We start from the raw sequence: 72,089 nt of genomic DNA on the forward strand, positions 1-72,089 counted from the left end.
ACACAGGCAGCTGACAAAGAATTCCGTTAATAACTGGGTGTTTTGATCCTTTGGCACAGCTGGATGGGTTTAGTACATCCTTTTAAGTGGGCCCCAATTACCATAGATTGAACCTATTCAATTTTTTTAATTCCCCCAATTACCTCGGTGGATGGACCATTCCGGTCGTGATGATTTAACTGCCGATGGTTGGAGGATCAGGATCGTCTCCAGGGAGGCATGCGCACAGGGTGCTGTCAGAGGGCATCCAGTGGCTGAGCTGTGCCGCAAACATCTCAGCGCACACCTAAGGATGTGTGCGGCACAGCTTAACGGCTGGCAGCACCCTGGGCATGCTGAGCTCCCTGGAGACGAGCTAACCCAAGTCATCATCATCGGTACATGCTATTATTCACATGTTGAAAAAAGAAAACACACAAGTTTTCAAAATCTGAGAATAGAACCGTTAACCATTCAAACTAATATCAGTTGACACCATAAAAAACCAAACCACCTCATTATGCATTATACAAATATGCTGCTGATACCATCTGCCCTAGATGGTTGAAAACTAATTACAGCAATCTGACCTAATTTACAGATAAAGGACCTATTGGCCGGCCTGATATCAGGGGCAAGATTTAGCAACTTTATAATGACACCTTCAACAGATAACAATGGACCAATGAAATACATTAATAGATAAGTGGAGACAGTAAAGTTCCAAAACTGCCACATCGAAACGAAAGCAGTGCAATCTCCAAAACTTATCAGATGCGAGTTATTGGCATTGATTATATAAACAATGCTAGAAGCAAAAAAAAAATCTTAAGATCTTCAAATTTTTTTTTTTTCTTCTTTTTTTGGTGGAAAGAACAAGTGCACATGTTATAGCTCACGAGCTTGTGATTCTTTCGCCTTTCTTTGGCTGAACTGATGCAATCTTCCATAAAGTTTGGATAGCAACTCATCACAGACATGAGGAGACGTGCATGGCCCGCACATTAGATAAATAACATTACCAAGAGGCCTCATATAGACACCATCTTCACGGAGCGTCTGGACCAAAGAACTTGCATATAGTGACGCATAGCTGCACACAATTCAGTAATCAATTAAGGTTTGAGGTGTACTAAAACAAGAGACTCAGGGCAAAAATAATAATGAATTGCTGCCATTGGGCCCAAGGTTGATAGTTTCTAGAAGCCTAAGAAATTAGGTTAAAAGAAACTTAAATAATTTCCAGAATCGCAGTGAATATAAAATAATCAGATTTAAAGAGGACTTAATAACTTGAGATCAAATAAACAGAAGTGCCTCAAATTCTAGTTGAAGGTCAGTCTTATGATTAGGAACAACTCCTCAAAAGATGGGACTTGATCCAATGGTTGGATCTCAAGAACCAGTCCTGTTTCAGAATTAGCAACTTAAGATCCTAAAAACTAGGAACTCAAGTAACCCACAAAATACTAGACAGAAACTTGTCAAAAGCATGTCAAATGTCGTTTATAGCTAGGAGAACATCTCACAGAAGTTTCAGTCGATCCTGCTGGACAGATTAATAAGTAAGAATACTACTTAAACAAAGAACTTATATCACAAAATTTGATGGCAAGAGAGTACTGATCTTTCAAACAAGAATCAGAATACTAAATACCAGTAGCAATGATCAGTAAACAATCAGTATCAGATCCAAGAGATCAAGCCAGAAACTGAAGGACATATATGCTCAGGTTCATAGAATCTCAGATCTGGAATTAGAACACAAGATAAATACAGACCTGATTGATGGAGCTTAAACAGTGAAGAAGGGGTTTAGAAGAAGAAGATATGACCAGACCTCTCACCTGGCCCTGCTGGTATCCCACCAGCAGTATTGGAGTCTCACCAATAGTGCAGTTGAATCTCACAACCAGTTTATGAATCACACAGAAGAACAGCAAAAAAGCCATGCGATACTCATAATAAAAATTGATGGGGAGCTTTCTGGCTCTTACAACAATATATAGAGTTGAGTCATTAGGTTTCATACAATAGGAAACTGAAACAAAGTTTCAACCTTCCCTAAACTCCTTCCATAGTACAAGGTTTTGGGAGTTTTTTTTTTTGAAAAGGGGGAGGGTGTCACAAGCCACCGAAACATAAACGAGTACGATAGGAATACTACAATGATTTGGTTGAAATTTTGCAAAAAGATTTTTCATTTCTGCCGAAACATTATGTACCGGTCAAACTTAATTTGGTGTGCGCGATTGCTGTCAAAATCACTCTGAATGAAAATATTTTTTTGGGCAGCAAAACAAATGAATATTTTACCGCACTTTTGGTTTTTAGCAATGTTTACCATATTAAGATTTATGGAATTTTTAGATTTGAGAAAAACCCTAGCATTAGAAAGTTGAAATTGCACCTATTGTTGAAAATTCTGTTTTTGTTCTTGAACTGGGGGGTTGACTTTTTTTCCTCTTGGAATTTTATTTTTTAACTATTTTTATTGGATTCAAATAGGGGGTATTTTCTTATTTATGAATAATATCTTAAGTAGTTCTTTACTTAAATGATATTAGACATAAATAAGTGCCTATCCCGGTTTTTGGTATAAGTGTATGTCCTAGTTTCCCACTAAGTGAAACTCCTATTTGGAGTTTGTTTTTGCAAAATTTGTGGAATTCCGTGAATATTGGCTTGATCAATGTCATAATAGCCCAGCCTTTATTTATAATATTGAAATCATATGACAAAAATATAACTAAGCAATGTGGGACTAAAACCCACATACAAGAATACCCCCCCGGACAGATTTACCCTTGAACCCATATTACAACACTCCCCCTCAAGTTGGTGCATACATATCAAACATGCCCAACTTGCTAACAATAGGAAAAAACAATTTTGTACTGATTCCTTTGGTAAGGATATCAGCCAACTGTTCACTAGACTGAATAAATGGAATATAAATAATTCCTTGTTCCAGCTTCTCTTTGATGAAGTGCCAATGTTTGGTCAGATCATGTTGGACCGGGTTGTGAGCAATGCTGATTGCTGACTTGCTGTCACAGTAGAGTCGCATAGGAAGATCAGCACTCATCCCCAAATCTTGAAGAAGCCCTTTGAGCCAAAGAAGTTCACAAATACCCTATGCCATAGCTCGGATTTTAGCTTCAGCACTAGATCGAGCCACAACAGCTTGTTTTTTGCTTCTCCAAGAAGTTAGGTTACCTCCAACAAATGTGCAATAGCATGTTGGAACCGCTTCCTCTAAAAGGCCGACCTTGTAGGAAAGTGAGGAAACAATATGTATATCAAACAGGAGCTCTAACATAGCGGACTATCTAAAGGGGGACACGGGTGGATAAATAATTTAACACCTGCCCGCTCCGAGGGGGACTCGATACCGTGACCGCTGCCTACTCTGGTACCATGTTGAATTCCGTGAATACTGGCTTGATCAATGTGATCATAGCCCAGCCTTTATTTATAATATTGAAATCATATGACAAAAATATAACTAAGCAATGTGGGACTAAAAACCACATACAAGAATACCTCCACGGACAGATTTACCCTTGGACCCATATTACAACAATCTGATAGTGTCATTGTGTTTAAATGGCCTAAAATAGGTTGAGTACCAAGTTTCAGACCCATACTAGGTCTAAAACCCACCGAAACCAGGTTTCAAGTGGAAAAAAAAAATGCACCAACTCGACCAAGATCTCGAGATGTCTCAAGACAACTCGGTTTTTCCCAAGGTCGAAATCTGGTCGAGTTCCGAGTTTTAGTTCCTTGGTCCTGATATATCTAGTCTCACATTTGGTTTATATTGTTCTTAGTAAATATGATCTTATCTATAAGTAATTAAACTGCTCTCGATTTAGAGAAATGTTCTTGTGCTCTAAGAAGTTTGACTGGTCAATGATTTTATTTTTACATGAGACTTTTGTATTAGGTAGAGCACAAAACCGGATCATTATCGGCTCCATTTCCCAGGCAGCTCGACTCTAGTATGGGCATATCAGTGTATATATACAGCGTAGACTACCAACCTAGTATCTGAAGTCAAACTACCATTTTGGGTGTGATTATTAAAAATCTAATGGTTACATTATGTTTAGAGGGCCTAAAATAGGTTGTCCTACAAGTTTCATGACCTAATTTGGCCATGGACCCCGAAACCCAACATCAAAACTTACAAAAAAAAAACTAGTTTCGGACGTGTAGTCTCAGTATTAGCGCTAGCGCCAACTAGCACTAATACTGAGACTACACGTCCGAAACTTGGTATATTTTGGGCCTAGCCCATTGCTTATTGTTACGAGACATGTAGACTCGATATTAGTGCCAGCGCTACTGCTAATACTAAGGGGTATATTGGGGTTTTGTTTATTCTTTTGTTGCCCTTGTTATCTCATATACAGTGGATTGGTGTGGGAAGTTAGTCCTAAAGGATGGACTACCCAAGAGTTGCAACTACATTATTCTTCTTCTCTCTTCTCCTCCTCTCTTCTTTTTTCCTTTTATTATTTACACGGTATCAGAGCAGAGTTCTTAGGTATTGTTACGTTATTATCCTAGGATCCTGTTCACTTCTCCATTCTCAATCAAGGACTTACGGTCTCTCAAGGATATCTAGCTTGTGGTTTTTCAAGGTTCCAGGTTGAATGGGTGCAACACCCTATGCTGCATTTTGGATATTTTTAGAGCCTAATTCATGAGACCAAAAGAACTAGGTCTCTACGTTTGGTGGTTGGGGGATTCAGGTATAAGTTTCAGATTTTCGATTCTTTTTGGGTTATTCTCTCATTGATTTTTTGTTATTGGGAATTTGTTTCCTGAATCGATTTGTGGTTGGTTTCTTTTTGGAGATCGATTTTCTTAATCTATTTTTGTTGGCTGTTTGAAGATCGATTTCTCTTGAATCGATTCTTGTCTGAGTGGACTTTTTGATAGTGATTGGATTGAGATCAATTTTATGGTAAAGAGTTTCTGGTGAATTATTTTTGGATTCAATGGCTAATTCAAATAATGATACAAAGACTGTAGTGGCTGAGGTTGTATCTTCTTCCTCTAACCGGATCACAGAAAAGAAGTTGGAAGGTGTCAATAATTTTCAGCAATGGAAGAAGATAGTTTGGTTAGTGTTAATTGGTCATGATCAACAAAAGCACTTGACACAGACCAAACCTGATGATGATGCATCATGGGACACCGAGGATGCACGTATTTTGGGACAGATGTTGAATTCTGTGGATAATCAAAATGTTGATTTAGTTAATCATATTGAAACTGTGAAAGAGTTATGGGAATATCTAAATGTTCTGTATTCCGGACAAAACAACCTTTCTCGTATTTATGAGTTGTCTCAGGTGTTTTATAGGGCTGATTGAAAGGGTCGTTTTTGACCCAGTATTTTGCTGACTTTAAGAGGATGAATGAAGAGCTATATTCTTTACTTTGATGCAGCTCCAAGTGGGAAGAAGAACAAGAAGAAGAAGTCCTGAATTTAGGGCTTAGTTAGGGAGTCATAGATTAGGATTATTATTCTCCATACTTAGTTTATTTTCCTGTTTTTAGATTGAACCGGTTTAGAATTGGTTGCACCCAATTGGTTCAATTGGTCTAATTTAAGTGAAGTATTCCTATTGGCTAATAGGTCCTTAAATCCTATAGGCTAGTATGGAATCTTCTTTTAAATTAGTTGTTTTAAGTTAGATTCTTTTAATTTGAGTTAATAGGGGTAATTAGGTCTTTTCAGGGTTTTTAAGTTATTAGCTTTGTTTAATTAGGTCCCTTCCACGATTTTAAGTGAGGAGGTAGTTAATTTGTATTAGGATTTGGCATAAAGCCATATTATAAATAAAACAAAATCGTGGAGGCTCCCCCACAGTTTTTTGAATGAAAATTTCATGTGTTTGCTAGCTGCCATTGCTGCTGTTCCTTGCTCCTTGAGAGTGTGTGCATCCTTGTGGGTTTGTCAAGGTGGAAAGGGATCGGTGGACTCCGGTTGACTCCTTATGCAGTTACGGCTGGGAGGATCTCTCTCTTTGAAGGTGGTTTCATCCTTCATCCTTCAAGCTGCTGCTGGTGGATTCCTGTGGTAAGTTTAAGTTTTAATTCTGTTTTTTTTATTCCTTCTCCTTCCCCATTCAATCCCCCTTTATTTTTCTGTTTTACTTTCATAAACCCTAGACTGCTGAATTCTGTCCAGATCTGTTCCTCCATCAGAAATCAATCAAACTTAGGCCATAGCCTCCCCACACCATTGTCTACACTCGACCCTAGCTGCTGCTCATAATCAACACTCAAAACCCTAAATCCCTCTTCTCCATTAAGGCCCCGTAAACCCTAAAATTCCCACAGCACATTCTGGCCATCAGAATTGGACCATATTCTGGTCGAACCTCCCTCCCACAGTCCCCTACACTCGATCCAAAACCCTGCCCTAAATTCCCCTTAGAAACCCTAAATTCAGCCTATTTCCTAATTCCCAAAACCCGAAACCCGAAACCCTAACCCTAAATCTACAGAATTATAAAACCTAACCAAATCCTATTTTCTTTATACCAAAATAACCCCCTAAACCTGCCTATTAAAACCATATAAGACCCATTCCAGAATTCTAAAACCTAACCCTAGTTTTGACCCAAAACCCTAATTCTGCCCAGCCAAACCAACAGCCTTATTTAGATCCTATTGCTTGGCCTCTAGTGGGATTTTGTCTCCTATCTAGAGCTACATTATACTTCCTATAACTTCTGATGTATAACAGATGCAAAATCAGCAAGAGTAGCTCTATGTCATGGGATTTTTGGGAGGTCTTGGCAAGGATTTTGATTCAGTTTGTTCTCAGATTCTCGGTCGTGATAAAGTAGCCATGCTTTCAGACACTTTTTCCCAAGTTCTACGAGTCTCTTGTGAGAATTCTCGTGATTCCACCTTGGTTGACAATTCAGCTCTGACTTCTTTTATACCTAACCGTGGGCCCAATATTGGGACAAGTAATGGTGGTAGTGGTCGTGGGGCTGGTTCTGGTAAAGCTCTTTTTTCTGTTACTCAGGCTACTTCAGATACTTCAAGTTCGATAAAGATTTGTCACATATCCAACGCTTTTGTTGGAAACTTCATGGCAAACCACCTCAGCAACAGTTTGCTAAATCCACTGCTACTACTGAGTCTATTGCTTCATCTCCACAGTCTAAGGGTAAGACAGCGAAGATATCTGATGAAGATTATGCATGTTTTACCTAGTTTCAGATTTCTCAATCATCCCAGCCTCCGACTTTACATTTGTTAAGACTAGTAATGCCACTGCATGTCTTTCGACTAGTTCCCGCCCCTGGATCATTTATTCAGGTGCATCATATCATATGACTAGGGTCTCAGGTATATTTTCTTCCTGTCATAAATCATCCTCTAATGTTACTTTAGTTGATAGTTCTTTAGCTAAAGTTACTAGTATTGGCACTGTTCATGTCACTCCTTTATCCTTGTCTTTGGTTCTTTATTTATCTGAGTTCCCTTTTAAACTTTTGTCTGTTAATCGGTTTACCAAAACCTATAATTGATTAGCTACCTTTTTCTCTGATTCTTGTGTATTTCAGGATCTTACGATGAAGAGATGATTGGTAGAGGTCATGTATTGGGGGGTTGTATATGTATATACTTGAGGACACTTCATCTGTGGCGTGTTCAAGTGTGGCAGCACCTCATCAAGTTCATTGTCGTTTGGGTCATCCTTTGTTGGAGAGTTTAAAGCTTTTAGATACTCGTTTTCAGTCTGTTCTAGTTTAAATTGTGAGTCCTGTGAGTTTGGGAAACTTTACCGTGTAAGTTATCCCCCTAGAGTCCTTGTTCAGTTATTTCTAAGTTAGGTTTTCGTTATTTTGTTACCTTTGTTGATGACTATTCTAGAGTTACCTGGATTTATTTAATAAAAAATCATTCAGAGTTGTTCTCTATTTTTTGTGCATTTGTGAATGAGGTTCACACTCAATTTCAGACTCCTTTGCATATTTATTGTAGTGATAATGCTAAGGAGTATTTTCTGCTCCCTTTACTGCTTTTATAGTTTAGCATGGTATTATTCATCAATCCTCTTGTGTCGACACCCCACAACAAAATGGTGTGGCTAAAAGAAAGAATAAACATTTAATGGATATCACACGGTCTCTTCTGTTTGAGATGAAAGGGACCAAACTTTAACTGCATGCCTTTGTCTGTTTTACGTGGTTTTATTCCCTATTCTTATTTCCTTATGAACATTTGTTTGCTTTACCACCTCGTGTCTTTGGTAGTGTTTGTTTTATACGTGATCATCATCCTAATATTTCGAAGTTGGATCTTAAAGCTCTTAAATGCCTTTTTGTTGGTTGTTCTTGTACCCAAAAGGGTTATCGTTGTTATTCGTTTGAGTTACAAAAATATTTTGTTACAGTTGATGCTTCCTTCTTTGAGTCCACCCCTTATAATGACTCTTCTTTTGTCGTTTCTGAGTTGGATGATGATCTTCCTTTATATATTGTTCAACCTTCTGTTACTCCGGTTCCACAGGTTTCTTCACCACCCTCGCCACGGCCTCCTGTTGTATACCAACTTCATCTTTGGAAAGTTTGGGTCCCACCCGTTTTGTTTACCTCTGCCCCATCTTCTTCGCCTGCTGATCCTGCAATAGGTAATCCTCCTTCCCTTGATGCTTCAGCTGATCTTGATGTTCATATTGCTCTTTGTAAGGATGTTCGGAGTTATACCCAACATCCTATTTCTAACTTCGTGTCTTATTCTGGTTTGTCCTCTAGTGTCCATTCTTGTTAGACTATTGTTGAGAATCATCCTATTCCTTAATCTGTTGCAAAGGCATTGTCTATTCCTGGTTGGAGGGCTGCTTTGAATGAGGAACTATTAACGTTGGAGGAAAATCAGACATGGGATCTTGTACCGTTACCCTCATGTAAATCTGCTATTGGTTGTCGTTGAGTTTATGAGGTGAAGGTTAATCCTGATGGTTTTTTAGCACATTTGAAGGCCAGACTTGTCGTGAAGGGCTATGCCCAAGTGTATGGTGTTGATTACTTGGATACTTTCTCCCCTGAGGCTAAGTTTACTTCTGTTTGCATTTTGATTTCCCTTGCTGGTACTCACCATTGGCCCTTATTTCAGTTAGATGTTAAGAATACTTTCTTGCATGGGGATCTCCATGAGGAAGTTTATATGGAGCAACCTCTTGGGTTTGTTGTTCAGGAGGAGTTTGGGATGGTGTGTAAGCTCAAGAAGTCTTTGTATGGGCTGAAACAGTCGCCTAGGGCATGGTTTGATCATTTCACTGAGATTGTATTAGAGGTTGGGCTGACACGATGTGGTAGTGACCATTAAGTATTTTTCCGGCGTTTTGATGCAGGCAGAATATTTCTTATTGTATATGTGCCAATGATATTGTTATTACAAAAGATGATTCTTCAAGTATTGAGAACATGATCCATTTACAGCAGAAATTTTAGACTAAGGATTTGGGAAGGTTGAAGTATTTATTGGGTGTGGAAGTGGCTCAATCAAGGAAAGGAATTTCGCTTTCACAGCGAAAGTATGTTATTGATCTTCTTTCAGAGACATAAATGTTAGGTTCTAATCCTCTAGATACTCCTATGGATCCCAATTTAAAGCTTATAGCTGATGATGGTGATGTTCTGCATGATCCTAAGAAGTATTGGAGACTTGTTAGGAAACTAAATTAAATGATCCTGAGAAGTATCAAAGACTTGTTGGGAAACTAATTATTTGACCGTGACTCGACCTGACATTGCCTTTCCTGTCAGTGTTCTAAGTCAATTTTTGTTTGCTCTTGGGGCGTCTCATTGGGAGGTTGTTATGCATGTCCTGCGATACCTCAAGAAAGCTCCTGGACATGGTTTACTTTACTCTGATCATGGTCATGGACAGATTGAGGGTTTTTCAGATACTGATTGGGCTAGATCTCCGGTTGACAGAAGGTCAACTATAGGCTATTGCACATTTGTTGGAGGGAACCTTGTGTCATGGAAAAGCAAGAAACAAACAGTTGTGGCTCGATCCAGTGCAGAGTCAGAATATCGAGCCATGGCACATGCTACTTGTGAGCTGATGTGGGTGAAATAGTTATTAGCTCTGAGCTTGGATTTTTCAGACAATTCGCCTATGCAGTTGTGGTGTGACAATCAAGCTGTTATTTATATTGCTTTGAGTCCTGTGTTTCATTAAAGAAAACACATCAAAGTAGATTGTCACTTTGTTCGAGAGAAGCAGCAACAAGGACTTATTTCTCCTTGTCATGTTCATATAAGGAAGCAACTTGCAGATGTGTTTACAAAGTCTTTGGGGAGTACGAGAGTGGATTATATTTGTAACAACCTAGGCATGATTAACACCTATGCTCCAGCTTGAGGGGGAGTATTACGAGACATGTAGTCTCGGTATTAGTGCTAGCGCCAACTAACGCTATTGCTAATAATACTGAGAGGGGTATTTCGGTGTTGACCTTGTTATCTTATATATAGTGAATTGGTGTGAGGAGTTCAGTCCTAACGGCTAGACTACCCAAGAGTTGCAGCTACATCATTCTTCTTCTCTCTTCTCCTCCTTTCTTCTTTTTCCTTTTATTATTTACACTTACAATAAAACAGAAATAAAAGGATCTAGACTAACTAAAGCCCATCCACGATCTAGTTTATGGCAGATCCATAAACCTGGAACAAAACCAGCTAAACTAGTTAAAGATGAACTGCAAACCGTCAAAGACTGAATTAACAATTGAGTCAAGTGTTTCAATAGAGCTTCAGGTTCTTCTTCTTCATCCTCTGGTACTTTTTAGAATACCTATATCTTGATGGTCTTGAAGCTGATCTTCATCAAAGGTACTGCTAAAAATTACAGAGACGGCTAGACCTTTTTATTTTGGCTTTAATAAAAGAAAGGCGATTTTAAAGCCTCGTCATCATATGATCCCATCTCCATGCCAGATGTTCCATATTGGAATAATGTCAGTCACCATTCACATGCCCAACAGCTTACATCAAGTTGGTATTATTAACTTATCGTGGGTGAGGAAAAGAATTGGCATTTGTCATGCACAGTTTAATTTAAAAAGACAGTCCCTGCAGTGAACTTATTTTATAGGAAATATTTAAGAGAATCAATTCAGCCGCAAGAATGTGAGGAAATATTCTATGGACCAAATGCAGCTGCAAGAATGCATTTGAGGTATTGAATCTTCAAGATAATAGTTCCTAATAAGGGTAGAAGAAATGAGCGGAAGCTAATGATAGTACCCAGCATCATGGCCTTCGGCACATAGTTCAAGGGCAAAAACAGTCCCCAGTGCAACTACTCTTTGCACCTCTGGAAGTGAAGATATCCGATGTACAAGCTCCACATCCCATAACTGCAAGCATTTGTGCATAATAAAAAATTAAAGAGATCATGAGTAATAAAATCTTAGCAGAATAAATTAAAGATTAATGAAAGCACAGTCCCATGCTTTGAGTCCACTGTCCATTCAAAATTTAACTGTTTCTAGATGCCTAGTGCCATCAAATCCATACAAAAGAAACCGAGAATACTAATAAAAAATACTGCATACCATTTATATTGAATAACCTTTCTTCTCACAACTCTTTATAAATTCTGCATTGTGTTTCCATGAAAATTAAAAAAAAAAGGCATCTTGCAGACACTTACAGATATTTCATCAAGTATTGCAAAATTTCCAGCTTTAGTGGATAAAACCTAAAATTTCATGGCTACCCCCATTTTAAGGATTTGGAGTGGAATGTAATAGGGATCCTACAACCTAAATCATCCAGGCCTCAGAAAACCTACCTTTACTATACCAATTCCCATGCCAGTCATATGATCTCCAATAACCGTGGCTGAATCTTCTTTAGATCCATATTAATAGATTTCTTGATTTTAAAGAGCAGATTCATTTCTTGAAATCCTAAAATAACCCTAGATTTCTCTTCTACAAGTTTCAGTCTCATACCAATCAAATTTGATTGACTAAGTTGTATCAGTTTATCTCCTTAAGTAGGGGTACATCGGTACATGACTCCTGTTCCTCTATTCCACTTTGTTAACCATAAGCTTTCATCTATTTTACCACCTATTCAACCAAGGTCTTTTTTTGGCCTTCCCCTTTCTCCATTTAACACCCACAATGATGCAGATTCAATGTTCATGCTCAAGTACAAACAGGAAAAAGACCAGACCAGAAACATAGCTTGCGGTTCTGGTTTGGACCAGTTTTCTGGTTCCTTTTATGGTTTAGTTCAATTTTCTTGTACTCCTTAAAAAAAAAATTGTGGGGTCTTCCACAGGCTATTATTTTCCTCTCTTTTTTAAAATTATTTAGCTGCTTGTCAAGGCTGGAATAGTTACTATAAATTCCAGTCCTGATTCATTTCTATTTTTAAAGTTTCCATTTTTCAGGGTCCTACTCGTAATAAGACCTCTCCTTTAGCCTGCAATTGGGAGAAGTTTCCTGATTCTGTTTTGATTCCAGCTTTCCTCTTTGGAGCTTGACTGTCCTTACTAAGTTCTATAAATAAAGAGAAGGGGCTACAATCTCCCAACTATTTTTGGTGTTTGAAATAAGCTTCTGTTTGTTGGCTCTGTGAGATTCAGAGCATCATTCTGCTGTGAGATTCAGTGGAAGGCCTGATGGGATTCCAAGGTTAAGGTTTTGGTAGTGTTTCCAGACCTACAGGTCAGGTGGATTCCTACTTTTTTCTTCTTCTCCATTGAATCAGGTCAGTCTTCTGCACTTCCTAACCCTGTGCATGCTCGTTTCTAATTCTATCCTGTTAACTAGTTTCTCATCTTCGATACCATCAATTACTACATTCTGATTTCCAGTTTGTTTTAGGCCTGATTTGGTTTGATTTCTCTTTCAATTTAATGGGGTGATATCTATTTCAGAAATCGTTTGGTCTGATTTTTGCACCTTATTTCAGCGAAATAAAAATCAAATGGAATAAAAATTCTGAAATAGCTAAGGAGCTGTTTCAGAATTTCTACTTCATTTGATTTCACTCTTGCTCTTTGTTGTAATTTGGGTACAAGGGTATTTTTGTCTTCTTTGTCCCTTAAGGGGTATTTTTGTACTGGTACCTATTCTAGAATGCTCTCTAGTTTATTATAAATAAAGTGGGCTGCGAACATAAGCCATTATTCTCTAACTTTTCTCTCTATTCTGTCATGGTATCAAAGCGAAGATAATTATGGGGATCCGAACCCTAATGAACAAACCCTAGAAGCTCTCTCACCAGCAACTATGTCGGGCGTGACTACTGATGTTACTTCTCCGGATACTCCCAGTGATCACGGCTTTCCTACATTCCCTGTTTGCTCCATTAAATTGGATGGGAACAATTATCTGATGTGGTCTTGCTCCTGCTTTGTTTCTAGAGCGTCCCGTGGTTTTTCTGGTTTTTTCACCGGGGATGTTATGAAGCCTGAAGAAGCTGGTCCTACTCAAAACAAATGGCACTCATACCACTATCTGGTAATGTCCTATCTCCTTAGTTCCATGCTCCCAAACATTGCACGGCGCTATCTCTTACTAGATTCGGCTGCCAAGATCTGGAAGGCTGCTAAGGATACCTACTCTCAAGTGGGTAATGATCCTCATGTCTATGAACTCCAGAAAAAGATTCATGTGACGAAACAGAAAGAGATGACATTGTCCCAGTATTTTTCTAAGTTGCGTAGCATGAGGCAGGAGTTAGACTATTATGAAGATTTCCCTGCTTCCTGCCCTATTGACACTTTAAAGTTCCACAAGAGAGAGGACAGGTTTCGTGTGTATGTGTTCTTGGCAGGTCTTAATGTTGAATTTGATCAGATTCGGGCTCATGTTCTGAGTTGCGATCCTTTTCGCACTCTAGAGCAGGTGTATGCTATCGTTCAATCCGAAGATAGCCTCCGTATAGCAATGTTACAACCTGCTGCCCCAAATTGGCCTGCTCTTTTTCGGGGAATGGATCCTTTTCCCATGAAAGGAATCGGCATTCCAGCAATTGCCCTAGTTCTGACGAGGGCCCTATTAAATGTGAGTACTGTGGGAAGGAACGCCACATAAAAGAATTCTGCTAGAAGCTCCATAGTCGACCTATTGGTAAAGGTCGTGGGACTGGTTCGGTTCAGGCTCATAAAACCGAATCCACTAAAGGTACCCCCCCATTGGAGTCTCTCTCTCTCTCTCCGGAAGATTTGATGGTCCAGCTTCGCCATCTCCTTACACTGAACAGCTCTTCTCCATCTGCATCTGTCGTCAATTCCATGCCAGCCTCCTCTGATTCTCATTTTGCGCATAAAGGTATTTTTGTCAGTGGTCACAGTGCCTATCTCGCATCCAATAATTGGATCATTAACTCAGGGGCCACCGACCATATGAGCGGTTCATCTCATTCTTTTTCTGAGTATTTTTCTGGTTCTTGTAAGGGTAAAGTTAGGGTTGTAGATGGTTCCCTCTCCTCAATTTCAGGGAAGAGTTTTGTCAAATGCTCACCTTTACTCTCCTTATCCTATGTTTTACATGTGCCCAATTTTGCCACTAATCATCATTCTATTAGTAGCCTTACTAGGGATTTGAATTGCAAAGTAACCTTTTTTCAGTCCAATTGTGTTTTCTAGGACTTGGTGACGGAGAAAACGATTGGCAGTGGTAAAGGGGTCAATGGCTCATACCTGCTGGATTCTGCAGATTCCTCAGCTTTGGTGACACAATCTCCTCCGGGTTCTTCTGAAGTTGCACTGGTCGATTTATATAGATGGCATCATAGATTGGGTCATCCTCTTCTAGGGACTTTGGCCAAAGTTTTTCCTGGTTTATTTCAAAAAACCAACCCAAACCATTTCTTTTGTGATGCTTGCGTTTTTGCAAAGCAAAACCCATTCAGTTTATCCTCCTTCCGAAAACATTTTGGAACCATTTCATTTAATTTATTATGATGTATAGGGCCTTGCCCGTTGTGTTTCTATTACTGGATACCGATGGTTTGTTACTTTTATTGATTGTCATACTCGCATTACTTGAATTATTTATTACACCAGAAGAGTGATGTTTTCCGGTGTTTTCAATTCTTCGGTCCAATAATGGACGGGAATATGTTGATCGATTGTTTGAAAATTATTTGGGTGAAAATGGCATCATTCCCCAGACAAGTTGTGTGGACACCCCTACTCAGAACGCCTTAGCCGAATTCAAAAATCGGCATTTATTGGAGGTTGCCCGTTCCTTGATGTTTCAGATGAATGTTCTTGCCCCATATTGGAGCGAGGCTGTCGTCACGGCTGCCTACCTCATTAATTGGATGCCTTCTCGGATCTTGAAGTCTTACTACCCCTTGGAGCTGCTTACCGGTTCTCTTACTTTTGTTGTACCCCTGAAGGTCTTTGGTTGTGTGTGCTTTGCTCGAAACCATCATCAACATGGGAAACTTGATCCTCGTGGCAGCCGCTGCAATTTTCTTGGCTACTTGGCGACTCAAAAAGGGTATAAATGTTATCATCCGTCCTCTCACCGCATATTTGTCTCTATGGATGTGGTATTCCATGAGACTGAGGCATACTTTCCCAGTGTCGCACCTCTTCAGGGGGGAATCCTTGTCACAGGAAGATGTGCTTATTGTTGCTCCTCCAATTTCAGCTCCAGAAGAAACACGTTTATCGCCAGAGGAAGCAGACATGGGCTTGATTTCGAGTAACCAGGACGAAACTTGGGTCCAGGGGGAACCCACGGCTACCCCTTTAAAGGTTTTTGTTTGCAACAAAAAATAGAAAACAGCAAGACGAAGCCACTACCACTACCACTATGCCACTCCAATCGTCACCTCCTGATCCGAGTTCTCTTCCACAGTCTCCTTTTGGTAAGTCTTTTCCTATTTATGATCCTACACTTGATTTACCGATTGCTGTCCGTAAACCGGTTAGGACTTGCAGTCTACATCCTATCTCCAATGTTGTCTCCTATTAGTCCCTTTCTCCACCTTTTCGTGCTTTTGTTTCCTCCTTATCATCCATTTCTATTCCTAAGCATTGGCGGGAAGCATTGGCAGATACAAATTGGAAGGCTGCTATGGATGAGGAGATAAGAGCACCTGGAAAAAATGAGACTTAGGACTTAGTCACTCTTCCTCCGGGGAAGAAACCAGTGGGGTGCAAATGGGTGTTCACTGTAAAGCAAAAGATGGCCAGCACTGTTGATAGATACAAAGCTCGTTTGGTCGCCAAGGGCTTCACCCAGACATTTGGTATAGACTACTAGGAAACCTTTGCTCCTATAGCCAAGTTAAAAACTGTTCAGGTAATCTTGTCTTGTGTTGTGAACTTGGGATGGGAGCTGCAGCAACTGGATGTAAAAAATGCATTTCTCTAATGAGAACTTGAAGAAGAAGTTTACATGGATGTCCCTCCTGGTTTTTCCGGTCTAGACACCCAAGGCAAGGTCTGCAAGATGAAGAGGGTACTGTATGGATTGAAACAATCACCTCGAGCATGGCTTGGACGCTTTCACAAAGCTATGATGTCTATGGGTTACAAACAGAGTAATGTTGATCATACTCTGTTCATCAAAAAGAATGGTGAGCTGATTACTGTTATCATTGTTTGTGTCGATGAAATTGTGGTTACAGGGAGTGGCAGTGGGGAGAGAGCCCGATTGAAGACTTTTCTAAGTACGGAGTTTGAGATTAAAGATCTGGGTAAGCTTCGTTACTTCCTTGGGATTGAGGTTGCAAGATCAGATCGATGTATATTTCTTTCACAACGAAAGTATACACTTGATCTTTTGACTGACACTAGGATGTTGGGGTACAAACCAGCGGATACCCCCTTAAAAGGCAAATTTTCATCTCAAGCAGAAGGATGGTGAACCAGTGGATATAGGGGGATATCAGAGATTGGTTGGAAGACTAATTTACCTTTCCCACACAAGGCCAGATATTGCCTTTGCTATGAGTATGGTTAGTCAATACATGCATGACCCCTACTCCGATCATTTGGAAGCTGTTTATAGGAAGGATCTTGAGATACCTGAAATCTGCCCCTGGTCAAAGGGTTCTTTTTTCTTCTCATGACTATTTGCGTGTTGAAGCCTACACTGACACTGATTGGGCCGGCTCTCCTGATGACAGATGTTCCACCACCGGATACTGTACTATGTTTGATGGAAAACTCATCACTTGTCACAGCAAGAAGTAGGCAATGGTTGCTTGTTTTAGTGCAGAAGCTGAGTTCAGGGCTATGGCCCATGGTATTTGTGAACTTCTCTGGCTTCAAGGTCTCTCACAGGATCTGTGTGTTCCTGTTCAGCTTTCCATGCAACATTTTTGTGACAGTAAATCAGCCATCAGCATCGCCCATAACCCAATTCAGCATGACAGGACTAAGCACATTGAGATCGACCGCCACGTTATCAAAAAAAAGTTAGAACAGGGTGACATTTGTATTCCTTTTGTCACTTCAGCGGGCCAACTGGCAGATGTATTTACAAAAGGCTTATCTACCAAAGTTTTTTCATCCTATTATTTCCAAGTTGGGCATGATTGACATCTGTGCACCAACTTGAGGGGGAGTGTAGTAATTTGGGTACAAGGGTAATTTTGTCTTCTTTGTCCCTTAGGGGTAATCTTGTACTTGTACCTATTCTAGAATGTTCCCTAGCCTATTATAAATAAAGTGGACTGTGGACATAAGGACATAAACCATTATTCTCTAACTTTTCTCTCTATTCCGTCACTCTTTAATGAGCACATGGTTAATTTGATGGGCAAAGTAGTAATTTCATGTTAAACATAAAACACCACCCTTCTTCTCCTAATGGTCTCACCACCACCACCAGCCCCACCCCGTCCCGCCCCTGCCACCACCACACTTCTCAAAGAAATATAGAGAATCTATTCTCAGAAATTGAAATACGAAATGGATTTTTTTATTCTTGAAATATTTCATATTAATACAACCAAGACAATTTCAATTTCTTGACCAAAAATCTATTTGTTGACTATTTCATGAAATCCGAAATTGAAATAGAAATCATAACAAATCTGGCCATAGTTTCCAGTTATGTTTTCAAAATCAGAACCCTTCCATCGATTTTCAGAAACCCAATGCTATTCTGTTTCTGAAAAGTCCAGTTTACTAAAACTGATTTGTTGTTCTAATTTCTGGTTCTGGTTTCTATTTTGTTCTGTTTAACCTTAATATCGATTTCTATTTTCTGCCTGGGTTTCAACTTTCCTAATACAAGTAGGTTTCTTCATTACTTTGAATCTGACCATCGGATCTCTTTCAAGCCCTTACTGGGTTATTCCCCATCCCCAATAGGCCATTCGTCAGAATTTGGACTAGATCAGAGCTGTCTTTGCTGAGTTATTAAAATATCCAGTTCTAGTTCATAGTTCCTTACCTGCGAACTTACCACTCATCCATTACCATAGTTATCATGGCGTCGCCATGGCGTCCAGGCTCCTTGGTCGCTTTGGGCACCTAGGCGGGCACCTTGCCGCCATAGCGGTGTCACCTTGAATTTTGCCCCTCTAAAACGCCATGGTCGCTTTCCCGCCTTGATAACTATGTCCATTACCTCTAACATGGAACAGAGTTTCCTTTGAACACCACAACTCTGGTTCTCCATGCGACCATGTTTAATTGACTTCTATGGTTAGTAAACATATTCCAGCTAGTCCCAAACTTGATCCACATGAGTTCTCTGTGGATCCCCCCCCCCCCCCTTCCTTGTTCTCTGTGATTTTCCAACAGAGATAGGAACAGCAATGCCATTGTTCATTCTACTGGCCTTTCTTTCTTCTCTTTCTCTATGCCTTTTTTCTCAATCTCTCCATATCTTAGTGAAAAACAAAGGCTCTTGACTACCTGTCTTATTGGCCCTCTTTGAACAAGACCCCATCCGTCAGTTTGTCCTTTTATAGAGAAGATTAGGAGGGGCGAAAATTGACTTTTTCTTCCCATGCCACCTATTTTGATTTTTAAATTTGTATGTATTATACTATTATCTCATGCTTCCTATTTTTGCTACTATTTTTTACATGTTCCTCACTTGTAGGCATGCACCCAGTCCAGATAATTGCAAGACCTATGACGTAAGTTCCACACTCACCTTGACCTTTTTCTGGTCATAAATATGGCACATGTGAAGATAGAGAAGCAACAAAACACATTATCAAAGGCCCACCTTGGAATCCCCAAGGCAAATATCAAGCGTAGTGGATGGCTGTCTAATTTATTAGACTTTCTGTGGATACCAGCACAACTTTGTGTTCTTTCTTTCTTTCTTTTTTAGGTGAAGGGGTACTAAAGCAAATGCAGTGATGCAGTCAACGCAATCGGGCACAAAAATCTCAGGGGGGATTCCACCATGTTCAGTGTTCCTTAATAAGTAAATTTTATTGTATCTAGCATAAATACTTGTGACATGCAATGCAAATCAGAAACACAATTTCCCCACGTACCTCTTTAAGATGCCTTCCATCGGAAGTAATATTGATATTTGTCAGAGGGTCCTTAAACCATCTTATGGCTTTAGTAGCTGCCGTGCACCCCATAGCATGTGCAGAGTATGAGTGACCATGCAAAAGGGCCATGAGCTGAAATCAGAGGGAAGCTGAAAAATAAGCACTTTTACTTCCATCCAGGTAACATCAACTTTGCATGTACACCCATATGCATGATGCATGTAACATGATTAGTGGAAAAAGCACAGACTACATGAAATGTTTAAATGGAAACCTTCAACATATACTAAACTTATGTTTCTCTGAATTTTTGCCAGGGGAAATGTTGAAAGAGAAAACAAAGAAAAAGGAGCAGCATACCAAAAAAATCCAAGAAAAACATAAAATAAAATATTCATTCCTTTGAGCTATAACCCTTTCTTTCATTATATCAAAGCATATCGATAACATTTCCAAGAGAAAGAAAAACATTTTGCAAGATATAACATGCTTAAGAGAAACACAGCTTTTTTTCAAATATCATAGCTAAATTTCCAAAGAAAGAAATATTTATGATAAGTACCTTAGAGTCTCCTTTAAAAGCATCAAAAATGGAATATGTTGCTAAAGTGGCAGACAAGGGAATAATCCCACCAGTCATAAGCTTTGCATAGCAGGCTATATCTGGATAACATCCAAGTAGTTCTGCTGCAGACTACAGAATGAAAATAAATACCCAGTCAATGAAGCAGAGGAGGAATAAGAAAGCAATACAATAAACCGCAGTATCAACAACACACCTCAGCTCCAAGACGCCAGAAACCTGTAAAAACCTCATCAAAAATAATGGGGATTTGTCGACTTCGGCACTCTTTAACAATTACTCGCTGGAATAGCGGATCAATCATATGCATTCCACCAGCACCATGTATAACTGCAGAAAATTCCAACCCAGAATTTGATAAATTGCTCAACACCACCAAAAGTCTAACTTAAATCTAGTCATAAACAAAAAGAACATCGCCATAATATGTAACCTCTATTCAGTGCACACAATTGTAAAATATGGTGAACACATGAAGAGGAGAGATTTAAACAACCTATTCCTTTAAAAATGTAATAGAGCATAAGGGGGGGGGGGGACAAAACATCCAAAGAGGAGTTAGGGCTGCCCTCATGTGCATGTAAATAAGGAGACACGTGTATCAGGTGCCAACTCCCTCAATAATGTAGCATTTGTCTAATAAATAGAATAATAGAGTCAAAGAGTACGATCTGTGTTTTGAGGAGTCCAAAATGAGAAAATGACCAAGGGTTAAGTCACAAGTCCAAGGACAATCTGAGGTGTCCACCGCAATACCCTTTGTATCCGTATGATAATTTTACAAATATACATTTTTAAAGACAAAAAAGGACCATGCCATGCACATAATACAGAAATGGCGTATCATAGGAAACGTATTATTATCAAGAGGTATAAATATACATTTTCTGTAACAGATCATTCAGAGGTTTCTGTGATTGATGATGCACAAAGTAAACTCAACTACAATCTGGAAAGGAAGGGGAAAAACTTTAGGCACAAAAGATTGAAGTTATATACTTATATGAAGCAGTGTAATTCCTATTCTTGAATTATACGGAAAAGAAAGTTGAGCAACCAAACAATTGCCTTGCCTGGTTCAATAATCAATGCTCCAACCTGTGTAAACCTACTTGATCCTTGAAACTGCAATAATTGCTGTGATATATATACTGAATAACTTCTAGCAAGTTCAGAATTGTCTCTGCTCCGATCGAACAACTCCTCCCGTGAGCCAAAGACTGTAAAAAATTGCCAAGGGATCACCACAGAGTCGCATGCATCAACTCAGGTCTTTCAATTCCTAGGAGAGTATGCATTATTACTTTACCATCAAGTTCGAATTTTTCACTCTGCAACTGTTCAGGTATGGAAAGCTTCCAACTCCCTTCGGCAATAAAGACTGTTGGAGGATTGAGAAAAACGCCTCTTCCAGTGTACCTGCAGAAATCAACACTTATATGGTGAAAAAGGTAAGTTAGAAAATACAATTTTTGCTTTTTACTGTTCATTGTTCTTAAGATGATTTAGGGACCTAAACTCTCAATGAAATATGAAAACAGAAAGTCCAACTTCTTGTCCTATCACTATCCAATATTTCAGAGAGAGAGAGACCATAAAATGGTTGAATAGAAGACAAGAAACCTTGAGTAAATGCAACTCAAAATTAATAAACAACCCAGAAACTATGCAATTGATTACCAAGAGTTCTGGAGCCACAAAACCAAACAAAAAAAGGGGAATATCAGCTCATGTAGAGGATTATTATTTTAAGCTTGAGGATTAATGCGATGAATATATCTAGTCATTCCCATGGGTAAACATTGCCACATGCTTCATTGAATTGAGAATTCATACCAGGGTTGCTGAAGGAAGCCTGTATATGAAGATGGTGCTTGTGCTTCCATGGCACCCAAAGTATCACCATGATATGATCCATTAAGAGCTAGCACCTGGATAAGAAAAAAAAAAGGATTAGCACCACCTGTTTTAACAGTCACCAGTATACCGAGCAAGATCCTCAATTCATACTGTCCAATCAAGTAAACTTTAAAATGAATAATCTTACTACATATTAATTATAAAAAAACTAATAGAAATAACTTTACTACATAAGCACCCACCAAAGTAGAAAGATCAACCCCAATTTTAATTCACAATGTTAAATCAACACAGACTTTCTCCTCCCAGAGAAACTTACCTGCTAGATTCATTCTTTCAATCCAGAGAGCAGTTTGTGAAGTGTACTTCTGATCTACTATTACAGCTTTACAGCAACATAAAAAATAGGAGGATCACATGATGTTCTATATTCAACAACCCAAAGAGTTTGGAAAGAACTCAATTTCAAAAGTTTAATAATGCCACTGCCACAACCAAAAATAACACCACGAATCTCCCCCTCCCCAACCTTTCTCTTCTTCTGAGTACTGATTAGAGTGAATGGAGCAAGAGGTCCATTTGAATGCTTAAGAGCGTTCAGACTTCAGACTTTACTCTTGGTATATATTTTCTTTGAAAGTAGAATGAAGAATATTCCTTGACCTCCAGACTGTTTGTTAATGATAAGCATAAGTATTGATATTGATCTATTGATGCCTTTGCACATAATTCTCACCCATAACATTAAAATTAAGTAAACAGTGTAGTCAATTGTTTTACAAAAGATGAAGCTGGCCTATAACTTATATCACAGGGACCTCATGCCCAAAATGCAATTCATTTTCTTTTAAAAAGAAACAATACCCAGGTAGTCATCCAAAGAGAATGTTATATTTGGAAAAAAATATAGATAGAAAGTTAATCATCTGTACCATATCATGTTATTTATCTATCAATTATCATCAGGTGCATCAGCATCGATCCATAAGGAATTTTACAGGTATCTCAACCATGAGATCACAAGAAACCAACCAAATAAATAAATAAATATATAATTATCTGCTTCTACAAGGAAAAATACTTTAAAGCCTCAGTAACTATAAGTCAGCACAACAACATTAGCTAGTGGTTCTTATGAGGTGAAAATGGATATAAGCCCCATAGGTAACCAATTATTTACATCCTTCATACAATTTAGTCTGTCATATCATCAAACAAAAGGATCATTTTATCTGTTAACAGACTCAACACAGACACAAGTAGTATGCTAGACACCATTGAACTCATACATTGAAGCTTTTTTTTCTACGAAGGTAAGTTAAAGCTTGGCATTTCTTCAGTAACACTAATTGTGTGGCCAAAGTCATCATTGAAGATAGCCATGGCAGCAACAAAGTTTCCTCCTTCACACTAGCTAGAATAGCCTCTGGGAGAGGGAGAGGGAGAGAGAGAGAGAGAGAGAGCATCAATTTCCTGAACAAAACTCTTCGGAAGAATTAGCTTCTGATGTGAGCCTTTCTCTTTCTTTTCATAATAAAGTATCTCTCTCATTCTGCAATTCATCAGTTTAAATGAAACTAAATACACGAGTCGCATTTCTTCAACTAAGCCCTTAGAGGGATCTGTCTTTGGTAATGTTTCATTTACACATTTTCTGTTGTTGAGGTGACTCTGTTTCTGTTCACAAGGCTCTTCAGAAGATTGTGTTTTGGAATCATTTTTCATCACAAAACTTTGTGAATTCGTCTCATCCAAAATTAATTCCATGTCATGGTTTAGATTCTAAGATAAAATAATAGCTTTCATCCCATTAATTAAATGCTATTGAAGGAAGTCTTCTATTTTAAATTTTTATACAAAAGAAAAGCTTAACATATCCAGGTTAAACCAGCATTGGCTAGGGGAAAAACACATAATTGAACTATTTTGACAGCTATAATATTTATTTCAGTATGGGAACGGTTATCTAAATTTCCAAATTTGGGCCGAAACGAAACGAAATTTATAATACATTAAATACTTCAGTAAGAAATTAGATTACAGTAAAGTGGTCCAAAGGCTGAAAGGCGAATCAATGACACACAAATGAATGCATGCACACAAGTGCACACATGCGCAGACACACGCACATGTACCAGCATCCAAAAAAAAAATACACACAAATGTACATTTTAGTAAGTAAGTCAATGGAAACGAACCATATGACAAAACCAATAAATATTCATTTGATGAATACAGACTAGATATATCATATAGATATCACATTGAAGTGTCAAGCATGGCACCAAATATGGCATTTACAAAGTAGCTTTTTGACTAAGAGATGCAAACTGTCAGCAGCATTGAGTCATTGACATTTTTGTCTAACAAACACATGTATCAACGAGTGAAAATCCAAGGGTTGTTACCCAAATCATAGTCCTATCTCGCAACTTAAACCAAGCTTTAATCCCAACTATCTGGGGAAGCCCCATCTCTCTAAATTCAAAAAATGTTTTAATATAGAATTTCATCAAATAAAATTTTTAAAACAATTAGATGCATTTCAGTTCAAGATATTCTCATTAAAAGTTAGTATAGAGAGACTAAATGCACTGAGGAAGAATTTACACTCAAGTAAGAGATGCAAACCTTGAATTCAGGACACCTTCCAACCATGTTCATGTCAGGAGAATCCAAAATTATTCCATGATCACAGGAGAATTTGCGGAATGCCATTTTGAGGGCGATTTCAATTGCAGTAGATCCATTGTCAGAAAAGAAAACTCGAGATGCCCAACCTGCACAAGAAGCAAGCTGGCCAATGAATTTACATCAAGCAAAACTAAAAGATACACAAATCAAGCAAAAGAAATGTCTACTGACACTGCTTCACTTAGTATGTGAATCATTCAGGAGAAACTGATTCTCCTTAACACATCAAAAAAGTAAAAGCAGCATGAAACGGTCACACAATTCATACTGCAATTTAACAAATGAAGATCAAAAAGGATAATGCAACAAGGATGGGAACCACTGAATCATAATTCCAGGACTTAACTATACCAGGATGCAGGTGAATGTATCAGAGCTCGATGTGTAATCAGCAAGGTTCAAGAAGTTAGGCAAACCCACTGAATTTCGGTCGAAACTCTGCACATTTCTATGGTTGGTTTTGTTTGACCATTTTAGTGGTCAAATGGCCATAATTAAAACCCTAATTAAGCATCCTTAAACACAATGGAAGCTTTAGATTGTTAAAAAAACACACACAAAATGCTAATTTGGTTTCATACCCTAGATTGGCACTGTACAACGTTCCTTGGCTGTATATTTCTCAAATATAGCCTAGTTACACAGAATTTAAAAGTACTATAACATACAAAAATATATGAAAACAACTAAAATATGCAATTGCAATTTACAAATGGAGAAAATTAATTTAATATTATTAAATGTTACATTATTCCAACTACAAGTAGTACACCATACACATACAAGTGTACAAGTGTTACAACTATAACTCCATAAGTCAACAGTCAACCACTAAGTATTAGCCCTTTTTTTCAAACATTTGTGCAAGAAAATAAATTTTTAAACCAGAAATTTTAAAAAAATAATAATAATTTGAAAACAAAAAAATATATATCCTACTACGTAAAGTCTTAGATCGGCCTATGATATCTAAAATTTAAAATATATATATATATATATATATATATTTTGAAACCTAACCACTACATATTTACCCTATTTTTTGCAAAAAAAAACAACTTTAGGGAAAAATGGTATACCTCAAACTGTGAATCTTCAAGAAATCTAGCTCAAATGAACCAAATCTTCACTGTAGATGTGTTGTAAAACCTTCCAAAAGTAAGGGGTTGGAGTCGAATTTTCAGGTTTCAGACGAAATATGTCAAAACAGCAACCCATTTCGGCCAAGATTTGATTTTTAAATCAAATGAATGTACCGTTTCAGCGGTACAAAACTGAAATGCCGAACCGGTACGAAATTTCAACCAAAACTTTCAAGTTCTGATTGGAACATTGCATGCCTATAGAGTCGCATGCAGTTTCGTTTCGAACAAGGTCAAAATCAAAATATTTCAAATATCGAACCATTGTAATCAGGGTATTAAACTCAGAAAACCTTAAAAAGTAGGATCAGGACTTGGGGGACTGATGTAGATTGGAAATATGAAGAGAAAAAGACCAAACACTGTTCACGGTACTAGTATCACAGCCCATATGTGCCTTGTGTGGGGATGCTTTTTAGAAGATCTTGTGGGCCCATTAAGTGGAGAATGCTTTTATCCTAATGCTGCCAAAGTTTAGTTTCTATTTTCATATTTAGAAAGTAGGCTTAAGTTTCTAATTTCAGTTTGCTACTATTTTTATTTTGTTCTCTAAAATAGAAGTTTTTATTTTGATGTATGACAACTAGATTTTATAGGAAGTTTCTATTTTATAGGTTTTATGAATTAGTAGTTACCCTTTTTAGGACTCTTTATTTCTTAATTAGATTGGGACTGGGTTGCTTTGTAATTGGATTTATTATAAATACATGTATGTGGCTGAGCAGAAGAGCACAGAGATTGAAGAGAAAAGAGTTATGGTTGAAGCTGTGAGACGCGGCAACGGTGAGAGACCATGGCTGAGATACCCTAGGTGAGAGGATGATGGGCTAAGAGAGCCTAGCTGAGAGAGCTGATCCTATCCCCACCCCCCACCCCCCTTCTTCTATATCCCTGTCTTTTCCTTATCCTTTATGTTCCCCTTCATATGTAAACATAAAAATAGCAATAAAAAAAAGAGTTTCAGTTATACAATTTTGTTCTTCCTTATTGTGTTGATCCTGGCTGGAATCGATCTCCCGCTGGTTTCCCTAGTTCGAGGTCGACGTTTGCATTAGGGACATGCAAATTCTTTTTGAAATACTGTATGATATAGCATTATGTGTTTTTACTGTAATGATAATTTTTCAAGTGATGGTGGACCTTGGTGCAACGGTTTGGTTGCTCCATTGTGACCAAGTGGTCACGAGTTCGAGTCTCTGGAAACAGCCTCTCTGCGAAGCAGGGGTAAGGTTGCATAAATTATGACCCTCTCCAGACCCCGTAGTGGCGGGAGCCTTGTGCACCGGGTACGCCCTTATAGATAATTTTTTCAAGTATTAAATAGGAATATCTCAAAATAAGGGTCTAATTGGGGCCCATAGCTTTTTCCGTGGACTTTAGGTCAACTATAACCTACTGAAGTGAAAAAATTGATTCCCACGTAATTATTTATAAACCACATCTTCATTTTGTGGACCCTACGTCTATAACTCTCCCCTTATCCAAGAGTTGAGAGTTGAGACTCTTACGAGAGAGATGGGAAAAGTAATATATTCAAAGACGAGGGGAGTGAGAGCAAGAGATTCAGAGAGCAGAACAGGTGCACTCCTCACCACTCCTCTTTCTTCATCTTCTCTACCAAGCTTCCCTTCCTCCACCTCCTTCTCCCTCTCATCACTGGTCCTCCTCATCATCCTCGTCTTTCATCTTCGTTTTCTTCTTCTACTACTACTACTACTACTTTATTAGCACTATCATCTCCTCTTTCTTCTCCAGTGGCACCCCCCCCCCCTTAAAAAAAACGTGCAGTAAATAAAAAAAGATAAAGAAGCCAAGAGTTGTGATGTGTTCTAGGGTAGGGAAAGTAAGATATAAAGAACACAATAACCAAAGGACAGAATTACAGTAATCCAAGTTAAGAGACAATGCTACAATATAGGAAGCTATGATATCTCAGAATCCAACGGTCAGATTGAAAGGAAATTAGAGTCAACTAGACCTCTAAATACGTTGTTCAAGCCCTCCAAATATCAAGCTGATCCACCGGTTAGATCGGATGGAACAGTATATAACAGAAAATATAACTCTAAGAAACAGTATTTACTAACTTCTAAGACCAGAGGTATCTCCTAATCCGTCGGTCAGATGACCATCAAATTCTGGTTGAAGGCAGGGAGGGCAGAGAAGTAAACAATATTAAAAAAGGAGGCCAATCCAATGGCTGGATTGGCTGAACTGATGGCACAAAAATATGTAAATACAACACAGTGGAATGAGCACTGAAAGTGAACACCTGCAAATCAGTGAACAAACACTGATAGAATAGCAGTACAATATAAGGGAATAGAGGGGCAGAAAGAGGGAGAAAACAACCCAATCTAAGGAACCAATGGTTGTTGGAATACAATCCAAAAAGGAAGTTAGGATGGAAAAACAGAAACCGTAGGGAAGAAATTAGGGTAGAAACCTGCAGGAAAAATTAGTTAACAATAGATATAATGAAGTTAACAATATAAAACACAACGAGGAATGGATTATACCCAGAGGTAGCCATGGTAGAAGAGGAGGTGGTTGCTGGAAATTGACAGGGCACTAGGAAAGAAGAAGAAAAAGAAAGAGAGAAGATGGGAAAGGGAAGGGGAATGGTCTGGTTTCACCACCAGACCTGGGCTAGGCTTCACCACCCACCCTACCAAGGTTTCACCACCTTGATTGCTGCTACTTCACCATAGCAGCTGTTGCCTCATTGAAGAAGACTCAATTTACTTTGCCAAAATCATGGAAGGAATCTCCCATCTCTTCTATTTATTAAATTTATTAGATTAGTTGTAATACTGCATACATTATGACCCTCCCAGACCCCGCAGTGGCAGGATCCTCGTGCACTGTGTACACCCTTCCATTAGATTAGTTGTAATATAAAATTAGAAACCTTGGCTACCAAATAGGCTACAATCAAAAACTAGAAACTTCTAATGACTTTAACCAAAGAGGAAAAGAGTAACATTGAAAATAGAAACTATAAAAATAGATATTCCCAACATGGGACCACAATATGTTGTCCAGTAACTCCACCAACCGATGGCCCATTAGAAGTCAAAATATGGGCCTCAAAACCATGGTACTAAATCTCGTTTCGTTTCGGTGTTTCGGTCTGACCGAAATTTTGTCAAAATCTCGGTCGAAATATGATATTTTTCTGTGGGTGTAAAATGCCAAAATGACCGAGATTTCCGAAATTTCCGAAACGAGATGACCGAAATTTCGGAAATTTCATCGAAATATTTGAAATATTGCATTTTTTCATATCGGACTTGCGTTTCGTTTCGGACAGGTCGAGATACTCGAAATATTCGATATCTTGACCGAAATTTCGCAAGTTTTAGTACTATGCTCAAAACTAGTGCAACCAATGGCCTATAATGGGCTTAAGTTATAACCAGAACATGGGCCTAAGTGTACTGGTTTATAACTTAAAGCACTGGGTAATGTGGAACCATGTCCCCAACTACTCAACTAGGAACCCAACTCTACAGCAGGATCAATAAAGTATACTCTGCAGATGATTAGACCAGCAGGTTTCTCGGCCGTCAACAGCAGGCTTCAAATTGCAACCAAACAATGCTTCCCAACAGTGGAATCCTTTGAATGGCCTTCAACAGATTCTTAAAATTCAGAACAGAATACTCACTGAGATTGATTGAAAAAAGAAGAAGATAGAAAAGCTAGGATAGGATTGGATTGAGCATCCTACTCTCTCCCAGGTCTCTCACCCACTCACAGGTATAGGTAGCTCTCCCTCCCCACTGCATCTCACAGCATAGCATGGTTTCAAAACCAAAACTCTTTTTTTTTTCAACTCGTTGGCTATAGAATCCAGCCACATCCTTGTATTTATAAATTTGAAAATCGATTACAGCATTCTAGATGTTTTCCAAATTAAAAACGATTACAAAGCAACCCAATCCTAATAAGAATACTAGAAAAAGGAAACTAGTGATAACCTATAAAAGACTAATCGCTAGCTAATAACCCCCCCCCCCCAACACACACAAGATATAAAAAACTTCCTAAAATCTAGGACTAGTAAGGCTGTCAAATCCTCCACCCGCATGGGCAATTAATCTTCAAACTTTATCTCCAAGGTAGCTGGCCGTAGGGCCCACACGATCTGGTCATTATCCCCTCCTTAACCAGCAACAAAATCTAAGAAATATGGAAATTATTCTGGAAAATATCCTCCTCCAATTAAGGCTGGTCGATGTGGCAGAATGGACTGGCATGGGCTACTCAATATGGGTTTGAATAAACCCAGAATTTGGAGCAGATACAGCCCTGCCCTAGCCCAACCGAGAGTCCTTGCTGCATTACTGGGCCTCAAATAGGTGCTTGTTTCTTCTTCCTACGCTGATACATCCTCAGCTCTGCTCTGCATCAAGTTGGTAGCTCAACTGTGGCCATGGACATGCTATTCAGCAGGGCAGTGACAGAATCCTGGTAACATAATGACCATGAGAACTATGAAGAAAATTCTCTTTAGGAAGTAGTTGTGAAGATTTAAGAGGAATTGGGAAAATGGGAAGATGCCCAGGAAGCAGTTACAGTGTTCATGTTAGAACTGTATTCACCAGGCCCTTGCTAAACAAACAAACTCAGCCTTATCCCAACTTAATGGGGTCGGCTACATGGATCCAAAGAAAAAAATGATAATGCTCTGAGCTGATTCACCAGGCCCTTGCTGATTCCTCCAAAGGGTCTCACAGCTTTAAGGTGGGATGGACCAAAAGGATAATGCTCTGAGCAGTATCCTGTAAAACATACAGATCAGATGGTTGAAGCATTCAAACAGTGAAGCTGCTGGGTGTAAGGATAAGTCCACCTTGTTGCCTGGCCTTTCTGAAAACCGTAACTATTCAATGGACCATCAACAGAAAATTCCTATATTGAATGTATCTTTAGTGTTAATATGCTACTACCGAACTTTGAACCGTAAAAACTTTTCTCCTGACATTTCTGTAAAGAATCCCAGAACCTGTAACCAGTGCCTGGCAAAGAGAACAGAGAAGATAGAAAGAGATGGAGATGAAGAGAGAACAATGTGAGAAAAGGGCTCTGTGATAGAATGTTACTTCTACCAAACCAGCCAACATATATTTATATTAACCCAAAACAGAATTACAAAAGGAATATAACTCTTACCTAATTAAACCTAAAGCCTAAAACAAGAAACTTACATAGACTAGGAAACTAACAATTAAAGACAAACTAATAAAGGAAAACACGATAGGGGGACCCCCCCCCTATCGTGTTACATATCTCTTAACACTCCCCCTCAAGCTGGAGTATACATGTATCAGAAGAAAGCTCCAGCTTGGACCAACAAGAACAAATATGAAAGGCAACACCAGTCTTGAACACATGTTGTCATAGACGCCAGCGAGCTCAAAGCAGCACTCCAATCAATTATCATAAATCCATCAACAATAGCGGCCCAAACAAATCCAATCATCAACATCATCATGCCAACACCAAAAGCTCTTCCCAAGGAAGACAACAAAATGTAGCACCCAACAGCTACATCAAACATCACTTCCAATGAAGGCAACAAAATGCAAGTAGTGACCTGCTCAAACAAAGACAAATAAAAGTACAACCCCAATGGTTACACAAAATCCCATAAAAGTACAACTCCAGTGACTACACAAAGGTCCATAAAATTGCAGCTCCAGTGGCTATACAAAAATCCCATAAAAGTGCAACTCCAATCTCCAGTGACTACACAAAAGTCCATAAAAGTGCAGCTCCAGTGGCTACACAAAAGCCCTTCTCAAGGAAGGCACTCCAACAACAATCATACTCACTCCTGAGTCCCAAACACCACCCCCCCCAAAAAAAAAAAAAAAAAAAAAAAACACCTCAGTCAAAATTGCTTGTAGTAGACATCTTCAATCTCCCCCTCACGTGTAGCATTAGATGTGAACAAATAACGACCAATAACATCTCAACAAATCTTATAAGCAAGACCACCAGCAAATAAGATCCCAATAAATTAATTTTCAATCACGATCAGCCACATATAATCACCAATAAAATAAGCACCCCTCACGATAGCAAATAAAATCCCAAACCGATTCGATTCAAAGTCCACCAAAGCAAGATAATGGCAAATTTCTAATTAATCCATCAATCCCAATGCAATCCCAAACTTAAACCCAATTATTGATCCACCCAAAAGAGATAAAACATACGTACAAGGAATTAGTGGCAATCTGATAATTAACCAGAATTTTCAAAGAGGCTCTTGGGTAAATAAATAGGGGAATGGCATAGTCGTAATTAAGATGAAATCCAATTTTAGCACAAGCTAAGGCTAAAGGGTAAATCTGGAATATAAAATAATGACAAAGGAGACTTAGACACAAAGGAAGGGGTATATATGGAAACACACAAAGTAGACAAAGATATGACAAAAGGAGATACCGTTGATGGACTTTAAGTGGAGGGGTAGTTTGGAGAAACAATATTAAAAACAGTTTAAAGATAAATATCATGAGTCATGTGCCTCATGACTAGTAAAAGAGGGAAGTCACGATGAAGAGGAAGCCTTCATCCTCACGAAACAGAGGCAGCATTACCAAGAAGGTTGTGAAACCACGACTCTTACGGGAGTAGGTTCTCTTCTTCTAGCGGACAATAATCAACAATCGGTAGCAAAGATAGCAGCAACAAAAGACCAGCAAAGAAGCGATACCACAGGAAATCAATAGCCAACAGCAGAGAACGAGAGCCCATCCAACAACTAAGCCAAGCAACACGAAGACCAGAAATCGTTTCATCAGAAACCAGACTGTAAATCGATCAAACCCCAAGCGAGCAGAAAATCTTCTCAGTAGCAAACGAAAATCAGTAATCATCAAAGAACCAATGAACGATACCCAGATCCTTCGATTCAGAAAATTGACTCAGCAGTTGCAGCAAAAGAGCATCAGAAATCTTCGATTCATCAAAGAGCAGAGGAGAAACCAGATACAATTAGCACTTTGAAACCCTTGTTCGAACAGCAGAAATACCCAATCACTCTCAATAGCAGTAGCGGCAGCAAATCGATTCAACATCAGCAAAATTAGGAAGCAAATCAGAGGCAGCGAGAGCACAAACCCGCAATCGGTAACCAATATGGAGAACAAAGAGAGTCCAGCGGACCACGACTCTCAAAAAGAGGCAGCAGACGATCGAGGAGAGTCCTCAAACCTTGCAACAGTTCATTCGATCAGCAATCGTTTACGAAACAAAACACCAGCAGCATTTGTCTATCAATCAAATGTAGCAAATCAGCAACTCAGTATACGAAACCCTAGTTCTTCTTCTTCTATGAATTAGGGTTTCTTTCTTCGAACCAAAAAACTCTAAACGACTCTCAAAACGGCTATTACGGAGAGAAGCAGGTACTGGTTACAACAGCTCTGATACCATGTAAAGAATCACAGATTCTGTAACCAGTGCCTGGCAAAGAGAAGAGAGAAGAGAGAACAATGGGAGAAAAGGGCTCTGTGATAGAATGTTACTTCTACCAAACCAGCCAACATATATTTATAGTAACCCAAAACAGAATTACAAAAGGAATATAATTCTTACCTAATTAAACCTAACGCCTAAAACAAGAAACTTACATAGACTAGGAAACTAACAATTAAAAACATAAACTAATAAAGGAAACCACGATAGGGAGACTCCCCCTATCGTGTTACATATCTCTTAACAATTTCCATTAACATTGAGCTATTTACTACTACATTAGGGGCAGAGATGATTCTTGGGGCACACGCTCCCATCATTTCACCTTCATAATTCACAAAGAACCAACCACTGGTTAGCAGCTACTAGAAAGTTGGCAGAGATACTCAGGCTTCAACGGTTTGGAGAAACCCGAATGATCAGCTAGGGGACAAGAACCAACCATGGTGAGTAGATCTGTTGACAAGAGCATACAGCAAGCTCCATAGTTGTCACGGCATCTAGGCTACCCTAGGTGTTGGAGGAGAAAAATCAAGGCGACACCAACAAGGCGTCAAAAGCATTGCCTACACAACCAAGGCACCCTTCCAGCAAAGAGCACTTGGACGCCGACAACCAAGGAAAGCTCTTCTCCAAATCTTTAGGAGGCTTCTTACCTTTCTTTTTTAAACCATAATATGCTTACGTGCCTTGAAAATGAAAACCAATCAATCATCTCTCTTTTGACAGTGATTACGCCAAACTGATTTGGAGGCAATTCATACCCTTATTTAGGGCTTTTCTTGGGCCATACCTAGTCCACACAGAGCAGTTGGGTGAAATTGGAAGGAAGGAATCTTATTAGAAGAAGGTGAATCAGATTGAGGTTCATTCTCACTGTTTTTTAGAACATATGAAAGTATAGGATTTAGATAATGTTTGAGGAAACAGCTAACAGGCAGTGAAGCTTCAGGTTGTTTAGGCCAAAAGATTTTAAATAGATTATATTCTACTTCACTTCTGTGCATAGTGCAACACTAATGCTATCTCCCAATTTCTGTATGTATCTTTTGCCCTTATGACTGACAATTTCAAATATTGTTGGGGCTTCCAATTTCATCAACTCGTACATGACATATAAAAGAAAAAAGAGAGGTGCCAAGAAAGACAAGGGCATTCTCACTGGAATTGGAAACAAAGAGTAAGAAATGAAACTAACCTTTACCAACACCTTCAAGCAAAAGCTCAGCACATTGTAAAGCTGGCTCATAAACATTCTCAGGAAACATTACATGCCCAAATCTTGCAGCAGCATAACCCATATCTCTTGCAAGCTCAATCTGAAACCACCTAAAGACCCATTGTAAAGAAAAACTCAGAGCACTTCCATTAGTGGAATATACCACAAAAGAAGTAAAGCAGCTTAAATTTCCTCTAATGCTTTAAGAAAAGGCAATTATTTAGTGGACAATATACATAAATGCGGTATTATCTGAAAATACTTATCAATATATCTTCAAAAGGCATTGTTATTAACTCAAGCATCTAATAATTATGATAGGAATTAATAAAGTATTAGTATTCAATTAAACATTGATTAAGTGAGAGCATAAGATTATTTAAAATCCTACATCTTTGGTAGTATTGACTATTGAGAGGTAGAAATTTGTTCGGTTCAATCTATATGTTCTAACAAAAAGAGGGGGGTGGGGTGGGAATAACGTTATCATGTTGCAATAGTGTCTCATCTTTTATATGTTGTCCCTCCTTAGTCTTACTTATTTTTTTATTTCTTAGTGGCAGGAGTTCACACCCTATGCATCAAATCTTGGTATTGAGCCTGGAAAGCATAACGTCATCTCAAGAAAAACAGTATTGGTTGATCACCGTATCTCAGCTTGGTTATCATAGTTCATCTCCACAGGACTCGGATGCACCCAAGATCAAGAATTTATTTCGCTTCAGCCAAATCATTTCTCTAGCAGTCAGATTTTGAGCAACAAGGACACTAGCACAGGTCTCAGTGTCTGAAACAGCCCCGTCTGCATAGCCGAAAGTTATATTGCTTATACAGAAAATGGAAGAGCTGATGTCCTACAGTGACATAGGCACAGGGATTCAACAAAGTTACAAAACAGAATTTTGAAGAATTGAAGTGTCTTTGTGGTATTTTGTAATATATAAAAAACAGCCTCCTGTGCAGGACTTCTTCGGATAGGAACACCCAAAATGTATCCAAAAAAACCCAAAAGAAAACATTCTTCTGTTCATAGAGTTCCAACAATACTTTCCTCATAAAACTAAGTAGCATGTGCAAATAGAATTGCACCACTGACCATAGATAGACACTTCAATTTTCATTCTTGATCTCGTAAGTTCTGGATATAGGTTGAAATATAGTGGGAGAATATGTATAGTAGATACCGTTTCTATATATCAAAGAGGAGAAAGGGAGAATCTACAAATAAATTAAAAAGGGAAATTATCAGCGCCACCCCCTGACGTTTGCCTATATTTTAAAACACACCCACTAACTACCATAATATCAATCACCTCCCCTGCTTTACCAAACTAATCACTCGCAAACCCCCTACTGTTAGTTAAGAGATGTTAAGTGGTGATGTCAGCAACTTAATATTTTTTAAAAGACAAATCTGCCCTTCTTAGTGGGCAAAGTACCTAATCTACCCTTTCAATTAAAACACCCACAAACCCTTCTTCTTCCTCACACTCAGCCGACGTCCTTGGAGAAGTGGAGAACATCCAAGGCAACCTACCTTCTTCTGAAGAAGTGACCTACTCTAGCGACCAAAGCAGACAGGCGTCAACCGACGAAGCTCTGTAAGGCCCCGACGACCATCTTCTTCATTCCGGCGAGTATAGTAGACACCCCATTTGCCAGCCGCCGGCATTTTGTGGAGAGAGCTTATAAGTACCGTCCAGTTAAGGTAGTGGACTTTGAGCTGCCTGCGTGGTGTACTTGGACTGAAAAGGGTGGAGTGCGCAAACCTGTTTCCATCAGGGAGGGTTTATTCACAGGCATTTCACCTTGGTGGGCAGGTATTCTTCCTGTCAGCTCACTGTAATATGGACCAGGCAAGCTCGTTACACTGCTTTGGGCCATTGCAATTGACTATGAATTTGCGGCAAGGGCAAAGCCTACGGAGGAGTATCAAAGCAAATACATAGGTGCACCGCAAACCTTGCAACACAGCTCGCAAATGGATGGTTCTCCATAAATCTCCTTTCTTTGCTCTCTTTCTTCGCTTTGGATTCCATTTCAATACCTCCTGCACATAACTCACTGTTCTCATTCTCATTGAATCGACCCATCTCCATCAAATCGTCCCCCAGTTCTGACCCCTGCAACTCCACCAGTTTCTTGATCAGACCCTCCTCCAGCATCGCTTCTATTGCTTTTTTCCTCCCAAAATAGGCGATGTCAAGGATACAATCCATGGCTGCGATTCGGAGCGACGAATCTTTGGCGCTCAGGAAGCTGATGATTTGGGAGATTGGATTCGATTTTGTCGTGGGGGGGGGACTTTTGGGGAACAGAGGACTTGGGTCGAAGAATTCGAAGGCATGGACATGAGGGCTTGGACTGTTGGACCCATTATCACCTGACCCATGATCATGTCTTTGTTGAATCTAACTAGAGCTCCCACTGCGAGCGCCGATTGTTCTCGAATTCGTTTCAAAAATTTTGGATAACAGAGAAATGATTCCAAAAAGACTACTCTGTTATAAATCTACTGCATCTCTTCATCAACCAAGTGATGTATAGACCTCAATTTTGTGCAAGGAGTTCAATAGACTAGCTTCGGATCCCAAGCGAGCAAAGTCCCTTTTCCTGAAAACTTGCTCTTCCATTGTTGCAGTGCCAAAACTTGAAGTTACTTATATTAAATACTAATGCATCCAAGACAGAAATATTTTCCCTCAAAGAACAAAAGGGATGAAACAGATTGCAGCATGACTAGGTTCAAAGAAAAACCATAAGCAGAGACATCAAAGAATATGATCATTGATAAAATTAAAATATAAGACAAGTGCTTCCCAATAGTCACATTCTCAAACTCAGCTCTGCATTTCAATCAAAGAACTCCTAGTTTCAAAGAATCCACAAAGCTTCAAGAAAGAAACAAGAGTTATTCTATTTGATGGCTAAAATTCTGAGCATCCAACGCCTTATCCCTCCCTACAATGTTCAACACAAACTCCACCGCCTGCACATGATACTCCAATCTCACCAGCGCGTTAATAACATGAGCATATACTTTCACAGGAGGGAAGGCAGTTGGATACGGGAACCTGTTTGCTGTACCATGGACATCCTTCATGGCTGAAGAGCCTGTTCTTCATCAAAGGCATTCTCCACCTCCAACTCTCCAAGCTGAGCTCACTATCAAGAACTATAGAGCTTCGTTGGTTGACGCCTAGCTGGTGTTGAAGTCCAACGGTAAGAAATGATTTAGGCTATGGTTTTTTATGATTTAATGTAAAGGGTATTTTGGTCAAAGGAATTTCAGAGGTTAACACCGTTTAAAAATGGGTAACGATTGATATTATGGTAGTTAGTGGGTGTGCTTTAAAATATAGGCAAACATCAGGGGGTGGCGCTGATAATTTCCCATTAAAAAAAAAGGCTGCCTGTAAACAAAACATTACCAAATTTGGCATCAAGTAACAATAAAAGAACTAATAGTTAACTAAGAGGAGAATGCAAGAAGAAAGAAAATTTTCGTATGGGTGACCTGTAAAGTGGCATCTGGTCCTTGAGTCCACCAACTAGCACAAGCATCAAATTGCTGGGTAATAAAATCATTATTCCTAACCTATATTCAAAAATTCAAAAAGCTGTGAGGAGATAATCAACACATTTACAGGGTTAATCTCTAATGCAGAAGCACATATAAGGTAAAGATACACCAACAAGGGGGGGAAAAGCAGAAAGAAGAAGATAGAAATCCAAAATGGCTCAGCAATAAGTGATTCACTGAAACCAAATCTTCATATATAAACATCAATGACTGGTCAATAAGCAATCCTAAGCACAGAACATGTGTCATTTGGCAGATAAGAACTAAGAATTTGTAGTTAGAAAAACCAAAAGATGCAAACAACAAACCTTGTGGACGGCAAATTTCTCACCACAGCGTGAATCTATCACTGTAACAATTTCTTCAGGAACAAGTTTGTGCTGAGTAAATGGCCACCAAAAAATATCCCCTGCCTTCTTCGGCATTTCGTGTAACCTATGAAGCCTTTCTGAATGAGCCGACAGCATTGTATCTTTAAGTGCACAAAACACACTGCGAGATTCATCAAACCATTCCATGAGGTTGTCTGATGGATCTTGTGGAACAGGTGGAAGCAAGAGCACAGGCACCCTAGAAAGAATCGAAGAAGAAAACAATTAATAATAAGGATACAGTCAAAGCACCCATTTTGAAAGAAGCACATAGAAAAAGCCAAGCATCAACTCTATCACAAATATAATAATAAGTAGCCAAAAAATTTGTTAAGAAAAGATCAAAACTAGTCGGTTACCTGTTCCGCAGATAAGAAGACAAGGGGATCTCATTTACCAGCCCATGATCTTCAACAATAACAGCAACAACGTCATAACCTCGAAGTTTTAGGCTCTCATATGCTGAAATAGTCCCAGATATACCACCCAACCTGCCATCCCCCACAAGAATAGCAGGCAACCTGAAAGGCCTGCTATACTAGAAGAGTGTAAGCATGATAATATATTTTGAAGTAACAAATAGAAACTATTATTATAGCTGAAGAAACACATCACTGAAATGTAACAAAGGAAAAAATTAGTAGTATGTACCCGTGAGTACATATTTCTGGAAAGTTGAATAATACAGAATCTTTAAATTGTAAACCATAAATGTGACAAACCCAGAACCAGTATTAGACTATAGCTATCTAAGACAACTAGACAGCAAAGACATATAACAATAGGAACTCATCCTATGCGTTACTTAACACTCCCCCTCAAGCTGGAGTATTTATCAAAGGGCTCCAGCTTGAAATAAAAAGAATAAATATTAAAAGCAGCACCAGTCTTGAATAATAGTCGTAGACATCAGTGAGCACAAAGAGATCTTCATTCAGGGAGGCTAGGGAGCAATATCAACTAAAGCACATCAATCATCAGCAGCATCAGTAGGTAAAAAACATTGTGTCGAATAAACCCAACATAACCATCAGCAACGAACAAAATATGTGGCGGAGAACACCAATCCGCAATCCAAAATATCATATTAGCAACAGCAACAGCAACAGCATAAGCTCTTCCCAAGGAAAGCAGGTAGTTAGAAGTAATCTGCTCAAAAAAATATATATATTGATGAAAATGCAACATCCAACAGCTATACCATAAGCCCTTCTCAAGGAAGGCAGGTAATAATCTTCACAAAGAAGACAAAATAAAAGTGCAAATATCGATGCACTTATGAGCCCAAATAGAGGTCATAGACAAAATTGCAGCATGGGTCACTGCAAACCACTGGTAAAAGTGCAGTATAGGTTACTATGAACCAATAACAGCATCAGATTGTTGGATACCAAATAACTCAGCAGCAAGTTGCTAGGAACCACTCAGCATAATGTTGTTGTAAACCACTCAGCATAAGGTTGTTGTAAACCAAATAAATTGCGTTGTAGATGAATACCATCTTCATAGATAAAATTGTTGCTGAAGACACGAGCAGATGACACAAACAAAATAATAATAATCTTCAACTGATGACTTGAGCAGATAATAATCTTCAATATCACCCCCTCACGTGTAGAATTACATGTGGACAAATAATACATGGGATGCAATAAGGAGATTCCACCAACATGTGATAACAATAATCACATCACCAAGGGTGAGCATAAAAAAATCCCATAATCAAGAGTAGCCGCAAATAAGATCCCAATAAAATAATCTCCAATCTCCCCCTCACTGTAGCAAACAATCTCCATGCAAGTACCAATCTTAAAAAATTGTAACCCTAAATTGATGTGAGCTAGGGGTCCAAAACCCTAAATCGGGTATTATGGGCCCACAAAATGGCAATAGAAATGCAATTATAATGAAGGAATGCCAACTTTGTAATTTATTCCAAGTATACCAAAGAGGGTGGAAGGATTTTAAATATGCCAAAGTTAGAGAGGGAATGGCATGGACGTAAATAACCAACAAGGGGGGATCACTTGATAAACTAAAGGATAGGACACAAGGGGAATCAGATTTTCTTGATTGGGGACGGACTTGGAAGCAAATAAAAAATAAGGGACATGGGGAATAAGAATTAATAGAAGGGATATTTGGCAAAGAGAAAATAGACAATAAAAAATCAACTTCAAGCATTACCGCAAAGAGGAGGGGTATAATGAGAAAGTATGCTGAAATAAAGCGAAGAATAAAGGAACCGACACGCATTTCTCCCTTGTTCAATAACCTAGGCGAAAAATCCAGCGATACTCTCTCAAGAACCAGAGTTGCCAACAGCCGAGAACCTCGAAAACCAGTCACTGCTTCTACCTCCAGCTGGGAAAAAAAATAGACCCAAGGGTACCTTCAGCAAAAGCAGACGCAGAAAAATAGCAATATGGTACAACAACAACAACTCAGCCTTATCCCAACTAAATGGGGTCAGCTACATGGATCCTTACAAAAACAAAGTAGGGAAAACTGAGGCCCTCACAAAGTGTAAGTAAAGTAAGATGAATAAAGAAATGAGATAAGAAAAGTGATAAATGGAAAAATGAAAAATGAGAGTCCTAGGAAAGATGCAACCCAGGAAATCAGGAAAATCTCAGCTACCTGGTGTAAACAACGTGGATCCTTGCCCTCCAATAGGCTTTATCTGAGGTCATACTTGGCACAAGACCCAGACTCTGCATGTCATTCTTCACAACCTCACCTATGATCATTTTAGGCCTGCCCCTAGCTCTTTTAGCTCCCTCAATCGGAAACAGGTCACTCCTTACTAGGGCGTCCCCAGGCCTCCGCTGCACATGGCCAAACCACCTCAGAATCTCAAACGACATTCTCGGAGCTTGTTGCTCATCGGGGCAACTACCTCATCAACTCTAATACTTTCGTTCCTCACTTTATCCTTCCTAGTTTTGCCGCACATCCATCTTAACATCCTCATCTATGCAACACATAGCTTCGCTATATGGCACTTCTTAACTGCCCAACATTCTACCCCATACATCATAGTACGTCGGACCATAGTCCTATAAAACTTTCCTTTAAGCATTAAAGGAATGTGTTGGTCACACAATACTCCGGTTGCACCTCTCCACTTCATCCATCCCACTTTAATTCTTTGTGAAACGTCATCATCTATATCACTTTCTTTGTGTATGATAGACCCCAAATATCTAAAATAGTCACTTAGTGGTAACTCTCACTCCTCAATTTTCACCATGTCATCATCCATCATAGTGTGGCTAGCGTTACACATCATATGCTCCGTCTTTGATCTAATCTTAAAGCCTCTTGCTTCCAAGGTCGATCTCCACATCTCTAAGCGGTAACCCTGCTATTGTCTCATCCACCAAAACGATATCATCGGTGAAGAGCATACACCACAGTACCTCGTCTTAGATGTTCTTGGTTAATTCATCCATGACAAGCACAAACAGACAAGGGCTTAGGGCTGATCCTTGATGTAACCCAACCGTAATTGGGAATTCCTTGCCTTGGCCTCCCACAGATCTCACACTAGTCACCACACTCTCATACATATCTTTAATTACATCCACATATATTTACTCGACACCCCTCTCTTTGCAAGAACACGCCGGAATAATCTCTAGGGGCTCTGTCATAGGCTTTCTTCAGGTCAATAAAGACCATATGAAGGTCTTTCTTGCTAGCTCTACATCTTTCCATGAACCTCCTTAATAGGTAGATAGCTTCAGTCGTGGATCTACCTGGCATTAAACCAAATTGATTCTTGGAGATATGAGTCTCTCTTCTCAGACAGGCTTCAATAACCTTCCCCCAAAATTTCATAATGTGACTCGTTAGTTTTATGCTTCTATAGTTATTGAAGCTCTGGACATCACCCTTATTTTTGTAGACCGGAACTACATTGCTTCTCTCCTCCAATCATCTGGCATTTTCCTTGTAATCATAATTTTGTTAAATAACTTAGGTTAAGCAATAAACCCCACATGATCCTAGGGCCTTCCACAGTTCAATTGGGATCTCATCTAGTTCTAGTGTCTTGTCTACTTTCATCTTTCTTAAGGCTTCTTTCACTTCTGCCACACCAACCTTTTATACATATCTATGATGTGTTGTGTCTTGATGACTAATGTAGTTAACCGAATCGATCATATTCGAACCATTTCCATTTAGAAGTTCACAAATATACTCATCCCATCTCCTCACAATGTCCTCATCCCTTACCAATACTCTTCCATCCTCCCCTTTTATACATCTCACCTGGTCGAAATCTCTACTCTTCCTTTCTCTCATTTTAGCTATCTTATAAATAGCTTTTCCACCTTCCTTTGTGTTTAGATAGAGCTCCTCATATTTTCTCGCCCTAGCCATCCCCATCATCTTCTTAGCCTCCTTTCTGGCCTCACTGTACCTATTTTTATCTTCTATTTCATTAGTCTGTTGCCAAGGCTTAAACCTCTCTTTCTTGGTCTTGATGGCTGCTTGGACCTCCTCATCCCACCACCAAATCTCCCTAGGGGACTGATGCCTACCCTTTGCTTCACCTAGAACTCCTTTGGCAACCCTCTTAATACAAGTCATCATCTCATACAACATCATATTGACTTGTATTATGTTTGACTATATAATACAAGTAAAAAATAACAATATGATGTGTCCACACAATCAATCAAGAATTATTGTTCGAGTAAAAAAATCTTCAATCAGCGGTAGTTTACAAAATAAAACCCTAGTAGCATCATCAATCTCATCCGATAACGGTAAAGAAGCGGTAGAAGAAAAAAAAAGTCAAGAGGCAGAAAGTATGTTTGCAAGCTTTCCAAGAAGCAGTGGCAGAATGATCCTCGAACCAAAGGCAGCACCAGATCTTCTTCTTCGATCAGCATCAATCGAAGAACAAACTTCAATCACTGAACAACGAAGATAGGATAAAATAACAGCAACAAACCAATAGTCACCAGGAAATCTTCCGGCAGCAAGTAACCTCACGCAACCACGATATTGATTCAACATCAACAAACCCAACTTCAGGTATGATCTTCATACAATACTTCAGTCTTCATGGAAACCCATACGAAACCCTAGTTTTTCTTCTTCTTCTTCTATGAGCTAGGGTTTCACACAAACCAGAGACTTGAACGACTCTCAAAACAGCTATTGGTTACTGCTCTGATACCATGTGACAAACTAACACCTGTAACCAGTACCTGCAAATAGAAGAGAGAAAAGGGAAAGATAGACGGCTGAAGGGGGTAAGAAGTTGCTGAACCACAATAGTCCAGAATACACGACTATCGTGGGTTAGCTCCTATTTATAATATCAGTCCAAGAATCTTAGTAGATATTCTACCAAGAATCCTACCTATATTACAACTCTAATTAAGGTAAACAAATAATACTAAAACAACCTAAGATAGCTAGACAGCAAAGACACATCATAATTGGAACTCTTCCTACGGCACAGTACATTACTTAACAATAAATGAGTACCTGACTTACAGCAACTACAAAAAGGGACCCTTTCCGAAACTGGAAATTTCATATTTCCTACCAAAAGAACTACAGACCAAGAGGTGAGAGAAATTAAAAAGGGTGTATCCAGTGCACGAGGCTCCCGCCACTGCGGGGTCTGGGGAGTGTCATAGAATACACAGCCTACCCCCGCTTTGCAGAGAGGCTGCTTCCAGAGACTCGAACCCGTAACCACCTGGTCACAATGGAGCAACCTAACCGTTGCACCAAGGTCCACCCTAGGTGATAGAAATTAAAAAACAAAAAAAAAGGTGATTTTAGTTGCCAGATGATGAGCATTTATACAGAAGATGCAATTCCTTTAAGAGAGAGGTTTCGGCAACCAACCAAAAAAATCTGTGTCAACTTAGATGGGGCTGAAACTTAAAGAACAGGTGGACCCCAAGGTCCCCCCCCCCCTTGGTGCAGGCCCGCCAGGCCCAGTTTGGGGAAGAAGAGTTGCAGGGAGAAAGGGGAAAAACTCACAAGCACACACTCACTCAGATCAAAACCCAAATATTGTCTATTCCATTCTATCCTTCAAAATTGGGTACATGTAGATATATAAAGGAAAAGTAACAAGACTCTTACTAGAATCTAGGACTGAATTAACATCGTAAACCAACTCTAAAACTAAATAGAGTTTGAACAAAATAACTAACCTATTACCTACCCAAGCAAATAAAACACATAAAATAACTAGACTACTTCCAAACCTTGTTGGACCAAAAACCCAGGTTGGAACGGTTCCATCTGGCCATGGGTTTCCAAAGTTGGTCATATTTATCCCACCAACCAAGTGCTACTACATCAATTCGCCTCATCTGAAAAGAATTTGACTCCGTCAAGTTGGGATAAGGACCAAAGAAGCCATCTGGGTCAAAATGCTGCAGGAGAAATGAAGATGGGGTTGTTGTTGGGTCAACAGAGGTTTGGGGAGGTGGAGGGTTTTGTTTGCCACTAGGACAGGCTATCGTGGTACAGGGTTAGGGAACTCAAAGGAAAACAGCAAACAAAGAAAAACTAGAATGGGAAGAGAGATCACAGGGAGTGGAGGAAGATGGATCCTTCGGCTCTGTTACCAAGTTGGTGCAGGCCCGGTTGGGGTAGAAGAGAAACTGGAGATAGATAAGAAGAGTTGCAGGGGGAAAGAGGAAAAACTCACATGCACACTCACTCAGAGCAAAAACCCAAATATTGTCTATTCCATTCTATCCTTCAAAGCTGGGTACATGCAGATATATAAACGAAAAGTAACAAGAGTCTTACTAGACTCTAGAATTGAATTAACATTGTAAACCAACTCTAAAACAAATTAGAGTTTAAACAAAAGAACTAACCTACTACCTACCCAAGCAAATAAAAGACATAAAATAACTAAACTACTTCCAACCCTTGTTGACCAAAAACCATGGTTGGACCACCAGAAATTAAAATCTAGCAATCAGTTTTAGTTTCCCATTACTACTAATCACTCTTGGCAGATTCCATCAATTTTGTCATAAAAGCTGCTATTTACTTCAGTGAAGGTATTTTGGCCCATTACTTTTTGAAGTTATCATCTTGTTTGACTTGGCAGACTGTTATCATCAACAAAAAAAAAAAAAGGCTGTTTTGTCTGAATTCTCTGAGCTTCCTAAATGAAATTGAATTTAGAATCAGAACCAACCATTCTAGAGGAATGTAATTGTGTGTATTATCAAAGTCATCAAAGTCCTACACGAATGAATAAATGAACGAATGGAAAGCAAAAAAGACTAAACACGCACCTATACAAGTCGCATTGGAGAGTACCCGACGGCCCCGGACTTGCAACACCCCCAGCAGTTTCAATTACGCTCACAATTCCTTCATTCCGATCACAATCATTATCTCTGGAACAAACCTCAAGACATTTCTGTAACGAATCTAACAACTGCGAATCCGGCACAACTGCACCTTCCCTCTCAGCAGCAAGGTGCGGCGAAATCGCCTCTTCCCATGCATATATCGTCTTACAAACCAATTTCGACCTCACTACTCCAGAATCTTCACCCTGCATTCTCCTCTCCTCATAACAACATAAATCCTTCAATCCACACTCACTCCCCTCCACTATTTCAGCTCCCAACACCTGGGCGGCAGCCGGAACCGAAGCCTTCAGAGCATGATTGGAAGCAAACAAGCTAACCGGATACCTCCGACGGAGAAATATCTCGGAGCACTTACGGTATACAAAATAAGAATCGGAATCTGCGGGGAAACCCGTCTGAACAGGCTTGATGTAGGAGAATATGGTGGGCTTGGGAGAGATAATTGACGACGGAGAGAGAACTGAAGAGGCCAGACCAGCTGAAACTAAGGTTTTTCCGACGCCTGTGTTGGAACCCCAAATCATGTAAGTAGGGTGAGAGAGGTTCAAGTTTATCTCAGGAAGTGAAGATGATGGAATCGATATGTATCTGTGTAAATGCAGAGAGTAGAAATTGCAGAGAAGGCGACGGTGAGAATTGTTGAAGATGGCGAAGGTGGGAGACATGGCTAAACCCGTAGATAGAGAGAGTGGAGTTCAGTTTGAATGTCTGATGAGCTCCTGAGCATCTGATCCAAGCGGATAGTTTTTTGGAGCTTCTTTAGCTTCGTCTTCTCACTCTGCTCCTTCAAATGGGCTACTGAGTAACATGCGTAACCCCTGTCCATTTTATTGGTCTTGGTTCCAGGTTTTCAAATTAGGAATCGATTCCTGCCGATTCCGATACAGATCGGATTTGAATCGCCTGGAATTGATCCGATTAACCCTAGAATCAGTCAGGAAGGAAAGGGCAGAAATCGAAGGAATCTTGGAGTGAATATTCCGATTCAAAGTGGCATAATCTTAATGCTGACATTTTTTTTTTCTTCAGTGTGACATGTGTTTTGGTCTAAATCTGAAGGCCAATTCATAGAATTGAGACTTTTTAGCCTCTCGTCGTCCCATTTTAAGGCATGTAATAAAGAATACTGGATTTTACCAAAAAAAAATTAATAATAATAAAGGATTAATGGATACACTAAAAATGCTTTAATGGTTATGACTTGCCCGTGTATTGAATTTTCTTTTACCTTAGGCTTTGGAAGCCAAGAAAAAGAAAAAATGCAAAAAATTTTAAATTTGATGATAGACATATAAATCAATCATTGTATCATTATGATTTTTGTCTTTTTTTGTTTTTTCTTTTTTTAGCTTTTCTTGGCTACCAAACATAGTCTAAAAATTTTTATTTTTTTATGAAATTGCTTAAAAAAGAATTGCACACCCATTTTTTGTTTCCATCATCATGTAGTTAGTCTAATTGTAACTAGGTATGTGATGAAAGTGTTGTAACCTATTTTCTATGATCTAGAATATTGACATTGACACAGATATGAAGGAAGAATAAAAAATAAATTTCAAGGTCAATTTAAAAAAAATAAATTGAAAGATCAATGAAAGAGTCTCACTTTGATTAAAAAACTTTATTGTACATCATCTCTAAGCCATCCGACCTCAAACAAAGCTTTGGAACAATTCCCTACCATTTTGGAACAGATAGGGGTATTTTGGTTGTGGTGATACTTAGATTTTTCTTTAGTTATTTAGTCATGCAAGACAAGCACATGGGGTTAGTTAGGCTAGTTAATCTAATTACAAGGCACATGGGTGATGGGACCCACTTTACTTTGCATCTCAAAGAGAACAAAAAATAATAAAAGTGATAAAAGGGGAGAACAATCTCGAATTTTTTGGGAGAGGCAGCGGAATCACGCGGGTAGACCCTTTTTTTGGGGGGGGGAAGTGGTTTAGCAAGAAAAATGAGGTTTTAGAAGAAAACAGAGGGGCTTTTGTTGGGTAATTGTATTACAACTCCTTACAAATAATTGAAACAACACAAATTGTAATACAATAGATTGAACAGTAGAAACTAGGCTTGACCTTTGGCTGAAATGAGAAGATTAAAGCTTGAATTTGAGGTAGAACCACACCCGCAATAACTTGAACAAGCTTGAGGTTGAGTCACACTTATGGTGCTGTCTTTAAGGTAATTGATGCCTCCTACTGCCAAGGAGTGTTTTGCACCACTATCCCAAGATAAAACAACCTCCAACTAGAAGATGAAGCAGTCCTTCTAGTCCCTTGAACGAGCCAAGAGCTTCAACACAGCAACCCTCTAACACACTTAGAAGAAAAGAGAGAGAGAGAGAGAGAATAATACTCTTAGTGATTGCTAAGTATGGGCATGAACATGTATCCAAAGATGTATCTTACAATGCAATTGATTGGGTTTATATAGGTCCAAGACCAATACTTACACTCCCTTGGAATTCTCAAGAATAACCATCCACTTATGACTAAATTGAAGAATAAGATTTATGGACATGAATTGGAGGTTAATTCCAAATTCATGGCCATTCCCCACTAAGGGTCATGAATGGCCTTAAAATTCATTCATTCTCTACTAAGACTATAAAGGCCTTAAAACCCCATAAAGGGTCATCCTCCACTAAGGACCATAAAGGCCTTAATACCCCATAAAGGGAGAGACATCACCCATGGCCATGAATTGAGAAATTAATCTCATTCAATATCCTTGACCCACCTTCTCACTCATGATAGTGACCATGAATAGACTTTAGGGTACCCATAGGATGTTACAACCTTTGGAATTCAACAATTACTTCTTTGATCACATGGGTCCTACACCATAGCAAAACAATCAAAAAATTTTGAAACTTAAAGAATAAAATAAAATATATATTAAATATATTTTAAATCTAACAATCCCCCACAAGTTTCAAAACGACACGAGACACACATGTTGTGATTGAATTAGACATTATAGGACACATTGTTGTAGGTGACTTCCGGACTTGAACCTACACTAGGTCTAATGGACCGCGCTACAGAGTAGAGGTAGAGTCAGACTCCTTGAACCTTTTTTCATTGGTGTAGTTGACCGTCCCATTAACCATATCCCATAGGTCGACTCTTGCGCTACCCATCATATAATTACTTTAAACTTTTGAACCGGCCATGTCCCTTATCTTGAACTCATGAATGTTTTAGAAAACTCACCTATAAGTTCTCATCGGCGGCGGTCACACCCCCTATATTCACTTAGGTTAGTCCCTGGTATGCACCATAACTGGCACACTCCCACATTTTCTGGGATTAGACTAATTAAGAGCTTTACCACTCAACCTCTTTTTTTGTGGTAGTACTACTTTCACCATCTACAGCTTGGAATGAATATTTATACGAGTAGTAGTACAGAATCGATCAACCGGTGACTTCGTTTGTACCCCTTGAACCTAATTCAGGCATTTAGCCTCTTCACATAGGTAGGGTGTCCATCACTTGACCAATGGATTAGGCATTAACCCCATTCTAGTAGATGCACTACTCAAGTTCTTGACAGACATAGCCTTTGTGAACATGTCAGCTTAATTATTTTCTGACTTCACATAATCGATAGCTATCATTCCTTCATTTATGTACTGTCTCACAAAGTTGTGTCTGAGACGTATGTGCCTCCTTTTAACCATTGTATATCTGGTTCTTGGCTAGATGTATAGCCGCTTGGTTATCACAATGTAGTGACACCGATGGCATTGATTTTTGCCACAATGGAATATCCGCCATTAAGTTTCTAAGTCATTCGGCTTCCGTTCCTGCCTTTTCCAAGGCTATGAACTCAGCTTCCATGGTAGAGTCTGTCCCACAAGATTACTTTGTGGACTTCCATGAGATTGCACCGCCTGTCAGTGTAAACACATATCCACTAGTAGCTAAGGACTCGTTTATATCCGAAATTCAATTTGTATCCCAATGCCCTTTCAAAACTGTTGGTTTACCACTATAGTTTATAGTGCCTTTTTAGGTACCTTAGTAACCTATCAACCGCGCTCCAATGTTCCTTACTTGGATTGTGAGTATGTTAACTCAATTTTTCTACCGCAAAGGCAATATCTGGACATGTACAATTCATTAGATATGTGACCGAATCAATAATTTAAGCATATCTTTTTGATTCACTGGTTCACCTAGGTTCCTTTTCAAATGACACCCCATATCAAAAGGTGTTTTAACCGCTGAAACTTCATGGTACCCATACTTTTTAAGTATGTTTTCTACATAACGGGCTTAGGATAATGAAATATGATTTTCTTACTTGGTGATTTTGATCCCAAGGATCATATCAGCCTCCCCTAAGTCTTTTGTGTCAAAACTAGACATCAAAAGTTTCTTAGCTTGATTAACCATTTCTAAGTTTGTTCCCATTATAAGCATATCATCTACATATAGTAGTATGAATACGCCCCTACCACCATAGAATCTGTTATATAAGCATCTTTCAGCGTCGTTTACAACAAACCAATTTGAAATTAGAACCTTGTCCAATTTTTCATGCTATTGCTTCGGTGTCTGCTGTAATCCATATAAGAATTTCTGAAGTTTGCAAACCTTTCGCTCTTGGCCAATTACAACACAACCTTCTGGTTGTTTTATGTAAATTCTCTCCTCTAAGTCCCCATTAAGAAATGACGTTTTCACATCCATTTGATGGATGGCCAGGTTATGCATTGACGCCATTGCCAACAGAACTCTTATCGTGGTAATTCTAGACACCAGGGAAAATGTGTCAAAGTAATCAATATTAGGCTTTTGCCTAAAACCTTTGACAACAAGTCTGACCTTGAAACGATCAAGTGACCCATCACTTTTTAATTTCTTTCGAAATATCCACTTGGTTTCAAAGTTTTGGACCCGAATGGTAAATCCACCAATTCCCAAGTGTTATTCGCCAAGATTAAATCTAGTTCACTCTTGATTGTCTCTTTCCAAAAGACGGCATCCAGTGATGTAATAGCCTCTTTATATGTAAGAGGATCCTTGTCTACTAAATAGATAAGCCACTCATCATCTGTATATTTAGGTCTTTTGAGTCGTTTGCTCATCCTAGGCCAACTTTCGTCATCATTACTCAATTCTTGATTAGTAACTCTTTCATTTGACTCCATTTCTCCATTAATCAATTGGCTATCCTTACTTATAGGTAAGTTGGACTTAAAGGAAAATAAATTTTCAAAAAACTCAACGTCTCTTGATTCTATGATGCTATTAGGCTCAATAACATCATCCATGGCTTTAATCACCATGAACCGGTATACCGTACTATTTGTAGCATAACCTAAAACACACAATCACATGTTTTTTGTCCTAATTTTCTTTTTTTGGAATCCGGTAACAACATCTTAACCAAACAATCCCAAACCCGTAGATGTTTTAGACTGGGTTTCCTACCAAACCATTTCTCAAATAGAACCATACCAGTCTTGTTATGTGGGATTCTATTTGATAGATAACATGCCGATAGCATGGTTTCCCCCCCACATATCAAGTGGTACACCTGAACTCAATAACATAGAGTTCATCATCTCTTTAAGAGACCTATTTTTTCTTTCGACAACCCCATTTGATTCTGGTTGATATGGAGCGGTTGTTTCATGAATAATTCCATTTTTCTCACAAAATTTATCAAGGTTAAAGTACTCAGCTCCTCTATCGGTTTTAAGTCTTTTAACCTTTTTATCAAGTTGATTTTTAACTTCCAATTTGTAAGACATAAACGCCTTTCCGGCCTCATCCTTTGATTTGAGTAAATATACTATGGTATATCTAGAGTGGTCATCTATGAAAGTTATAACATAGTTGTTTACTCCCCTAGACTCATATGACTTGTAGTCACATAAGTCACTATGGATTAATTCCAAGAGATCACTCTTCCTATCCATAGTCTTATGAGGCTTTTTGGTTAACTTTGCCTCTACACAAGTTATACACTTGTTTACAGGGGGTTCCACCTTATCGGTGATCATGCCTAACTTGCATAGTTTGGTGATATATTTCACACTACTATGACCCAACCTACCATGCTATAAATTAAAAAAGTTAAAAGAGACAACCATGTAAGCAAAAAAAGTACTAGTTTTTTCAATTATAATATTTTCAACATTTAGTACAAACAACCCTTCACTAAGGTATCCCTTTCCCACAAAAATATTATTTTTAGTGATAACCGCCTTATCACTTTCAAAAACTAATTTCATTCCTACTTTATTAAGCAAAGAAACTGAAATTAAATTGCGCCTAATATCCGACACATGAAGAACATTAGTGAGAACCATAGTCTTCCCCGAAGTGAGTTTTAAAGTCACTTTTCCTTTTCCCATAACAAGAGCACTTTGAGAATTTTTTATAAATACCTTTTCAGCCTTTGTATTCATGAAATAAGAGAAAAATATCTTCAGATCACCATAAATATGTCTTGTGGCATCGGTATCCAATACCCAATCCTTTGATTTGTCAACCAAATTTACTTTCGTAACCATAGCAATAAAGACGTTGTCTTCAACTAGGTTCACCTTTTCAGAATTTTTCTGCCTGAACCGACAATCTTTCTTGAAGTGTCCTATCTTACCACACATAAAACAAGTAAGTTTCTTCTTCTTGAAAGAAAGCTCATCATTATCTTGATAATTCTTCATTTTCTTGCTTTGTTTGTTGGTCTCTACCAAGTTCGTTTTTAGGCGTCTTTCCCCAAGGTCTTTTTCACCATTGTCCTTGTGCCGGTTCTTCTCCTCAATTTTGATCCTTATAATCAATTGGTCTAGAGTCAACTCCGTCTTCTTGCGCTTCATAGACGTCTTAAAGGCATCCCAAGAAGATGAAAATTTTTCAATCAAGGCACCGGTCATAAATTCTTCTGGTAGAACCATCTTTTTCTTTGCTAGCTTTTCAACCAAAATTTGAAATTGATCAATTTGGTTTGTGACGGTGTCACTATCTTTCATAGCAAAATTTAGAAAGTTAGCCACCAAGTACTTCCTTGAACCAACATCCTCAAGAGAGTTTTTTTACCAAGGCATTCCAAATCGAACACGCATACTCCAAAGAACTATACACATGGTATAGGTCATTTGATAATGCGTTCAAGATCCGATTCTTGCACTGGTAATCCGCTTGAATCCAAGTCACCCTTTTGCCCTCCTTTTCAGGATCATTACTTTTTTTTGGCATGGGTTCAGTCAAGGAAAATACCACCCCAATTTGGGCTAATGCAAACAACATCATTTGCCTCCATCGTTTGAAGTTTTGACCTCCAAACTGTTCGATCTTATAAAAAATTCAGAGACAATCCTCATCTTACCCAAATCCGGAATAAGCTCCGTCACCGATGGGATAACATTTGTTGGAATTGAGTCAACGAAAGGAAAAAGAGAAATCTCCTTACCATTGCGACTAATAAGAACTCCGCCTTCTTGGTTATTGATTGCTCCTTCAATACTGGTGTTTGAAGGATTTTCTTCGTTAGTAGCTCCATCAGCGGTATTGTTATTCGAAGCATCACCCTTGTTGCTTATAACTCCAAGGCCAGCCATGAGATCTTACAACAATCAATTACTTTAAACTTGTTGGGTAATTGTATTACAACTCCTTATAAATAATTGAAACAACATAAATTGTAATACAATAAATTAAGCAGTAGAAACTAGGCTTGACCTTGGCTGAAATGAGAACTAAAGCTTGAATTTGATGTAGAACCACACCCGTAATAACTTGAACAAGCTTGAGGTTGAGTCACACTTATGGTGCTGTCTTTAAGGTAATTGATGCCTCCTACTGCCAAGGAGTGTTTTGCACCACTATCCCAAGATAAAACAACCTCCAACTAGAAGATGAAGCAGTCCTTCTAGTCCCTTGAACGAGCCAAGAGCTTCAACACAGCAACCCTCAAACACACTTAGAAGAAAAGAGAGAGAGAGAGAATAATACTCTTAGTGATTGCTAAGTATAGGCATGAACATGTATCCAAAGATGTATCTTACAATGCAATTGATTGGGTTTATATAGGCCCAAGACCAATCCTTGCACTCCCTTGAAATTTCCAAGAATAACCATCCACTTATGATCAAATTGAAGAATGAGATTTATAGACATAAATTGGAGGTTAATTCCAAATTCATGGTCATTTCCCACTAAGGGTCATGAATGGCCTTAAAATTTATTCATTCTTCACTAAGACCATAAAGGCCTTAAAACCCCATAAAGGGTCATCCTCCACTAAGGACCATAAAGGCCTTAATACCCCATAAAGGGAGAGACATCACCTATGGCCATGAATTGAGAAATTAATCTCATTCAATATCCTTGACCCACCTTTTCACTCATGATAGTGACCATGAATAGACTTTAGGATACCCATAGGATGTTATAATATTTGAAATTCAACCATTACTTCTTTGATCACATGGGTCCCACACCATAGCAAAGCAATCAAAATATTTTAAGACTTAAAGAATAAAATAAAATATATATTAAATATATTTTAAATCTAACAGCTTTTGAAAAAAGGGGGAGAAGACATAGAAACCAAGGAGTGAGAGACAAACTAGGGGAGAGGGAGAGTGAAAGTAAGATTTGTCCAGAGAAAGGGGGCATCAGAGGCTTTCTATTATGGGAGAAGTTCGAAGAGTTCCCCTTGGACTTTGAAGTTTCGTTCTTAAGATTTAGGATTTCTAAAATAAAAGAGTGAGGGAGAGAGAAGAAATGGGTGAGATTCAGATGGGAGATGTTATTGCAGGCAGATCGATGAGTTCAAGCATGTTTGGTTGGATATTTGATTAGTGTTGCCCGGCTCTCTTTATGTTGTTTTGATGTTTACTCAGTGGTGCCTGGTCTTTTATATGTCCATGGATTCTTGTTTAATAATGTTCAGCTTTTCTCATGTTGTTTTGATGTTTAATCAATGATACACAGCCTTTTATATGTCTCCGGATACTTGTTTGATAATGTCCAGCTCTTTACATGTTTGTCTTGATCCATAGTCAATGATGCATAGCCTCCTATATGTCTTCGGATTTTTGTTTAATGTTGTCCAACTCTTTACATGTTTGTCTTGGTACTTGGATAATGATACACAGTCTTTTATATGTTCTTAGATATTAGTTTAATAATATCAAGCTCTTTACATGTTTGTCTTGATGCTTGGATAATGATACATAGCCTTCTATATGTCCTTAGATTCTTATTTAATTATCCAACTCTTTATATGGTTGTTTTGATTCTTAACCGATGATGCACAACCTTCTATATGTCTTTGGATTCTTATTAAATAATGTCTAGTTCTTTACATGTTTACTTTGGCCCTTAGTTATTGTTACGTCAAGAAATCGCTCAGCGGTCCTTCGAGTGCCGTAACCTGCAAAAGATCCTGGGGTGACAAAGGAGAACCGGTGTGGTTCCGGCCTAGGACTCTCCGATGCCTAAGTTAGATCTCTCTGAGCAAACAGATGAATACTAGTTTTCAATATGAGTTAAGATGTCCCCGATGGGGTTGTGTACCTTGCCTTTTATAGTAGTTTGTGGCGGTGTGGAGAGTCCCAGTTGATGTAGAGTGTTTGCCGTAGGTGATAGAGTCCTTGAGTAGCAGGGCTTATCCTGATTGGTTGTCTTCCTGAGAGATGTAGTGTCCTTGACAGACTAGGTAGTTGTCTTCCCAGGAGATGTAGTGTCCTTGGTAGACTAGGTAGTTGCCTTCCTCAGAGACATGATGTCTTTGGAAGTTGTCTTCCTTAGAGACGTGGTGTCTTTGGAAGCTGCCTTCCATGGGACGTAGTGTTCGAGTGGCCTTAGTAATCTTGATGGATAGACTCATCTACGTGGTAGATGAGGTTCATGGTGTATGAGTCCGTTCACTCCACGTGACTCGATAGGCGGTGGCCTAGAGTCCTTGGCGATGTTGTCTTATTGATGGCGATCCGAGGGAGCTTGTGCTTTGGAGATGACATGTGTGGGCATGACGTGTGCGGGGGACATCATGCCCGAGTCCAGGTCGCGCCCATGATCCGCGCCCCAAGTGCCCATGCTGGGTTGGGTCAAATCCTTATTTGGCTCTTCATTTTTAGGTTCTTGTCCTGAACCGATCCTCCTTATTGGGTTTGGACATGTGGCGGTCCCTGATGGGTTGGTGAGAATTTGGGTTCATCATTTGTCCCCCCACTCTCTTAAAACAATGTGCTCAAGAGAGTACTCCCTGTTTTCTTGTATCATCTGAGGGGTGCCCTGCGAATAATTTCCTTGCAAAGGGTGCTCATGCTATTTATTTGGTGATGTGGAGGTTGGGGGTTCAAAACCCCTCCTTCTCACCTTTTTGTCTTTTTCCTCTCATTTTTGTAGATATACATGTCTTTATCTTCACTTCACTTTTTGCTTTTTGCTTTTCCTCTTCTCTCTCTCTATCTAACTTTTTCTCTTCTCTTGCTTTTTCTTTCACTTTTTGCTTGAGCCTTGGCTTTTGTGTCCCATGATTATGTCCCCCAAGTGTTTGCTCTTTTGTCACAAGGGGGGGCATTTTGCTTAGCTCTTAGGCACTTGCCTTGTCCTTGGTGCTTTGCTTGGCTTGGTATCTTTGGCTTTAGCCCATTTGTGCTACTTGTGGCTTGCATTTGCGTGCCATAGTTTGCTTTGTGGCGTCCACCCTTGCTTGATCGGTTTGTGCCTGTTGTGGTTTCAAATTCGTGTACTGTCACTGCGCGTCTTATGAGGGGTCCACGGTTATGATCTGATCAGCGCCCGGGGGTGTGCTTGTCGATCCTCTGCGCCCAGTGCATCCTGTCCGTGCCCCGTAGGTGGTCTGCACTGTGCCTGCTAGCAATCCACGCCTAGTGCATTCGGTTCGCGCTCATAGGCGGTCCGCTCCTGGTCTATGCCTACTGGCGATCCATGCCAAGTGCATTCGGTCCGTGCCTGGTCCCTTCGGTCTGCGCCTGTAGGTGATCCGCGCCTAGGGCATTCGGTCCTTGCCCGTAAGCGGTCTGTGCCTGTAGGCGGTCCGTGCCCCATCCACTCAGTCGATCCGCGCCCGTAGGCGATCCGCATCCGTGGGTGGCCTGCGCCCTTCTGCTTGGTCGATCCCCGCCCGTAGGCGTCCATGCCCATCTGCTTGGCCGATCCGTGCCCGTAGGCAGTCCGCGGTCCCTCTGTTCGGTCGATCTGCGCCTATAGGTGATTCACACCCAGGTCCGCACCTGTAGGCGGTCCTTGCCCTGATCGGATTGCTATCCACGCCTACCCGGCTTTGGTCGACGTCCTTGGTGAGTACTGTTCTTCCTTCCTTGCCTTTTCATGTAGCATCTACATTCTCTTTTTCTTTTTTTTTGATTGATTGACCCTGTATTGATGGTTGCAGGCGGGTCTTCTTCTTCCTGGTTACTTGGTTTTGGGAGATCGTCTCTTTGAGTAAGTGATCAGTTCACTTCATTGTCTTTTCATGTCTTCGTCTGATGATTCTGATCCAACCTCAGTCGGGGTTGGATCTGTTGAGGAGTCTTCTTCGAGGTCGTCTTCCCCCGCAGATACTTCCCCTCTGCCCTCCCCTGTTGCTAGCGATGGGGAGGAGGAGGTTTCTGGTGGTTCTGCCCCTAATAGGGGTCGTAGGGCCCCCCGAGCTTCTACTTCTGTTGGCGACCCTAGGAGTAAATTGGCACATATTTCTAGCATCTTGACGTCTTCTGACACGACGTCTATTTGTTGCGAGTTCCATATACCCTCTGAGGTCTTGCTTTGCGTCCCCGGGCCTGACGACCGTGCCTACTCCCATCGAGCTGATGAGGTCTGCCTTTACCGCATTTTCTTCGTCCATGATCTTCATTTTCCTGTCTCCTGCTTTGTAGAGTTGGTGTTGGAGCATTGGTGTCTTACCCCCGTGCAAGTGTTGCCCAACTCTTGGTGGGTCATACTGGGCTTCTATGTGTTCTTCACCCGGATAGGGCGTGTTGCCACCGTTCCCTTAGTCTCTTACTTCTATGTGTTGAAGAAGGGGGAAGGTGGGTGTTACCACTTCTCCCTAGGGGATCTCTTACCGCGCTCGATCCTCTGGTGGGGATTACCCGTTCGATGAAGTACTAGAGGGATCACTTCTTCTTCACCACGGTCCCCCACTGTGCCTTGCGGTCTAACTGGGAGGTTATTGATATCAGGAGGGTGAACCGCCCTCTTGAGTTGAGCGACTTTGAGCGCGACTTCCTCTAGCGGTGCCAAGGATGCGACCCATTCGATGTCCATCAGTTGGATTCTTAGGCTTTCTTGTGTCTTTGGAAGTTGAGTCCTGGTAAGATACTTGACTTCCTCGATATTTGCTTATGTACTTTCCTTCTACGTATTCCTATTTTGACCTGCCTTGTGCCTGTGATGGGATGTTGTGGTGTAATGGACATCAGACAGGATCTTAGCCTCTTCCGCTCTAACCTGCAAAAGAAGATCGCTTAGGCTGCTGCTGCTGGGGGTGTTTCTTCTGGTGTGGTACCCCCAGCTTCTTCTTCTCCTCCTGTGGTCACTGGGACCAAGAGGAAGGGGGTTTTGATCCCCCCCGCTCGGTGAGGACTGGGCCACGTGTTATTCTTCCATGGACGTCTCCTCCTGCTTCTACTCCTGGGTCCGCTACTCCACCCCCTTCTAAGGGGAAAGGGGTGGCCTCTGCTCCTGCTGGCACTGCCGCCGATCCGCCGACCTCTTCGCCTTTGGTGTTGGCGTGGGATCTTCTAGAGGGAGCGACTTTGGCCACTCGTGGTGCGAGTCGAGAGTGGTTGGACCTGGGTAGGCTTCCCGCGGAGCGTTCAACCCTCCGGGGGATCAGTGACGCCACGCTCTCGCAGCGTCTCTATCAGGACATGGCTTCTGTGAGTTATTCTTCTCACTCTCTTTATGTCATTGCTTCTCTTGTGCTTAGGATGTTTATTGTCTACCCTGTTGATTGTAGGTCCAACACCGTGCTACTGAGGCTGTGCTTTGACTGGAGGGTCATGCTTTTTGCGAGCTTTAGATAAGGCGTGCACTGTAGAATGTGGAGAGGGAGGTCCAGGGGCTTAAGGCTACCTGCGAGGAGGTTGTAGCACGTGAGCGGAAGGTGTCGGAGGAGCTCGAGGTGGCTACCGCTGTAACGGCTCAGAGTTCTTCTAGAGTCCAGGCCTTGGAGGAGGAGCTCGAGGTGGCTACCGCTACAATGGCTCAGAGTTCTTCTAGAGTCCAGGCCTTAGAGGAGGAGCTTCGCGCTTTGAGGAAGAGGGATGAGGTGGAGTTGTCTGAGGCTGAGGAGCAGGCAGTGGCGGCGTATCGGCAGTCTCCTGAGAGCACTGCATACTTTCATTAGTACAACCAGGAGATATATGAGGGAGGCATCAGGGACTTGGCGGTTCGTATTCTAGAGAGGACCCCTGATTATGATTTCTCGGGGTTCCCAGAGGTCACCACGCTGCTACCCCAGACCGCTACAGTGGCTCCTGTACCCCTTGAGGATGGTGTTGCGACGATAGAGGAGGGTACGGCCGCACTAGAGGAGAGTGTTGCTCCTTCTGTTGAGGCTGACTTGATGTCTCCTACTGGATCAGAGGCTGCTCCCCCATCAGATGCCCCATGACTTTACAGATGTTCTTTTTGGATGAAAACTTTTTGGATGACAACTTTTGGATTGTGATGCTTGCTTTTTATCTTCCTTGGATTATATGTATTTGATTTTTCTTTTGGTGATGTTGATGTGACATGCATTTGATCCTTGTTGCTTTGATGGTTCTCGTATCTGTGCAACCCCATAGGGATGTCTTGTCTCGGTAGTCCACGGATCTTGGTGGCATAACGCCTTAGGCATAAAGCCTCGGTGGTGGCATAACGCCTTAGGCATAAAGCCTCAGTGGTGGTGTAACGCCTTAGGCATAAAGCTTCGGTGGTGGCATAACGCCTTAGGCATAAAGCCTCCGTGGTAGCATAACGCCTTAGGCATAAAGCCTCGGTGCTAACATAACGCCTTAGGCATAAAGCCTTGATGGTGGTATAATGCCTTAGGCATAAAGCCTCAGTGGTGGTATAACGCCTTAGTGTAGCGGCAGTGATTCGATTGAGTGGTAAAAGAAGATAAGTATTCCCGAAACACCTCTTTATTTTGAATGAAAATTTTTAAATTGTCCTTGAAACAGTGATGTCGTCTATTGCTACTGCTGCTGCTACTTGACTGCTACTGTCGATGGTGCTGTTGCTTCTACTGGTAATACTTCTTCAGGTGTTCTGAGTTCCAAGTACAGTCTACCTTCTTGCCCCTCAAAATTTTCAAGCTTTATGTCCCTGGGCGTATCTGCTTGGAAACTATGTAGGGTCCTTCCCAATTTGTTGATAGCTTCCCTTCTTTCCTTGGTTGTGATGCACTTGCCCTCCTTAGGGCTAGGTCCCCCTGATGGAATAACCATTCACGTACCCTGGCATTGTAGTACTTGGTTGTTCGCTATTGGTAGGCTACGTTCCTCAGCAGTGCTTTCTCACGCACCTCATCCAGGAAGTCTAGGTTCGCTCGCAGTCTATCTGTGTAAGTTCTTTCATTAAAGTGTAGTACTCTGTGGGACATGGCGATGACCTCTACCGGTGCCAGTGCTTCTGTTCCATATGCCAGGTGGAATGGGCTTTCTACTGTGGGTGTCCGTACTGTGGTGCGGTATGCCCATAGAATACTCAGTAATTCTTCTACCCACTTCCCTTTGGCTCCTTCCAGTCTTTTCTTTACTCCGTCTAGCAGGGTTCTGTTGGTGACCTCCACCTAGCCATTGGCCTGTGGGTAGGCTACTGAAACAGGCTGATAGTCAATGCTGTAGCTCTGATAGAAGGTGTTGAACTTGGGGTTGTTGAATTGCTTCCCATTGTCGGAGACTATGATCTTTGGCACGCCGAACCTATAGATGATGTCGTCACGGACGAACTTCTCCATTTCATTCTCTGTGATCTTGGCCAATGGTTTGGCCTCTACCCATTTGGTGAAGTAGTCGATAGCAACCACCAAGTACTTACGGTTGCTTGATGCGGCTGTGAAATCCCCTAAGATGTCCACCCCCCACATGGCAAAGGGAATGGGGTTGAGGATCGATGTTAGTTTGGTGGTGGGTAGATGGGGTACTGGGGCGAACAACTGACATTGCTTGCAAGCTTTTACATACTGGATGGCTTCTTCTTGCATTCTTGGCCAATAGAGTCCTTGTCAAAGGATTTTATAGGCTAGATGTCGTCCTCCCATGTGGCTTCCACAGATCCCCTCATGTACTTCTGCCAGGGCATATTGGGCTCCCTTGGGTCCTAGGCACCGAAGCTGTGGGGCTGTGGCCCCCCTCCTGTACAGTACTCCATCCATGATGGTGTACTTTACAGCTCTCATCCTTATCTTCCTTGCCTCGATCTTGTCTTCTGGTAAGACGTCGTTCTGCAGGTAGTCGAGTATAGGGTCCATCCAACTAGGCCTTTCCTCGATCTCATTGACCAACTTCTTCTGATATGTTGGTTCATACAATATTTCCATGTACACTGCACTGGCTAGGTTCTTGAGTTCATCGTTGGCTAGCCTAGACAGTGCATCTGCAGTAGCGTTCTCGATCCTGGGTACTCAAACCATCTCGAACTTCATAAACTGCCTGATCAATCCCTAGCATGCGCTCATCCTTTGCCTCATACTCTCCATTCACTTGGTTCACTACAAGCTGGGAGTCACTCCGGATGGACAGATGTGTGACTTGGATGGCTTTGGCTTCCCAAAGTCCAGCCAATAGTGCTTCGTACTCTGCTTCGTTGTTAGATGCTAGGAAGGCAAAGTGGAGTGTGTATTATATTCGAAATCCTTCGGGGCTGGTAAGCATGAAACCAGCTCCACTCCCTGTGGCATTGCTCGAACCATCCATAAACATCTCCCACGACCCTCGATCCTGCTCCTCTGGTTCTTATGTTTCTGTCCCATTCTCAAGCAAAGTGCACTCAACTACAAAGTCCGTCAGGGCTTGGCCTTTGATGGCCGTCTTGGGTTGGAACCTGATGTCGTGCTCACTCAACTCAACTGCCCAGGTGATCAACCATCCGGAGACGTCAGGCTTATGCAACACCTTCTTCAGTGGTAGGTTGGTGAGGATTGTGATGGTATGGGCTTGGAAGTACGATCTGAGTTTCCTTGCCACGATTATCAGCGCGTATGCTACCTTCTCTATTCTTGTGTACCTGGTTTCTGCATCAATTAAGACATGACTCACATAGTAGATGGGTCTCTGTATGTTGTCTTCTTCTTTTAGTAGCACTGCACTCACTGCGATGAGGGCCGCTGCTAGGTAAATCTGTAATTCTTCATTGGGCTCTGGGAGCCCAAGCAATGGTGGGTTCTCTAGGTATACCTTCAATTCTTCAAACGCTTTCTAGCACTCCTCTGTCCATACAAAGTCTTTAGGACTTCAAAGGTTCTTTAGCATCTTGAAGAATGGCAGACACTTGTCTCCGGACCGTGACACTAACCTTGATAGGGCGGCGATCCTTCCATTCAACCTCTGTACTTCTCTGACTGTCCGAGGTGGGGCCATCTCTTGGATGGCCTTGATCTTGGATGGGTTGGCTTCTATTCCCCGTACTGAGACCATGAACCCTAGGAATTTCTTGGACGTCACCCCGAAAGCACACTTCGCAGGGTTGAGTTTCATCTGGTTTCTTCTCTGTTATACCCGCACCCCGGATCATAATTAATTATTATTTCTCCCTCATGACGTGTAGATACCGCTGCCATGTATGCTGGTGACCTGTTCTTGATGATGGTCAAACCTAGCTATAAAATTATTGGCCATGATACGGGTTTGCCTATGGAGGAAACTATTTAGGGTCATGGATGACGCACCATGGCAATGGAGAAGTAAGTTCTAGCCTTGACTTATTTATTTACCCTTCCCTTCGATGTCCTTGAAGTGTGGGTCAAGGTTTGAACAACCCGGGCTATTTTATTTGTGTAGGGAATATTTTATTTATGGGTCCCACTCACCTTGGGAATCGGGTGAGGGACTTATGGCCCCATATTATGTGGACCCCACCCCTTTAATAAACTTCTTTCCTATTTAGAACCTATGGATCGATCCATTTAGCTTAAATAACCCATTTGGCTTAATGACCCATCCAACTTAGGTGACCCATTTAACTTAAGGGCCCATTTAACTCTATTTGACCCAAGGATGGGTTATTCCATTCCTAATTCCCAAATAAAACCATGGGTCAACCCATTTATCTCTTGACCCATTTGACTTAAAAGACCCAAGGCCCACTTTCTACAAATAAGTCTAAAGGGGGAGAGAGCATTCATTCCTCATTACTTCTCCCATCTAACCTAAATCGTGGAGGAGAGAAAGAGGAAGGAGAAAAGGAGGAGGAAGGTGGAGAAGCTTGGTTGGAGGCTTGAGACCCCACCTCTTGGAGCCATAAACGTGGAGCTCTCCTATCTTGGAGGTTAGGTAAGCCATTAAATCCTATCTCTCTTCTTCTATTTTGGGTTTTGGGGTTTGGGAAATGGGAGATTCGATCAAGGGTTTATCTTGGAATCCAAAGATCGATTGGAACTCTTAGCTTTGGTTATTTTGGAGTTATTTCACTCTATGGCTTGCTCTAAAGCTCTCAGTCTCATTCTGTTTGAGAAACCTAGGGTTTCTACCCTATTTGAGCTATAAATTAGGTTCTCCTTGGTTTCCCTCTTGAATCCTTTGGGATATATGGACCTAATGAGGTCTTAGAGCCCTAATGGACCTAGGAGGAAACTTCCTTGAAGCCTCTTTACCTTTTAACCCCTTGGGAAAGGAACCCCTGGTGAGAAACCTTTCAAATTTTGATTCTGCAGGTATGTGGTTTTACATATGGTTTCAAGACCTACAAGAAACCGCCCTTGCAACCACCTCCCTGAGAAGACCCCTGAAAAGCTAGGGTTTATGTGTGGTTTCATTTTCTGAGATAAACCACTTGTGCAACCGCACTTGGCAGAGACCTTCCTGAGCCCCTGGTTAGCTAGGATTTACATGTGGATTCAGGAATTGGGCATGAGACCACCCATAAAACCACCCTGTCTCTGAAATCTTATACTTAGAAGAATTAAGAGACACCTTTTGGGGATCCGTCCCTTCACTTATTTAACCCTGTTCTCACTCTTTATTTAGGTTTAAAGTTCCCATCTTATGACATGTTACTTAATCGCGGCGACAACTTGTAACTTTGGGACATAACATATATTGTGAGTGGGTTTGGTTGTTTGGGCTTGTTACTAATATTTGCATTATGTATCATGCTATTAGTATAATTTATTAAACATGTTTGTGCATTTGCATACTTTATTAAATGATTGATATGATGATGTCGTGGTTGCTCTCCATTTCTTATCAGGTTACGGTGTCGACGAATGCCGGTGTCGGAGCTCCGGAATAATATATATAATATCTTTAATTGAATTTCATATTGAACTGTATGCGCCGTGTCATGCTGGTACCCGGGTGCTAAACCAGATAAAAAGTTGATGCGCTCGGAATACCTCTCGGGACGATAGGACTTGCATGTAGTATATCTGCGGCTAGGACTTTGCACCCTTATGCTACGACCCTTACCAACAGGGGTTTAGGTGTTGGGTAACCAGAACTCTGGATTCTGTGGAGGTGGGAGAGGCCAGTCATGGTAGTAATGATTATCGGGGTTTGCCACTGGGATGTTTTAGTGGCATTGTCTAGCGTAGGCCCCCTAGTGACAATTGAGGTTCATTGTGGCCATAAGTTAAGTGACCCACGGTGTTTCCCGAGTTGTTACAGTAGCATATACCTCTGACTTAGTTGTGTGATAGGTGGAAAATTTATTTAACATGTACATGCATCATTGGACTATGTGAATTGCATGTTTGTACATCTCCATCCCCTCACTGGCTCAGTGGAGCTAACCCCCTCGTGTACACACTTTTTAGATTATGATGCAAGTGGTGGAGGAGCATTGTGATCGATGTCCTCGAAATGATGTTGCCTACAGGGGATAATGATGGCTGGGACTTGGTCCCGTTTCTGACTTTTTTAGGGCTTAAAGCCCATGTATAAATATTTACTGTTATACCCTTGTTGATAGTTGTTAGATAGTCATGGGAAATGTATTAATTATAATATTTATCATTTAGCCCTTGAACATCTTGTAACTATTCAATTTTATACGCTTTCGCAAAACTATTGATCTTTTGGAATGTAATATTTCCTTTTCGCACTCTGATATTACATTGCTTTAATATTGATTATGACTGTGCGTTGGGATACTATGTCAGTGATCTTGACAGCTTAATGGGATGACCCGCGTCGTCCTAGTCACCCCTTGTATTATATTATATTCCTTGTTTGAAATGGGGACGTGTCATTCTCAGTACGGCGAATGCCTCTTCTAGGTCAGCCATTTGCTGATGGGCTTGGACACTTTTTACGAGCATGTCATCCACGTACACCTCCATGTTACACCTAATCTGTTCCTCGAACATCTTGTTGACCATCCTCTGATAGGTGGCCCCTGCATTCTTCAGTCCGAACGGCATGACCCGGTAGCAGTAATTCTCCTTGTCGGTTCGAAAGGCGGTGTAAGACTCGTCATCCTCATGCATGAGGATCTGGTTGTAACCGGAGTAGGCATCCATGAAACTTAGCATCTCATGTCCTGCAGTAGCGTCGATCAGTAGATCGATCCTGGGTAGTGGGTACTCATCCTTGGGACATGCCTTGTTCAAGTCAGTGTAGTCGACGCACATCCTCCACTTCCCGTTAGGCTTGGGTACCATGACCACGTTTGCAAGCCAGGTGGGGAACTTTTCTTCCCTGATGAACCCTGCTCTGCTCAATTTCTTGACCTCTTCTTTGATGGCTACCTGTCGGTCGAGGGTAAAATTCCTTCTCTTCTGCTGGACTGGCTTCCTAGTTGGGTCTACATACAGTTCGTGCTCAGCTATGGATCTTGGAATGTCGGGCATGTCTGCAGTCGACCATACGAAGACATTCATGTTTATCTGGAGGAGGTGCCCCAATTCTTCTTTTTGCTCATTGCTCAATAATGAGCCAACCTGCACGACCTTGGAGGGGTCGCGTCGCCCTTGCTGAGTGGCCAGAGGATGAGGTCCTCCACCAGTCTTCCTCTCTTCTCTGTTAGTTCGTCTCTCTGGTCACTGACCAGGTTCTCTATGCATAGTGTCATCCCTCGTGTGTTGCCATTGTTCTTCTTCACAAAGGTGGCATAGCATTCTCTGGCCTTCTTTTGATCACCTCGAACTTCTCCCACACCATTGTCGGTGGGGAACTTCATCTTCAGGTGAATTGGAGATACGATGCCTCTGAGGGCCGTCAGTGATGGTCACCCTAAGAGGCCATTGAATGACACCACGGACCTGACCACCATGAAGTTAACCATGATGGTCACCTGGTGAGGGTGTTCTCCAAAGGTGACGGGCAGCTCTATGGTACCTCTGATGGAGGTTGTGCCGCCCGAGAATCCATGGAGGTAAGTGGGCTCTGGCTTGAGTTGATCGTCTCCGAATCCGAACTTGCGGTAGGCTTTCAGTGAGAGTACATCCACAGACGCCTCTATGTCTATCAGCACCCTATACACGAGTCGATTGACTATCTCCACCTGTACCACCAGGGCGTCCTCATGTGGAAAGCTCACACCCTCCAAGTCTGCATCCGAGAAGGAGATCACCGTCTCGGTCTTTGCTATCTTGCTTAGCTTCTCTGTTACTCCCACGAACCTGGCATGGGCCTTGGCTTTTCTGGTTGACTCTTGCCCCGGTCCTCCAAGTATGATGAGGATAGGGGCTCCCTTCGTGCCACTTGGCTCTGCTGCATCTCTTCTCTCGTCAGTGCGGTCTCTTTCTCTATCTTGGTCCGCTCTCCTTTCTTCCCTCCTTGGTTCTCTTTCTCGGTCACGTCCTCGATCTCCTTGGCCCGAATGGCCATCACGTCTCCCCTTCACGTACTTGTTCAGACTCCCTGCTCTCACAAGGTTTTCTATCTCTCTCTTGAGTTGATAGCATTCCTCTGTGTCATGCCTATAGTCCTTGTAGAAGAGGCAGTACTTATTAGGGTTGCGCTTCTTAGGTCTTGCCAGCATGGGTCGTGGCCATTTGACTAGGTCACGGTCTTGGATTTGCATGAGGATCTGTGACCTGGTGGTGTTGAGGGGTGTGAACTCTGGGCTGCTTGCTCTCTCACCTCTCTTTGATCGACAATCACTTCTTCCCGATGGGCGATTGCCCTTCTCCTGTCGTTGCTTAGTCCTTAATCTTTTATTCTCCTTGCGGTCATCTGGTGCTGACCTCTTGTTATCTTGGGTCTTGCCTTCAATTGCCTTTGTCCGTGACTGTACTATTTTGGCCATGTTGGCAAACTCATTACATCATTCCAGGAGCTGTTTCATGGTCTTGGTCTCATGACATACCAAGTCCTTGATTAGTTCCATGTCTCTGATGCCTCCTGTTAGGGCTACATGTTGGGTCTGGTCATCCAAGTCTCTGACTTCCAAGGATTCCTTGGTGAACCTGCTGACATACTCCCTGAGGGACTCCCCAGGGTTTTGGATCATGTTCAGCAAATTGACCGTGGTATTCTTCTGTTTGACACTCCTCTAAAAGCGGGTCACGAACTGTTCACATAGCTCTGCAAACAATCTGATTGACCGTGATCGTAGTCTGGAAAACCATGAGGTCGCCGCACCTTTGAGGGATGCAGGGAATGCTCGATAGGACATCACATCCGATCCACCATATAGCGTCATCATGCCATTGAAGTAGTTGATGTGGTCATTAGGGTCAGTGGTACCACTGTAGAGTTCAAAGGTAGGTAACCTGAACCTAGATGGCAGTGAGGCGGACATGATCTCCTCTGAGAAGGGGTGTTATCCAGGGATTGAGTGTGTCTCACCCTTGGTTTGCTTCTTCAACCCTTCCAGTTTTTTGTCCAGCTCTCGGAGTCTCTGGTCTAACTCTTCATCCCGCGTTCGTCCTTCATATCTGACTGGTTGTTCGCTATGAGCCCGTTCATGTCCTCTCCTGGAAGTCCCCTCCCATCTCGACTGTTGGTGAGATGGTGAAGGGTCACGTCGTGACGAATCTTGTCTTGACCGGGAGGGGCTTCCTTTGCAGTAAGTCTGGCTTCGCTTTGGTACATGACTTCCTTCTAGTCGACCATCAAATACCGACCTCCGAATGGACCCTTCAAGGTTAGGTACCTCGGATCGGTGTGATGGTGTTCTCCCCCGGTCCGACCATGTTGGGAGGTCCACCGATCTCCCCCTAGGTTGGGAAGGCTCTCCCCGTTGCCTGGTGTGTCTCTCCGATCTGTCACCCCTGGGAGGGGTCCTCCTGGGGCTCTGTTCCCATCGAGGGTCCGTCCTGCGATGGTATAATGCCGCATGCTGCCTCAGGTAGTCACGGAAGAGTCGTTGATCCTCGAGGATCTGTCGTTGTAGGTCATTGATCTAACCTATAGTTGCTGGGACATTGGGGTCAGGTACCACCTCTACCACCACTTCGTTGTTGGGTTCGACCACCGCAACTTGATCATCGTCTGGGATCTCCCTCTCCAGGGAGACATGGTCCTGGTTATTGACTATACGACGTGAGCTCTCTAGAGGGGGTGATCCATTCCCCTCCCTCGGGGCATTGTTAGTGGAGGGACCGGTCTACCTGCGTGCCATAGTTGATCAGTGATGAAAACAAGCTAGTAGATACTATGGCTAGTGTCGTTCCCACAGACGATGCCAATCTGTTGCATCAAGAAATCGTTCAGCGGTCCTTCGAGTGCCATAACCTGCAAAAGACCTTGGGGTGACAAAGGAGAACCGGTGTGGTTCCGGCTTAGGACTCTCCGATGCCTAAGTTAGATCTCTCTGAGTAAATAAATGAATAGTAGTATTCAATATGAGTTAAGATGTCCCCGATGGGGTTGTGTACCATACCTTTTATAGTAGTGTGTGACAGTGTGGAGAGTCCCAGTTGATGTAGAGTGTTTGCCGTCGGTGATAGAATCCCTGAGTAACAGGGCTTATCCTGATTGGTTGTCTTCTCGAGAGATATAGTGTCCTTGATAGACTAGGTAGTTGTCTTTCCGGGAGATGTAGTGTCCTTGGTAGACTAGGTAGTTACCTTCCTTAGAGACGTGATGTCTTTGGAAGTTGCCTTCCTGTGGGACGTAGTGTCCGAGTGGCTTTAGTAATCTTGATGGATAGACTCATCTACATGGTAGATGAGGTTTATGGTGTATGAGTCCATTCACTCCACGTGACTCCATAGGCGGTGGCCTAGAGTCCTTGGCGATGTTATCATGTTGATGACGATCCGAGGGAGCTTGTGCTTTGGAGATGACGTGTGTGGGCATGACGTGTGCCGGGGACGTCATGCCCGAGTCCGGGTCTGCGCCCCGGGTGCCCATGCTGGGTTGGGTGAAATCCTTATTTGGCTCTTCATTTTTGGGTTCTTGTCCTGAACCGGTCCTCCTTATTGGGTTTGGACATGTGGCGGTCCCTGATGGGTTGGTGAGAATTTGGGTTCATCAGTTATGATGCACAACCTTCTATATATTTTTGAATTCTTTACCAATGTTGTCCAGCTTTTTCTATGAGCAATCTTGATAATGTTGTCTGATTTTATATATGTGATTTGATGCTTAATTAATTTTGCTCAACCTTCCTTATGTGTTCTAAATCCGCAGTTAATGTTATCCATTTTATATATATGGTTTGACATTTGACTAATGCATTGCTATCCAACCTTCATGTGTGGATTAATGGATCAATGCGTATGATTTTGTATCGAATTCCTCCTTTTTCATTCCTTTGTTGGATTTCTAATTAATGAAACATATTAATTGATCTTTAGATTTATACAAATGTAGTTCTCTTGCTGAAATTTCTATTTGATGCAATCATATGCATGGTTTTTCACAGTTCGATGCTTATCCTTATGGTTTCATGTTTAAAATAAAATCCCCTTGTCAGATCCATTTCTGCTTTTGAGTCAGTATTTCCTTTTGTTTTTCAATACTTTTATTTTTAAAAGAACAAAAAGATTTTCTTGTTTTCTAAAGAAAAAAATTTAGCCTTAGATCTTCGGGTTGGGTCACTTTTGATCTCTATCCTTAGATCATTTGGCTTACATCAAATATGGTTCTAGGATAAATACTAAATGGGTTAGGTTTTGAGTTAAATTTCAATTTTGAGATTCTTATCTCCTTTGTTCAATAGGTTTTTAAACAACTCAATGTTAGCTTTTGACTGGGTTTGAACAAAAACCCAATTAGTCATTTTCAAATCTTTATCTTTGTCATTTTAAAAAATACACTACATCACTTGGTCTTTTGGCCTCTGTTCCTAATTTCCCTTATCCTTTCGGCTTATCTTAGTCCAAGATATTCATTTGGCTGGGTTCGGACAATAATCCAATTGGATTTCAAAATTTCATTTGTTATTCTTTCCAAATAGCATTTATCCCATTTGATGGTTGGTCAACTGTGTGCTGAACCGGATAGAATTTTGGAGGGTTTTGAGTCAATGTCTAGATTAGATGGTTTGCTGTTGGCTAGTTCACATTTGGATCATCTAGGGTCATTCATTTCCCAATTTGTCAATACAAATTGAGACTTTATTTTTTTAAATCTTTTTTTATTTATTTTGAATTCTTTTATCTTGTAATTGCATATTTTGTCAATTGAGTCCCTATGTGACTTGCATGTGATTTAGTTTAAATTCAAGTTGAACCATTTAATTCTAGCATTTTTTAATGTTTTTAATTTATGATCCTATTACCACTTGCATACAAATATTTACATATATGACATGTCCATAGTCATACATATTTGTTTTCACATCACACATGCTTAGGTTAGAAAAATGTAAAAACTTTGTTTAAGTCTTCACATGTGTCTAGGTTGTTTAGTTTTAGGTTAAAGTGACCTAGATTTAAATTCAGTTAATAGACTGTAAGCAATGTTAAGTCCAAACAAAAAGTGAGCGACCCTAAAATCGAAAAGATCAGGTGCCTAACACCTTTCCAACCTATAAATTGACATTTATTCAGAGACATGCAAGCAGATCCAATACCTTATCCATTATGAGAGTCATTAGGTTTTCTCTTCTTAAAAAAAAAAGAGAATCTTTTTTGATCTTAGGCCTTTCACCTAGGTGGTAACTCTCCTCTTTTTATTGATAGACCACTTTTGTGTATTAGGATGGCCTGTCTATAAGTGTATCCATTATCGCATATGATCACGTGTACTTCTATCCCCCAAAAGGCAAATAATGACCACTTTTTGATCGATTATGTCCCATACAGGATGATAGTAAAAAAAGTGATGAAATATCTTTAGGGTACCAAAAATCAAATGTTGACATATAGACGTGTTGATAACTTGGAGTTACTCAAATTCAAACTATGTTGGGTGTGGTGATACGATAAAATCAACTTTAGGGCATTTTTTTTATTGCTAAGGTAGTGGTATCCTGAAAGAGTAAAGCAACCAAAGAATACATCCTCCACTCGCACAACAGAAATGTGATATGTTATGAAATTGTCTCTTAAATATCATACATAACTATAGTTTTTGTTACAGATCTCAAGTTGGTTCTGTCCATTGATAGACCAATATGGATCTTATGTGACAACACTACAATAGTTCGATTTATTAACAACACACGATATGTGAGTCAAAGTAGATACATAGGGATAACGTATTTTATTGTTAAAGAAAATGTTTAGGATCGTCGTGTAACAATGAACACATTGGTAATGGAAAAATGATTGTTGATCTTTTCACAAAAGGACTTTCATCTATGATATTCTTGGATCATGTGGGTCATATGGGATTGTGTAAATAATTATGTATGAATATTTAAAATAAGAAATTATAATATTCAGTTTGATGTATTTTAAAGTTAAAGTTTTCTCTATCATTGTTTGTTCGTGCATACAAAATTTAAAATGACAAACACCCAAAAAATCAAAAGGTAATGAAGTTTTAAATCATGAGTTGACCATATGGTTAATCCCATAAAATGAGATTACGACATAAAGGTTCATTCTAAAGAGGATATCTCATTGTGATACATGGACGAGAGTGTTTTCTTTATTGGGTATGTACCACCATAATTCATGGGGTTGGAATTTATATTTTAAACATGGATGTTACAGTATGACTAAACATTGATTTTGCACTTAAAACGAAGTTTGCTGATGTAGCTCACATTACCATATCAACATCATAAT

At 40.5% G+C, this 72,089-nt stretch overlaps 1 protein-coding gene and 1 long non-coding RNA gene across 3 annotated transcripts; one reads left to right on the forward strand and one right to left on the reverse strand.

Moving 5' to 3' along the window:
* Positions 1-809: 809 nt before the first annotated feature.
* Positions 810-46,501, reverse strand: LOC122658621 (bifunctional dethiobiotin synthetase/7,8-diamino-pelargonic acid aminotransferase, mitochondrial). 2 transcript variants are annotated; one of them, XM_043853646.1, is made up of 14 exons: positions 45,726-46,501; positions 38,787-38,957; positions 38,365-38,626; positions 37,991-38,071; positions 34,453-34,573; positions 24,556-24,704; positions 21,901-21,995; positions 21,374-21,483; positions 21,138-21,284; positions 20,261-20,394; positions 20,044-20,175; positions 19,479-19,613; positions 11,277-11,389; positions 810-1,072 (listed from the first exon to the last, which is right to left on the reverse strand). In XM_043853646.1, the coding sequence occupies exons 1-14, from the start codon at positions 46,472-46,474 to the stop codon at positions 868-870; spliced, it is 2,604 nt and encodes an 867-aa protein (XP_043709581.1). In that variant the 5' UTR covers positions 46,475-46,501; the 3' UTR covers positions 810-867. The 2 variants fall into 2 exon arrangements, with proteins under 2 accessions (XP_043709581.1, XP_043709582.1); XM_043853647.1 differs by lacking the exon at positions 37,991-38,071.
* On the forward strand, positions 39,380-39,966 carry LOC122658622. The gene is made up of 2 exons (XR_006332470.1): positions 39,380-39,564; positions 39,654-39,966. It is a non-coding gene; the product is annotated as an uncharacterized LOC122658622 (long non-coding RNA).
* Positions 46,502-72,089: the final 25,588 nt, after the last annotated feature.

Source organism: Telopea speciosissima, chromosome 4 (genome assembly GCF_018873765.1).
Source record: "Telopea speciosissima isolate NSW1024214 ecotype Mountain lineage chromosome 4, Tspe_v1, whole genome shotgun sequence".
In the NCBI taxonomy this organism is placed as follows: Eukaryota; Viridiplantae; Streptophyta; class Magnoliopsida; order Proteales; family Proteaceae; genus Telopea; species Telopea speciosissima.

Excerpts from the sequence above, each read along its gene's own strand:
- LOC122658621 (XM_043853646.1), bottom strand. The coding sequence starts at position 46,474 with ATGTCTCCCACCTTCGCCATCTTCAACAATTCTCACCGTCGCCTTCTC. Across the intron at positions 24,705-34,452 it reads GCTTGAAGGTGTTGGTAAAG|GTTGGGCATCTCGAGTTTTC; the intron begins GTTAGTTTCATT and ends CTTCTTGTGCAG. Across the intron at positions 21,484-21,900 it reads GGCTTCCTTCAGCAACCCTG|GTACACTGGAAGAGGCGTTT; the intron begins GTATGAATTCTC and ends TGATTTCTGCAG.